Source organism: Xiphophorus couchianus, chromosome 21 (assembly GCF_001444195.1).
Source record: "Xiphophorus couchianus chromosome 21, X_couchianus-1.0, whole genome shotgun sequence".
Taxonomy (NCBI): Eukaryota; Metazoa; Chordata; class Actinopteri; order Cyprinodontiformes; family Poeciliidae; genus Xiphophorus; species Xiphophorus couchianus.
This window is the reverse complement of record NC_040248.1, coordinates 11,312,615-11,384,703: the sequence shown is the minus strand read 5'-3', so window position 1 is coordinate 11,384,703 and position 72,089 is coordinate 11,312,615. Positions and strand designations below refer to the sequence as shown.

The 72,089-nt window shown below is 39.5% G+C and overlaps 1 protein-coding gene and 1 long non-coding RNA gene across 2 annotated transcripts; one reads left to right on the top strand and one right to left on the bottom strand.

Annotated features, from left to right (window-relative positions):
• Positions 1-29,426: 29,426 nt before the first annotated feature.
• Positions 29,427-62,360, bottom strand: LOC114137029 (uncharacterized). Its single transcript, XR_003593923.1, has 5 exons — positions 62,229-62,360; positions 61,777-61,953; positions 34,787-34,883; positions 34,350-34,413; positions 29,427-31,404 (listed from the first exon to the last, which is right to left on the bottom strand). It is a non-coding gene; the product is annotated as an uncharacterized LOC114137029 (long non-coding RNA).
• bhlhe22 (basic helix-loop-helix family, member e22) lies at positions 36,424-40,465 on the top strand. The gene has a single exon (XM_028005506.1). It carries the CDS (start codon positions 37,010-37,012, stop codon positions 37,826-37,828), a length of 819 nt encoding a protein of 272 aa, XP_027861307.1. The 5' UTR covers positions 36,424-37,009; the 3' UTR covers positions 37,829-40,465.
• Positions 62,361-72,089: the final 9,729 nt, after the last annotated feature.

The following is a 72,089-nucleotide window of genomic DNA, read 5'->3' as shown; positions in this document are numbered from 1 at the left end:
CTAGTTTCCAGAAAGCTCAAAAAACAAGAGTCTCCTAATGAACTAGCTGTTCCCCTCTGTAAGCCTGACCCACTGAGTGTCCTCTCAATGACAATATGGCCGCCCCCAATAGCCGCAGCTATGATGAAACAATGCACCCATCTGCCCTTCAAACCAACCCGGCGGCGCGAGGCCGACCTGTGTGTGTGTCCATCCACACTTGTGTGTGTCCCATCTGCCCTTTTAACCAGCCACGCAGCATGCAGCTGACCTCTGACCCTTTGGATTATGGTTCCACCATGTGCCAGTGAGCAGGGGAATGAGACTAACCCATGAGCGGCTGTATATTAATGACAAGATCTAGCAATCAAAACACACATGCACATATGAAATACCACTTCTGTACCAATGAGTTTATAGTATTTTGCGACTAGGTTTGCAAATTTGACCAGTAAAGAGCTTCTTGGTTTACATGCGTGCTCAACACCGTTTCCACATACAGTAGGTTTGTTTATACAAGTGAGAGATCTAATGCTCCTCTGAGGACATGCACACATCTTGAGCTCTGACACAACCAATCATGGCAAAGCCAGCATGATCGCCTTGGCAACTCTTGTCACTGCATAGTTTATCCACCATCTCCACCAATCAGGGCCGCCCTTGGCTCCTCCCACAGGTGTTGGGGAGGCTGTGCCAGCCATTGCTGCAGAGGCTGCTGCATGAGCAGATGCTCTAATCAGGATCCAGAGAGGAGAGGATCACTAATCCCAGATTATGGCTCTCTGGGATTAAGACATGCTGATGCACAGGTTTGCACTCACCTCCAATCCCCGCAGCCCTCAATCTGGCACCCTGCTCCCATTTTCAAACCTTGGCCAGAGGAATTCATCAGTCATATCTCTGCTAGGGGCCCAAATGGCTAGAATGAGGCCTCACTAAGTGTTGGTTTGTTGATCTGAACGATCTAGGGCGCACCTGCCGTCTGGCTTTCCGTGTCTCTTTAGTATCTGGTGTTTTAGTGCAGATAAACTGAATGCTTCCTCGTGTCCTGGTGGTGTGTAGATATGATGTGAGCGGAAATGAGAGATTCTGCCAATCTCAGAGAGCACAAGTGGCAGCGGTAAAAAGGAAGAAGGTAAATAAAGCAAAGCAGACCTTCCCCCACCGAGAAGCGTGGTGAAATGTGGAAACTGCAGGAAAAAGGCAAACATTTCAAACCAAAATAACGTTAACTTCATAAAACCCCCTGATCAACTCCTCAGTGAAGATGAAACGCTTTAATTAAATCTCCTCTGACGACATTTCTCAGACACTTAAAAACATTTAAGCAAATGAATGAAACTTAACAGCCTGAAAAGTGAAAATATTCATACCACCCGAGCTTCTTCGCTTTTTGTTACATTACAGCCACAAACTGCAGTGCATTTCATTATGAAAGGCCCCCCCGAGTCAATATGCTCTAAACATTCATGGAATAGTCTTTCAGCTGGAAGATTTTGAGGTGTGCACATGCACATTGAATTTTCTGGTACTGAATACTCTCTAAATTCTTAATTTATATTAGATTGGATGGAGAGCTTCAAAGTACAGCCATCTTCAAGTTTTACCAGAGAGGCTCTCCTACCAAAGCTGTGGACCTCTATAGCTTCTTCAGAGATAACTTGGGTTTCTTTGCTGGTTTTAATATTCATATTGTCACCTCAGGAAGTCGGCCATGTCTAGGCAGATGTGCGGTTCTGCCATTCTCTTTCCATTTTCAGATGATGGATTGATCAGTGCTCTGGGAGATGTTCAAAATGGGAGACGTGACAAAATGTTGAAAAGTTGATAGGCCATGATAATTTTTGCGAAGCACGAACCTTTAAGGATTGCCATCAATCTTAGTTGTTAGATTATCAACATTCTAGGTGCTAAATGTCCTGTGATTTGCTGGGTACCTTTTGACAAGTGCAACCATTGCTTGCACATGCCAGAAGAATTAAGCGGGGAGCAAATAAAATTATGATTTGTGATGACAAATCTGCAATGTGTGTCTGCTATTCCAAAAAACAGCAACAACCTATGAATAATGCATGCCTGCCTGCCGTGGGCTATAGATTAAGTGTGAATATTCATTAATTTGCTTGCCCTTTGGGGGGTGGTGGGATGCAAATTCACACAAAGACATGCTGGCAGCTGAGTTATATGGGTAACTGTGAATGGCACTGGGCGTTTCTTCATAAATACATGAGCTGTGTGTAAACTGAAGGACATTATTGACTCTCTTAAGAAGTTTTAACAGGGTTTTTCTAAAGTAGCGACACCCTCCCTCCTCCCTTCCTGCTCCCACCTCTTAAGTGCTAAGTCACTGAAGCAGGGAAAGCCCATTAGTGTAAAGAAGGTGGGGGGCAGGCAGGAGTTTGAGTGATTAAACTGATTGGATGTAGCAGCACTAGGTTGCTTAGGTCAGGCCTAATCAGCTTCAGAATAAAGGCGAAGGTCCTTAATGAATAAAAGAGAAAAAGGCGCATCCGGTGTAAACAGGTGTCATGCCCTGCACAAAAATAACACCCAAGCAACAACAGTGTAGATAATGAGTGAACATGATCCACCACTGCAAAAAATAAAATAACTAATATTAAGGTCTCCTCTAAGGTCATTTCTGTGTGGGCTTTTAGCTAAAACCACAAATAAGAGCCCAAATGAGCTCCTCAAGCCCGATCCCTGGTTGAGAATAACAAAAAGTCTGAGCAGGGTGAATTAACTTTTTTTTTTCAGGAAGGGGGGATTGTCTGCACATTTATCTACCCTATATGGAGGATCCTGTCAGGTTAAACTTTCCTTGCAGCAGGAACTGGCAAGAAGAAGAAGAAGAGGAGGGATTGGGCTGAGATAAATGACTCATTAACCCCAAATTGATCACAAGCTGCACACTTGTGTGGACGTTCCAGTCATTAATATTTCAACTTAATTATTTGTGTGCGCGTTGAGTCCACGGTCCTAATTTGCACATCTCCCCATGTGATGTACGAGTTATTGTACTGGACAAAATCTGAGCAGTTATTTTTCCCTCCTCTGCAATTTTTCTTCCCCCCCCCCCTTAATGCCTTGTATGTCAGTCTGTATAATAAAACTATTTGTTGTTGGCATCATTTCATATAACAGGACGTACAGAGGACACGCGGTGTTTCATGAGTTCACATTCACTTTTTTTAAAAACTTTTTTACATTTTGTAAATTCAAAACTTCAGTGTATTTAATTTATAATATATGTGACAGACCATCACAACCTTTGAATTTTTTTTGTTGTATTACAAATTTAAATCTCAAAATTGTGGCATGTATGTCTATACAGAACCATTTTATACATAATTGCCTGAATCAAATTCAGTGCATTAATTACACTAATAATTAATGTAATTATTAGTGTAACCCACCTGAGTGTAAATGAATTCTAATATAATTTCAGTAATTCTGTGAAGGAATCAGATGTTTCTTGGAGAACATTAGAGAAGAAATGGCATAATGAAGACCAAGGAACCCAGAAAACAGACCAGAAAAAAAGTTATATAGAAGTGTGTGCGAATGTGTGAGTGCATTGACTGTAAAGTGCAGACAATTGTAAAATGAGGTTTTTGACACCTTCACAAATGCTCTTTATCTAATCTTACTTTAGATATTTTGCATAGAAAAGAGAGCAAAATTTCCAGGCTCTAGACATGCAAAGCTGTAGCTGCAGTCAAAGATGATTCTGCAAAGTCTCAAATGCGCTGAATACAAATGCAGTCATGCATGTCTGGGTTTTTATTTGAAAATTAAATAAAATAAACTTTTCTTTCAGTTCACTGTTATGCACTGCTTTGCCTTTGTCTGTCACATTCACTTCCAGCTAAATATATTAATTTGTGACGATAACATGAACATTTGTGGAAAAGTTCAAAGACTATGAATAGTCCTTGGAAGATGGTGTAGATCATAATATTCTGCCTCAAAGTGTTGCTCAATGCTCAAAGCAGAAAGAACAACGACATCAGCAAGGCAAGTGCTATCTGAATCAGTAGTCTGTCAACAAGCCAAACAAGGTTTAGATTGCTGCTACGAGATGACTACATACTCCCAACCCTGCACAATTACATCAACTGTGACCACTCATGTACATAAGATCCTCAAAAGCATACAGGCTGTCTGAAAGGCTATCAGTCACCAATCTGCCAAACGTCTCAGCAGCAACACCTTGGACTGGAAAACTGCGAGGATGCGTCATCGTCCGAGCCGGCGAAGAGGACCTCTAAAAGGTTTGTGTATGAGCGAAGAGAAAAAAGGCGGGGTGACATTTTAAAAGCCTTGTCTGACACTCAGGGAAATTGGCCTACCTTCTTCCACGCAATTGGACCAGTGCATCAAATTGCATTAGTGATGCACATGTTTTTTGCCAGAAAACAAAGTCAGAATGTTGCTGCCATGTGCAGCAGAGTCAGAGCTCAGAGGGTGTTCCTCCAGCAAAAACTGGTTACATGCTGAAAAAAAGCCCATTAATTAATAAAAGTCTGATTATTTTTTGGACTTTTTAAAATGTTACCTCCAGAAACGGAAACTTTTAACCTCAAGAGGTTCGTGCCGATTCTCGAGAGCTTCAAGAGTTTGCTCAAAACATTTTATTCCAAAGAAAAACGCTTCTTTTTGACTAAAATGACAATAATAATAATGATACACGCTCCAACATCACAGCAAAGGGAAAATAATTGCACTAGTTTTTGGTCATACATGAATATTCAAAACTCCTCCCATTAAAAATCTGCTGTGAGAAAATAATTAGGAGTTTATTAGCATTTGTTTATTTGTTCATGCATGAAAACGCCTAATGAGAATATAACTACAAGCTCTTGACTCTGGGGAGGTAAATCCTGAGTGTTGAGATTGCCTCTTGTCTTTAGAAAGCTCCTTCAGAAAATGCTGCGTTACTGGAGGAAATGGAAATGAAAAACAAACAAACAAAAAAAATCATGTGAACAGCTAAATTACCAGAACCCGTCTCATGTGGCATCCTGTCTCCTGAACCAACCTCGACTGGCAGAATTTGGCCTCCATGCATTGAAACGTAAAGAAGAGGAAAATACCAAATCGGAGTAATTATAACACACACAGTGACTTGACATTTGGGGCACAGAGTAGAGAGGCGAGATAGTTGGCCTTATCAGGAGCCATAATGAAAGGTCAATGGCCTCCTCAGTGTTTACTTCCAATCATGTGTTTGGAAGAAGCTTCTTTAGTCTCTATTGAGATAGAGACGGTCTGGGTCAGAGATAACAGCATCGCTAGCTGCTGCTGAACTAGCATGAATACATCGTTAGCCAAAGACCCGAGACGGTGGAGCTGTAGGTTGAAATTTTTGATTTAATGTAGCTGTTTAGCAAAAACAAAAATTAAACAGGAAGCTTGGAAGCAAAGAAATGATCAAGAACACTATTCCTCGACTTCATCTCTAAATTTAATCTGCTTTTGTGGAACTATCACTTCTTCTTCTTCTGCTTGTGTCTTTTGGGTTCCGTCTCAGTCAGAGGAAAGGAGAAAGGCTGCGCTCATAAATAGGTCAGAGAGCTTTTCCACCCCCCAATGGTTTCAGGCCCAGCTTGGCAAATTGAACATAATTAAGGCCCAAGGCAAAGGTTGCACTTTCCTTGAATCAGCATGAGGAGCAGTGCAGAAGGTATCCTGCTGCAGGAGGAACACGCTGCAATGCATGTTGAGTACAGCATGCTGCTTGTACGCAGACGATCTGCGGAGGAGGAGGATGAAGGCTGGAGGACGGCTGCCATTACCAGAGCTGAGAATACATAAAAACCTGTCATATATTTAATACAACAGTGTAGCTTAGCATTTTTATGACATTTGGCTTTATAGTGCGTCAGAAAGGTAAACCCTGAGCTGACTGATAAATGCACTGTCTTCCAAACAAATTATTAAACCTTGATGATTTTAATAGCCACATACTCCAATGTATTTTGTTAAAAAAAATAATTAAAGGAACACTTTGAAAACAGATCAGATCTGGAAGGCTAAAAAAAATAACACTACATATTAGCACCAAGGACTGGGAAGTTTAAGGAACAAAAGGCTTTCACAAAAATATATAAACCTGCAGAGGCTGAGCTTAAAAACACCAAAAAATAAAACCGCCAGGTATTGTAAGCTATCCTTTTTCATTTAACATAAAATCCTTTAGTCACAACTCAAAACGTGCTTGTGCTCATCTGTGAAGACGTCAAAAGGAAGTTCTGGGGGAGGGACTTCCTCGTCCCACATCTGGACTAGAACAACACTAAGGTTCTGGACGGCCAGAGGTAGAGCATGGTGGTATAAGTTGGACCAAAGTATTACATCCTAGAAGATATATGCAAAGGTAAATTCAAATACTCCACTTTTTCTATGTATCTCTATTTTCTTTTCTTTCTTATATTGTTGCACCTTTGGGGTGTCTATATACGGGCGTGGCTCATTAGTGTTCAGCTGTCTGATCTGATGAACATCCAAGTGGATTAAAATGTTAACATATCCTGTGTAGATAAGTGTGTGGGCTTCTTTCTCTTTAATATTCAAAAATGTTGAAAAGTGTGTATCATTTAATTTCCTCTTGACAATTATGCAATACTTATGTGTTGGCCTGACAATTCCATTAAGATGCAGGTTTGTGCAAGACAAAATATGGAAAATGTCAAGAGGTATTAATACTCTCTTTTAGAAAGCCAGTCCAACTCACTCCATGTCTCTCTAGGAAATAAAAACATTAATTGTATCTTTCCTTTAGATAAACTTAGTAGATGTTCTTAAAATTACTAAAATCTAGATAATAAGGAGAACAGGTAGAGCTAGAACTGAAGCTTTACATGGCATTGAACTCTAAACTGCTCTAAACAAAGTCTCACCTTTAAATCAGCCTGGATTGTCATCCACCTAAAGACACACACATAATGGCTGCTTCTTCATACATGAGTTTTATGTCATCTTTTACTGTGGCTGTGGTCTACTTATGGGCTCCTAAAGTTTGATAAAAATAGCCTATAAAACCAAACCTGGCACAACAGATGGCTTGTAACTCAATGCCATGCGACAAATAATGTGTGGAAACTCCTCGGGAAAAGGCCACACATCACTGACACAGGCAAACTTTGATGAACCAACTTTTATAAAAATCCAGTGAGCAGAAAATAAAAATGACCAGAAGCGCCTTTTTTTTTTGTTTTCTTCCCATTGTTTCAATGAAAAGACAATCATTCAATGTGTAAGCTCTTACAGTTTTGATAAGAATGTTAAATCTGCAAAATTATACCATGGTCATTTCAGATGCTACATTGTCACAGTAATGACAATCTGGAAGCTTAGACGGTCTTTCTTTAACTACTCTGATTATTTAGCCATTTTCCTTTTAGTTTTTGTTTTTAAGATATGCCCAATAATGTCAGCATACATTTAAACATTGTTTATGCTCTTCCTGGCTAATTCCACAATTTTTCATGTTTTTTTTCATTTTATACACAATAATATGAGGTGCCTCTTCATTTCTTATTGCTGTAAACAACTTTTATTGCACATACTGCCTACATCTTGCACAGACAGCAGCCCTAACCACTATACTACTACTACTTTCAGAACTGTTATTCTGTCATTGTGAATCCATTTAGTTTCTCCTTACTCTTCACAGTGGCATTCTGAATAATGACCCGAGAGCTGAGCTTGGAAACCAACCATCATTAGTGTCTCAGCATCCACTGCGAATCTGTGACAACAGCTTCACCTCCGTCATTGGTGGTGGGGAGCGTCAATGCCTAGCCAAGCAGAACTACACGCGGACAGGACAAGGAGGTGCAGGCCTAGATGGCGGAAAGATATTCAGCCACATTGTCAGGCTGCACAGGTGAAAGCGAGAGTGTATTAACGGTCAGCATTGTTTCACACTACAGAGCATAACGAGGTTTTACTAATGAGGCCTCATGGAGAGTGAGGACTCCTTCCAGGAGCTCCACATGGACTTTTCTCTTTTGCCACTTCTTTCAAACATTACTCTCCTAGCAGGCGTTACCACTAGTTTTTGCTGGATGTCCGCACATCCTCCATAACAATTTGTTTTTTCTGTTATCCTGCATGACGGCGCACTTCCTGAATAAAGTGTAACATGCTAGTGTTGTAGGTCATGTTTTACCCTTCATGAAAACATACCTGCCCAGGTCTTAAATGGATGAGCAGCAGCATCACGTCAGGCTCTCCCAACACATCCATCCTCCATCACAGACCCACGGCTTGGCCAAACGCCATATGGCCGCAGATTTACCATGGCGACACGGCCAGGAGGCTCTAACTCAAACCCTCATCATAATGTCAAGGAATGCCAGGCGACGTGAGGAGGAGCACGGAGGAGCGAGGCGATGCAGAGGCATTGTTCTGTCAGCCCAGCAGGCTCAGCGGGCCTAAACAGCCCCTCGTAAAACCAATGCCAGAAAATCACAACCTTGGGGGTTTGATTCTCTAATGGGCTTTTATTAATATGCTGCTTTTTTTTTTATGTGTCACGTGTGCTCAGATTAACACACAAACACATCAGGGAAAACATTCAGTGCACATTCTGGTAAGTATTACATGCCTCTCTGAGCACTAAGACATGCCCTCAGAGAAGAAAAAAAAGACATGTCCTCATACACATACAGTAAATCCTCAGCAACAAGATAGACAAAAAAAAAAAAAAAAGCTACAGAAATATTCAGCGGCTCACTTTAAAACCGGGCCGATCCCATCTCCCATGCTCTGGTTGGTATATCTCAATGTGCTGTGCAGGCATTTTCGCCATCTCAGGTCTCAACATATGGCGTCTCCTCCCCCCAACCCTCTCCATCATACTGTATCCCCCAAGCCCCACCCAGCCTCGCCATCGCCGTGCCCCTTGGGGGAAGATGGAGAAACCACAGAGAAATTAATTGAAATCTAAACCGCAGCGCAGGATTAACTAAGTAGGCGAATTCCAGTTGTCACATAATCAGGGCTAGTGTACTATTTGACTTTCATCAAACGGGGGGCTTTCTGAAACACCGACTGGGGATAATGACAGGGAAAAACGAGCCAGCTGCTGCGTCCCTCCACCTCTCTCTCCCATCCCCCTCCTCTTCCTTCTCAGCATCTCTCTATCCATCCTTCCAGCCTCACATATAAATCTGGGATGCTTCCAATGAGCTTTGGTGTACACAGATGTAGCAGCAGGGTTAAAAAAAAATAGCAAATTGCTGCTGAAGAGAGCGATAACTGATGTCAACCAACAGATTTGTCTTTAACATCACCTCTAAAGGAAGCGTTTTATCTCTCTAAAGTGGCTTTACCTGTGGGGAATTTGCAGTTTCTTCCATGTACATTCAAACGCTGTGATTTTGCAATCTATAATGTAACTGTTGCATTTGCTGCACAAGCATTTGAGCGATTCGCTTTAATTTTTCCAACGACCATAAAGGCGTTGAGTTACAGCGTTTCCTTCGAAGACAGAGGAGGATGAAATATTGAAGCAAAGTGGGTCAAACAGCGCGCCGCTCTGATGAAGCATGACTTGCTGCGAAAAAATAGAAAAAAAAAAAATGAAAGCATGCCAGAAGATTTTTTTCCTCCGCTTTGAGATGATGTAGATATGGCCACTCAAAGCATCATTCAGCAAAGGCACTTGATCTATTTCGAATGTCAAAAATGTCCTCAGTTGAATTTCTCTGGATTATATGTGACGTGTGTTCAGATGCCTCAAAAACATAAATGCTGCTTCTCTGAATGAAGGTGAAGATGATTTAAATTTGGCCGGTAAAATGAACACTCTGTGATGCCTGAATTTAGAGACCTAAAAAGTGAGTCCATGCCATTTTTATTCTGCACAATTCAATAGGGCAATAAAAAAATCTTTTCTTGCACGAAAATTTTATTAAAGCATCTTTTAGAAAAATTTCAGCTTTCTTTGGATGAAGTCCATCAGGATCCCAAATTTTGATCTCAAGCTTTATTTTTGAATTGTGTTCAATTGTGTATTTTTTTAATATATTAGGAACTTGTGTTTGTGTGTATCTAAGATAGCAGTACGTTTGGAGATAAACATTATTGTAGCTGCACGTGCTGACAGATATCGTGTTGATAGTACTGTTTGGGCTCCTGCCTAGCGAGGTCGACCTCAGCCTGCTCGCTCCCAGTGTCAGTCACCACCTGCCACACTGGAACACCACCACTGCATCTTTGCCTCAACTCCACTTCTGCACGTCTCGTTCTGTTTCACATTTACAAATGTGAGTCTAAATCACGTGCATACTAAAGCTGGATGTGTTTGAAGGAGACAAAATATTAAAAATAGGAGAAATACATTTTTTTAGGGATTTTGAAGTTTGCTAAAGCTCCACTGGTTTGTGTTTCTGAGAGAAGAGAGCAATGAAAGCTAAAAATAAACGTTAACAGACGCCCACACACACACTGACACAGACAGAGTTAGCACAAATTCAGACACCTAAAAAGAGCTGTGTGGCGAAAGCGTGCGGAGAGGAATACCTGGACAGATGGCAGGCAGTCATCCCATTGGACCTGCCATCAGATCTCCGCCTGAGAGGAAGAGCAGAACAGAAACAGCCTCATCTGCTCTCCACACACAAACACACATGGTATGTCTTTCTATCTTCATTGGGACATTACATCGACTTCCACTCATTTACATTCATTTCTATAGCCTAACCGTTGCCCTAAATCTAACCACTATCAGTACATTCCTAACCATAACCTAACCCTTAACCCCAAAACAGGTCTTCTTCGTATGTAGCTTTGGTTACCATAAAGACAAGTTGGTTCACAACATAGTATTTTGTTGGAAATCTGGGTCTTACAACTTGAGAAATGCAGAAGCATACACACACACTCACAAATATACAATGGTTAAACATTAGAGTGGATTATACTTCAAATGCTGGTAAAGCTGTGCAAAAAAACCTTAAAATAAATATATCTGCTACTGCAGTAGCATAATTCCTCAGCACAACCTTTAATATACGTATGTTTATTTATAAGGGTAAAAATCTCATTCAAAAAAATATTGTTGTAAAAAAAAAAACCCATAACTCAGTTTTTAGTAGGATTTAGGTCTGGAGATTTGACATTTCCAGACTTTTGTCTTTTGTCATAAGACAAAAGAACTTCTTTTGTCTTATGACATATTTCTGTGCTTATTTGGTCACATTTTGTTATTATTCTCCAGGAAATTTGGTGATTTGAAAGGAGCCATCAGAGTTTTATACAAAATCTGGTAAATTACATTCATAGTGATTTAGTTTGATGACTAGGTCTTATAGCTGGTGGAAATCTAATATTTCAGTATCTTAGTAAAAACACTGCATAGTAAAAAGTAAAATTATTTTTAACACAGAAATTATGTTTCATGGCCCAGATATGGCATTTATAGAAAGATTGTTGACTCAAAATCAAAGCAGATTAAATGAAGGTTGAGCCGGAGGAAAATGTGTGCAGAAAGAATTAATTTTTCATTATTGTGTATCATATGTTTACTGTGCAAGCAATAAAATTGAGTTTTTAATTCTCTTTAAAACATAATCATTAACAAAAACCAGGAAACAGACACTTGAAATATATCACTGTTTTCAGTAAAGCTGCATGAGTTTCATTTGTTTAGTTGAAGTACCAAAGTGGCAAAGTTTGCTTATACCTCAGGCTAGTCTGGATATCGATAATGAAAATCAGTGGTTTTGTAAAAAAGCAGAAATCTTCGGAGCCAGTATGGGGAATATTTATTTTTGTATCTCCTGTGTGTTAAAATTAAATGTTTAATTTTTCTCATTTCTAAATCATGCTACCACGTATACAAGATAAGTTTTTACACATCTTTACTGGTACAAATAAAATGTGGTCTGTGTATATATTGTTAAAACAAACAAAAGACTCAGAGATTTTTTAATTAGATGCTTTTTTTTTCAGTCGAGTGTTGCTGTTTTTTTTTTTTTTCAGACAGCAAGCTGTGTGTGTGTGTGTGTGGGGGTGGGGTGTTTGTGCCTGGTAAAAACCTGCCGGTGACTTCGCTTCTGTCCATTACGGAGAAGAGCGATAGACAGAGAGGCTAACAGACCACTGAAACCCACCTCTCCAGCCTAAATCACATTTCAAAGGATAGAGGAGTCTATTATAGGAAATTAGAACGGCCTTGGATCTCAACAAGCCTATCCTTCAATTTTATTGAGTCTTCTCAGTAGCCCCTCGGTGGATTGTGCGCACTTGTCAATAGCAATTCGTCTACATTTGTTGTGTTGACAAACAGTGCCAAGCGTGTATGAGCAGCTCGTAAAAAGAAGCGTGCATGTGCATAAACGCGTGCAGACACGATCAGGTTAGGTTTGTCTCCTTGATGGGAATTTTCTGGATTCCGGCAAGAAATTCCCTGCAGTCACTGGAGTAAATACATTTCAGACCTTTAGTGAACTGTTGCAGAAGATATGCGTCTCTGCCACTGAACTGAATGCAGCAGACTGCATGTGCATTTTAAGCCTGTGGTTGTCGCGAAGGCAATAACGTTGTACATTTAGATCCAATGGTGGTTTATGATCTAAGGAATGTGGCTCACTGCCCAGGGAGCCATTCTTTCTGTGGGCGGTGCAAGAACTTCAAAAAAGATGTGAACTGGAATTATAACTCTTGCTTCTGTGCTACCAGTTCTCCATGTTATGCCAAACAGAAGCACCTTGACTGAATGATGACCATGTTGGTATTCCAAATGACCCACTCAACTGAAAACTAAAGGTCTATTTCACTGTTTTTAAAGCTATTTGACTTGATTTCATCATGTCTAGTTAAATGTCAAAAGCTACCTGGGCTGTTAAAACTTAAATTGGATTGTTCTGCACTGAACAGAGAGTTTAAAAACACAGTTTGAAAACTACAGCTCCACCAGAAAGTATTCACACCCCGTCACTTTTTGTTAGAGTCATTTTCTGTCAATTTTTGTTTGCATTGTTTAATATAATAATCATAACAATTAAGTAGACATGAATTAGAGGGAAAGGGATTTGTAATTGATTGAATATCAAAAACAAAAGGATTTTTCATTTGTTTTATTTAAAGGGAAGTCTCTGATAAGAAAATAATTTGGGTGTTACTGTTTTCTTTTTAATTCTAGACCAGGTCTTCTCGTTTGATTCCTAGAATCAGAACCAGATATGGAGATGCATCATTCGGTGTTTATGTTCCACTAATCTGGAACAAACTTCCAGAAGACCACAAAGATGCTGAAACACTGAGCTCCTGCTTTAGATGTTTCTGAAGTCTGGAATCTTCAAGTATATTCCAATTGATTAAATAATTGTATTTATGGTGAACATTTTTTTTTTTTTACAATTGACAGTAGATATCTGTGTAGAAACCAAGAAATGAAGTCAAAAGAATTGTCTGCAAACCTCAAAGACCAGATTTTGTCGAAGATCAAATCTGGGAAGGGAGACAAAATTTCTGCACCACTGAATGTCACGCACAGCACAGTGATCTCCATTATTTGGAAAGGGATAAAGTCTTCCAACTGGCTGCCTGACCCTGAATAATTGACCCTTCGACAAAGATGTAACCAAGAACCCAACAGTCACTAAGTGGAGGTCCAGTCTTTCTTTCTGGAAGAAGAAGCAGTTCATCAATCAGCCCTTTGGTGCACGGAGTGGACAAATTTCGACAAAATTTACTTTAAAGATTGTGAAACCAGGAGAAATTAATTTAAACTAAACTGGCCTGAATTTCACGTCTGGACAAAAATAGGAACTGATCATCAGCTGTCTTCTGTGAAGCATGGTGGTGGCAGCATCATGCTGTGGAGTGATTTTCTGTCGAAGAAAGTTGCACACCACACTGCAGAGGGTAAGATTAATCTTTTAGCACAACAATGACTCAAAGCAGATCATTAGTGGACCTCCATAAATTAAAACAGGTGGTAAAACTGCAATTTATTGACTGGTGTACATGATTCTTAAGTGAAAGCAGATTCTTAAAAGAACAGTATTTAGGCAGGGGCTCACCCAGGACATCTTTCATGCTACTCAGAACATCTATATAGCAAAATTTGACTTTCTAGCACTAAGAACGTCCCCCATGATTCTCCCTCCTTCATATTTCTGTCCCTGCCCCCACATCCACAGCCTCACAGAGCGTCGCACTGCTCAGATTCTCTGTGTGCCTTGTGTCAGATCAATAATGCAACCATAAATTTCATTTAAATAAACATTAGTGGCCTACTTAATTAATGAAACCTCATCTGCAATTTGTCAGTGTCAGAAGTGGTAACCCCTTTGATGTTGGTATGAATATTCCTTTTCAGAAAATGAAGCACTCGCACGATTAGCTCCTATTGTGCCGTCAGCCTCTTCCTGCCTTTTCGCAGCTCTGCCTGGATCTGCGCGCGGCTTATCAAGGGTACACAGCATCGGCAGATTAAAATCATTTACTGAGCTGAGAGGACAATGGGAGGATGTAAAATGAGTGTGGGGAAACATGATGAAAAATAGTGGGACTGAATATCTAATGAATCTAATCTACATACAAGCAATCTGACCAAATGCCGGAGCAATTTCAGGGCCCATACATCAAATAGTACACGACATTAACGTTGAATCAGTTTCAGAGGGGTTCACACCCATGAGCCATAATACTTGATAACCAGCAGGGTTATGAGAGATAAATAAAAATGAGAAATATAAAACAAACCATCATAATGTGAGATGAGTCTCTGACCCGTCCTTGTCAGTGTGCAAGAAGCAGCTGCTCATGACCCACTTTCACTCGGATACATAATTCAGCGGTGAGCTACACGACTTTCACGCCACCATAAAAATATTCATCAAAACGAGCGAGCAAATCTTCTTTAGCAGACTCGCTAACAATCCAGCATCAGCTGGGGGAACAAGTCATAAAAAGCCTCCCTGACCTAAATAAGTCAAGTTTATCAACTCGCTGCATGATTTACTGAGTTTAAAACATTCAAACAAGACTCATTAATGATTCAATAAAAAAACAGACTGACAGCAGTTCAGCACACTAAGAAAAGAGGTGCAATAATGCCCGAGAAAGATCACCTGACAGTCAAAATATGTGGGCATGAAAGAACAAAGATCAAAACAGCAACAGAAAACAGCTTGGACAGGAAAGATCTGCTGAAATTGTGTAGCTTTACCCAATATTTACAAAGGTTGAAAACACAACAGTAAAAGGAATAAGAAATGTACACTCTGCAAAGCACTGCAGAAGTGCAGGCAATCGTCTTCCAAACTCACAGAAATGGTAGGTGGGGTTATAAAAACATTTACAAAGACCAAAGAAAGAGATTAACTATATGTTTAAAAGGTTACCAGTCTTCCAAGCAGTGGACACGCCAAAAAATCCCCACAAGATCAGACTGTGAAATTCAGAAAGAAAATAATAAAACAAGAGTTACACCTCAGACACTAAAGTTTTTTACATTTAAGCTACAGAACAAGACAAAAATACTCTCTTTGAAAGGGAGCAAAGTAAGTCTCTGTTTTCTAAACTAAAGTAAAACATCCCAAAGGCAATGAACCACAAGACTTGGACAGATCACAATGTTGGGTAAAATTTATACAAATACCCCAAAACAACTCCCAAGGTTGGTGGAAGAGGGGTGATGATGTGTGCTTAATGCTTTATAAGACGTTGCTGATGATTCACTAATATTTGTCAAAACGTTGTCTTTTCTTTTTAAAGACATATTTTTTTGGAAAGCGTAAAGGTAAACTATTGCAGTAGCTTTGCATTTCCCCCTATCAACCATGCAATGATTGTACAGCCTCTGGTTGGACTTGTAGATGTAGGTCTTAAAAATCTATTTTTAAAAAAATATGTGGATTTGTAGAAAAATACAACTACCAAAAGCAAATCATTCAACAGCCTTAGACACTACTGACTGACAATATTCATTCTGTTTATGACTTAAATCCATCAAACTTGAGCCTTTAAATGTGCTGGTCAGACATGCAGAAAAGTTACAGAGATGAGGAGCTGAACCCCAGACACTACACGTGCAACTCTGCTTCATTCATATATTATAGTAAAAAAAAAAAATAGGTTATAGTATTAAGAGTCAAGCTGATTAAAGTTCAAGGTGTGAAGGAGACTGGATAAAAAAGGAGGAAATCACTCCCCATCCCTCTTTGGGACACCTGAAATAGGCCAGAGACTGGCTTCCTCCTATCAGAGGAGTCCTGGGATGCCTGAGAGACTGCAGGGAAAAGAGGACAGGGAGGAGGTGTTGGGGTGGGGGATTCAGCTGGGCCTTAAGTGTGCTATCATAGGCACCTCTTGTGCCTGCCTGCTTTATTTGCAGTAGTCAGGTTAATGAGTCCACCAGCCCACTTGATGTTGAGAGGCCCACCACAAAGAGCTGCCTCATTAGAGCTAGCCTGGCATGCTGCTCTGAGACAAAGCGACATTCACGCCACTGAATGCCTTTATGCTGCTCAATGCTGCCAGCCTGCGAGGGCCAAAGCCATGGCATGCCCCCCTTTCACCCCTCTATCCTGCACGCGTTCTGGCACCTGGCCAGCCACACCACGACCCTGAGGCTGAGCAGTCTGCACGGGTGCAGTTTGCTCCACGGGAAAACGTTCGACTGAATTGTATCCAAACTCTTCTCTGCTTTGCCTCCGTTTTTACCCTTTCTTTTAAATCCAAGTCTTACCTAAACCCATTTTAGTTCCTGAGCCATCAGTCAAATTACAAAAAGAAAAAAAAAGCTCCTGAAATTGTTATTCTAAATATATTCTCAACTCATCTTGAAATCACAATCGCTGCCCTCACTGTATCTAATTAGTGTGACATAATGACTGAAGTGCAGTTAGAGCGTCGTGACAGAAGCGCAGTTTCTGTCTGTGATACAAGGCGCTTTATCAGCCCAGGTGCAGGTATGACCTACTTAATGAGAGCTGTAACAAGGTAATTCAAATGTCACAGCTACGTGTAATTTCATGGTTTGCAGCTGGGGGTGGCAAACTCCGTTTCAGTAAGACATTGAGCGTAACAACCACCATAAAGTAATGAAACATGTGTACGTTCAGCTGAAAGATAAGAGCAAGCTTTTAAATAAAAATCACTCTGAAATGGCAGAGAAACAGAAAACGTCATAACGATCCTATATGTGTTTCAGGTGTATAATATAACTTTCCAAACAACATAGTGCCTTGCAAGAGAATTTACATCCTTCAAATTATTTCCCATTTTGTCCTGTCACAACCCCATACTTCAATGTATTTTGTTTAAATGATAGACCAACATAAAATAGTGCAAAATTGTGATGTGGATGGCAATTGACAGCCTCAAATATTATTCACAGTCTTGCAATTTCATTCAAACCTAAGTACTTTAATACCCATAAATAAAATCCATTGTGCTGCCTTCAAAGTAAATATATTCAAGTCTTTGGCTCTATCAGAGGTCAGTTAGATAATATAAGAGAACAAAGAGCATTATGAAGACCAAGATACACAGCAGACAGATTAGGGTTGAAAGATAAAGCAGAATTAAGTTATGACACAATATTACAAGCTATGAAAATCTCACCGAACTATGTTCAATCCATGACCTGAAAAAGAAAAACATATGGCAAAGTTAAAAAAATTGACCAAGAAATGGCAATCCACTAAAGCTAATGGGCTGGACAAGGAGAGCATTAAGCAGAAAAGCAGCAAAGACCAAGTAACTCTGAAGAAGCTGCAGAAATCTACAGCTCAGGAGGGAGAATTGACGTAACATCCGCCCCCATGCGGAAGTAGATCAAACCTTCGGCAAACAGTAGTGGAGGTAGTGGAGCTCAATGCATTACCCCAGACATTTTTTACCTCATCAGCCAAACCTAAGGCAAATACAAACGAGTCCTACGTTAGGTCTGTAAGGTTATTTGCAGCAAACAGAGAAGTCAACACTACAGCTAAAGTCTTTCGCAGCCAAAGGAAAAATGAGGGGCACAAAGTCTAACTGAATGTGAGCGTGAACGCTGCGCCGGACTGACAAAATGGGTGAGAAATGACTGAAATGATACAGGCTTGTGAAAATCTGCCTTCAGGAAAATACTTAAAAAATAAACATTAACACAAAAAGATGCTAAAATGCAAGTACCGCAGTTACAATAGGACATGTTTTCAAGCTCAAATATTTACACATATAAAATCAGGCATAAATACTTAAACTTATTGACAGATTTGACTATAAATGTTATGAAAAAAATGGAATGTTTGCTACCAGTTACCTTCATACAGACGAACATGTGACAGTTGCCGTCGATCACAGTTTCATTCAACTGGACATGAGATCAGCTGCAGGCCTTGATCCATTTCTTGCATTATTCCTGACTCCATTAGTTTTAAAAAATCTAATAAATTGTATTCTGTCCTCAGTAACAGCTGTAGGGATTGCATATTCCTTACTGGCAACATTTGAAGATAATTTCTTGTTATTTTCCTCAAATCTCTATGACTGCAGCGTGTTAGCATTGACAAACCCCGACAATGTTGATGGAAGTGAAGCTCCTCCAGATAAGGGGCATGCACTTGACAAATAGTGACTGGCCAGTTCCTGACAAACCTGCCAGAATTATTGACAGGGGGTGTCATCAATTATGTTGAGAGGATAACTATCATAGGTGCCTCTATAAATCGGATCTTTATTAAAATATGGCAAGAAGAAAGTAAAAAGAAACAAGTCACTTGTTGTGCAACAATAGGTTTGGTTTAGCAAAAATTTTTTTAATCCATGGCAAAGGAAGATAAAAGGATTTCTGATTCTGATATTAACAAAATTGGTGATTTAAATCAAAATCACCACGTTGGGGTTACACCTTATTATCATGAAACAGAAGCCAAATAGATTTCAGTGTCAGTTATTGCGCATGATGCCTGCAAAGCAGGTACACAGCATGTACTGTGTTAAACATGGTCTATCGCATACAATTACAATAAAATCCAGTTGTGGATTTGTGACAAAATGTAAAACACGTTCAGTAGTAGTGGCTTATCTTGTTTCATTTATTCTACATGGCAGTTTAGTAGCTTCGAGTAGTTGTCCCTTCAAAGAACATTACTCGGCATGGACAATCTTGTACATCAAACATCTTGCTCTACAAAATGTATTCAAATCTCACATAGAAAAACAAAATGATTCTTTTTTTGTTTTTTAAGGTTTCCACAATCCCTGCTTTCAACTAGAGATGACGGATAGTTTTATAAAGCAATGCGCAAATTCCACCTATGCATCACGGCTGTTGAAATGGAGCATATTAGGCAATATTTTAAAAAAGAAAAATCAACTCTCTCTCCCGGCTTCAGGTCAGGAGTCAAATATTTTCTGCATAAGCAATATGCTGTCTCCACCACACTATTTATAGCAGCAGGCAGAAACAGCTGAGCGGACTGCAGTGATGTCACTGGCGCTGATGGAATGCTTTGTTCCTCGGCGCGTGCGCATAACACCAGCGCGTGCATGAGCTGCAGCGAAGGACCAGGATGCAGGAGCCAAAATGGCTGAATGTACATACACCCCCCCCCCCACAGACACACACACACACAGACACGCACACACACATATATATATATATAGCAGTGTGTGTGTTTGTGTTTATAAAAGCATCCCTATCACTGAAAGCCAGGTTTCTAATAAGCGCCGTAACCTTATGAAAGCACCCAGGCCTCAGTCGAGGATGTCCGTGTTAATGCCACGGAGGGAATCAGTGTTTGTGGATGCCATTTGAAACTCGGAGCAAAATAACATCACGCTGCAGCTGAAAGCAGGAACACATCTCCTGTACGGTCTGAAGCGCTTAATGGTTCCGAGCTCCCCCCCTCTCAGCATTCAGCCGTGGCATTCAAGAAGCACCATACCCACGTATATATTTTTAGTAAGCCTTTGGGCTTCTTTCAGTGTCCCTAAAAGAGCATGGTTGCCCGGCAACCGTTATTGTTGCCATGGAGATTCATGTGTTGGCAGCTGCTGCAATCAGCATCAACTCGAGGCTGCACGTTCCCATTCCGATAGTCAGGCAGGCGACGAGGAAGGCAGCGAGGACACACAGCCGGAGAGAGAGAGAGAGGTTAGTAATCAGTGTGAAACATACATTCATCTGTTATCCCGCTGCATTAATACAATTACGTCAAGAAGAAATTTATGGCAGTGCTTTGGTGAGATGATCACACTGCAGACGGAGGAATAAAACTCCACCTCGGAGCCTAACTGATCTCCTAGTTTCACTGAACGCAGTGGGACGATGCTGGTTTGCTTCTGACACAAGCAAAAAATAAAAAAAATAAAATAAAATTCTACATTTCAGACTGCTGCTAAAATTTGATGTGGATTCAACTTGTTAGCAAGGATAAGTGATATTTTACCCCCTTCCGACCTTTATATGAGTATGCATCTGTGTCCAATGGAAGAATTGTAAACCCTGTTCAGAGTAAAAATGCATTGAATTCATAATAGCTGTTATTTCCTCTTCGGGCATTCCCGCCTTTCTTCTTCCTTTTCAGCTCTACCGTCGTTTCACTGTTGACATCACAGACCAATGTGGGGATAAAGAGGCAGAGAAAAACAATAACAGACCCATTGACCCCCATTTCACAAACCTTGAGGGTATGAGAGAGGGGGGGAAAAAGTCCACTTACAATGCTGGAACAGACCTGCTGATTGGGCGTCAATGGGTTCTCTATTAGGGAACAGGGAAAGTGCAGCTCCAGGTCCTGACTCCGGTCCAGTCCTGAGCGCACACACTCCTACAGCGGTACATGGATCTACATCTGTTCTCTGAGACCTCTAAAAGTGTATCAGAGAGACGCTGGAGATGTAATGAATTAGAATTTTGTTTAGTCAACATTTTATTTAGAGTTACTGCATGCAGTGATATATTTTAATTCATTTATTTCTCTTAATTGTGCTTATAGCCAATAGAAATTCCAAATTTGATTTCTCCGACTATGTTAATATTGCATAAAAAGAAGTTTACATAGAAATGTCAACCTATTAAAAAGTAAGTCTTGCACATTATATGCTGGGTTGGGGCTCCTTTTGCATAAACGACTTCAGCAAAGCGCCTGAGACGTTGGTATCTCTCATCTTCTTCTTACCAGTACTCCATAGGGTTCTGTGAGGTTTAGGTGAGGCCAGTTTGCTAGATTATTAGGAACAGTGATGACATGCCTATGGGTATGACAGGTATTACATCCTACTGATGAATAAAATCAGCACCTTTATAACGACGTTTAGCTTGAGGACAAGACAGAGTCACACAGGACAAACAATCATGCACTCAGTTGCACCTAAGGGCAATTTAGAGAGACCTGAGAGTCATTGTTTTGGACTGCGAGGGGAAGCCGGAGTACGGACATGGAGAACATGGAAACTGCAAACTCCATGCAGAAAAACCTCAGGCCGGGATTCAAACTCAGGACCTTCAAGGCAGAGCTGCTTCAATGTGCAGCCCTACTTTGAAAATCAAACTGAAATTTTGATTTCAGTTTGAAATCAAAATTTCATCTGAAAGAGGGCATTGAAGCAATATTTCTTCTTCTTGGGATGTCGATTCAGGTTCAGGAATTAAACAGTTGTAGATCATGTCTTAACTTTGTTTTACAATCCTCTCATGGTTAACCTTGTTACTTGTGCATCGGGCTAGGTGGTAAAACAATAATGATATCTTTGTCACGGTAGTCACATGATCAGTATCAATTGATTTGATTTGATCAATTTCAATAAATTCTGATAAAGAACTGCACAGCATTCTGGAGGTTTGTAGGCAGAGGAAAATACTTAGCTACTCAACCTTGGCCCAGATAGGAAAGCTTTGTGGGATCAACTAACTCATTCACTCTTTGGTTACCTAGCAACAGCTTTAGTAACATGGGCAGGGTCAGTTTCCTGTTGCCGCCAACATCCTCAGGAGTACTTCACTCCTCAGAGGTCAAAGGAGACTCAAAGCGGACAAAGGAAAATTTCTACAACCACAAACGCATATGTGTTGTGCACTGGCACAGGAAGATGTTCACATCGAACTGTTTTGTGTGTGACACCGTGCTGATAATGTTGAGAGTCAGTGCAACCAGTCGCAACGATGCATACTGTGATTGAAGCTCCCTGTGCAGCACTGATAGGTGTGCAGTGGCCGCCCTGGTATAAAAGAAACAGGGCTAGGTTTCTATTCAAATTCTGTCAATCACAGCTGCCGTTATTTTATCGTAAATTAGATACTTTTTTTCAAATATGGTGGTTCACAAGAGGACATTATGGATGAACAACCAGCTTTTTTAGCAGACTCTTTGTGGTGTCAGTGACAGACTGTTAGACATCTGTTAAGGTAGCAGTCTTCTCCATGACTGTGTGGGCAATAATCCACCTATAAAACTAAATTTCTGAGCCAATCATACTTTCTTTATTGGTCTCATGCAATATGCACATTTTCTGAGAAAGCTGTATTTTGGGTTTTAAAAATACTTACTAAAATGAACAGAAATAAATAACTTGTATGCGTATTAAATATATAAAAATTATATATTAAATATGAGTTTCTCTTTTTGAAGTAAATAGCTGAAATGAATTACCTCTTCCATGTTATCGTAATTTATTGAGAGGCCACTATATATAGATCAGATGCTGCTCTGAGCACTCTCTAAAGTAACTGTGACCAAGAAAGATGAAGCAGGAACACTCCAATAAAAGCCATTAGAAGTGAATGATTTCCAGGGAGACGAGCATCTGTATCCAAAACAAATTCACTTGTTTAATTGGATTTCATTTTATGGGCACACAGGTCAGATAAAAAAAACAACCTTTTTTGCTTATATTGCTGTAAACGCCGCTCTTTCTGAAACAAATCAAGACAAGGCAGCTCAGTTTGGATTAACATTAAAGTCTGCGTTCGCAATGACCCTTCCACCGGTGACTACACTAAAACAAGATCATAGTTAATGGTTCAATAAATTTTCCTTCCTTTACAGCTTTAATTGCCTCACACGCAGCAGAAACGTATCTTTAGGAGTTGGACATGAGGATCTCCTGGCATAAGCATGAAAATAGAGGCTCACCTCGCTTTTTGCGGATGCTGCTGGTTGACATTTAACATCACAGAGAGAGGGGAGGTGGAGAGCCCGGTGCCCTACATGCACATTTGACCCCCTGCTAATGTCAGAGGGGGAAGGTCCCAAACACACTCATCCGTACTTCACTCACACAAAGCACTACCAGAGTACAAAGTATCTATCTCTGAAATTGCAGAGGCTCTTCTAACTTCATAATGTGTATTTAGAGAAAGGTATAATTTAATCCAAGCCAGATACAGTGCAGGTAACTGATGGCAAAGGTTTACTCTGTGCTTCATCAGCTGAGTCTTTTGCCTCTGTTTCCCAACCAAAATGTGTTGCTTTTCAAAAAAATAAAAAATATCTATAGTTATCCTTAAGTTTGTGATGCTTTGAAAGGCCAGTTATTTCTTATCTGGGGAATTGTACAAACGTCTTCATCATATACTGTTTCTTTTTTGGAGGACGTTACAAACACTGCCAGCAGGCCTGCAACCCAGTGCAGCTGACCTGATTCTGCTTGCACGCAACCATGAAATAACAACTGCTCTTTGGAGTCTGGTGCTAGCTCGGGGAACGTACCGTCCCTGCTCGGGTGGAGCATGTGGGCAAACCTCACCATCAGGGTAGAAGTAAGAAGTAGAGAGAAAAAAGAGAAGAAATCACACAATGAGGTCACATTCTGAAATACAAAAGCAGGCATTGCTGGGCAGCCCTTTAAATGTGGTGTCTGTTTCTTGCACGTTTACATGCATTTATCTTCCTATCCAAAAATCTCTATCCTTCATATATATATATATATATATATATATATATATATATATATATATATATATATGCACTCTATTTTAAAGTCAGAGCGATATAATGCTATAGGAGCTAGCATGTAGGATGTCTGTTGCTGGGTGGACGAGGCCTTTGCTGTACGACCCAAAACATAAGGAGGGGGTGAAAAAAGCTCGTCTGTTCCCGGCAGCTTATAGAGCTGCAGAGCGCACATCAACCATTGTCTGCCTGCACACAGTTTATTTTATGTGCATCTTTCTGCTACAAGCTGCACTATTATTTATTTCGTCGCCAAGAGTCCCAAGAAGATCAACATCGACGCTTAATTATGTATTTTTGCGCACGAGCAAAAATTAATTATTTCTTGTCGTCAAATTTAATCTTAAATTAAAAAAATATATGTAGAAAAATAGTAGGGTTTTTTTGGGTAACGTGGTCAAGCTGAATAACAAGGCCTTTCGAAAAGAAAAAAAAAATATATAGGTCCTGGTCGGAGATACTTCTGCGCATTTTCACAGCGGCGCATATTCAGAGCTGCCTCGGTGACGCTTATTTCCTATGCTGTCATTGTCTTTAAAAATATATATATATATACACATAAATAAAGTGTCTTCTTTTCTGTCCTATGCTGTGGAGGGTAAACTGTCCCTTTGCGACAGAAATCTTGCTCCGGGGAAACGTGCAGCGAGTATCCAGCAGAAGCGCAAATCAAATCCAAACCCGGTATGTTTCCAGTAGTGGCTCCAACTTTTCCAAACTTCTCTGCCCAAATGATGGAATGTGCTACTGCAGCCGGTGGTCATTTCTTCCTCCTTCCCTCCCTTTTACGCCCCTCTTCTCTCCCATAGTTTTTTTTTTCTCCAGCAAAGAGGGCTCAGTCTCTGGCTCTTGATTAATAAATGTTTATGTGTTTTGAAGTGCAGCACAAAAGCGGGGTTGGCCTGTGACCCCTGGTAGCCCCGACCTTACGCGGGGTTCATTGTAAGGCGCTGGGAACCGAGACCCTGGGGCCACTATCCCCCCCCCCCCACATTCTCCCACCACGCACGCACACACACACGCACTCTTGTAGCCATTCATGTGCGCACCGCTGCTTGTCGCCCCGCAGCTTCCATTGTTTCAGTGGGAACAATGGCATCACCTCCCCTCCTCCTATTCCTCCATCTCTCTCTCTCTGCAAGAGAAAACGCAGCTTTCAAACTTCCCTCTATGTGCAGCCTGACGCAAGCCCGGGCAGAGTTTCCTTCGTACCCTTCAAAATAAAGAAGAAAAAAGATGTTGACAAAACGTTAACACTCTTAGCGGTGTGATCGCTCATGTTGCGTCACACACAAAGGTTGCATCACTGCATAGTGGGTTCTTTCAAAGTCCATCAGTGAAGCAGAGTGAAACTGGGGGACAGAGGGCTGGATGCTGACGCAAAACCTGCACGTGCATTTTAAATTGCAAAATCCATTTTGAACAGGTTTTGCATGTTTAAAATGAACATGCAAAACCTGCATGTTTATTTTAAATGCACAAATTGGACAAGTTAGAAGAAACTGCACATTGGTGGGGATCCCTGGTGCTTCACCTTGGCTGCAGGGCTGGTGAGGTTACTTAGATGGCATCATGGTCAATCACTGCAGGAAGTAAAGAGGGGATATGTAAATACTGCAATCAATTAGAAACAGAAAGAATTTGTCTAGAAAGAGTTGCAATGTGTCGTTGATTTTACAGCAATCCCTTATACCAAGTATGCATGTAGCGACAGTGGAGAGGAAAAACTCCCATTTAACAGGGAGAAATCTCCAGCAGAACCTGGCAGAGTGGCCATCTGCCACAACGGACTGGGGTTTTTGAGAAGACCTGATGTAGGAGTAATTTCTATGTTAATGAAAGTAGAAGTCCAAGTAAAAAAGTTAATAGCAGGAGAGGGACGCATTTAATTGCTGGCAGCATTATCTCAGCTTATGCCTTCCTCCAGGAAGGCACCACAGCCAAAACGCAACACCAGACCAGCTGTAGCTTCTATGGAGAGGAAAATACTGAGAGAAAGCATAAAATTAACAGCTGCAAAAATAACAGCAAATAATGCAAATTGGAAAGTAGTGGCAGAAGAAATGGGGGTGGAGGGCAGTGGTCAGTTTGTCCTCCAGCAGCCTAAGCAGCATAACTACATAGTCAGCTCAGGATAACTTAACCCCATAGAATGGGGCATGAGAGAGGACATGAGAGTGCACCTTACCTCCCTCTACTCACCCCCTTGACTGGGAAAACATCTTTTATAACAATATGTTTCATAAAAAAAAGACATTTTAATTTTCAGCTGAACATCTCAGAGAGCACAGGTCAGTCTGTCGTCTAAAAGTGCAGAGTATGGCACAGAAACATATAACTTGACATGGTCATTCACCTAAACTGACACTATACTTAAGGTGAGCGTTGATTAGAGAAACCGCCAAGAGGCCTGTGGTATCTCTGGAGAAGCTGCAGAGATAGAGCACTCATGTGAAAGAATCTGTACCACAAAAGTCCAATTTTCTGTTTGCCACAATGCATGTAGGAGACAAAGCAACTTGTGGCCAACATGCAAAATGGTATGAACACATATGCCAACCACAAAAATGAATCTTATTGTTGTTGGTGAAAAGAAAGAGAGAGCAAAATTCATACAAAGTATTGAGGCGGGAGGGTTGAAAACAAATGTATTCCACACTTTTGAAATTATTTGTTTCTTTGTTTCTTCCACTTCAGAATTAGTCATCTTACAATCTCAGTAACTGAAGTTAACAGTTTTGCAAGATAAAGATTTTGCTCTGCTCAGATGGTTATTGAATCCAGTAGGCCTGGTACCAGGCCCAATGCAAGACCCAATACCAGGTAGGGACTCAATGAAGATCTAATACAGTTTTTCTCCATCCGGGTTCTCAGGCCTCCCTGCCCTGCATGTTTTAGGTGTTTCCCTTCTGCCACACACCTGGTTTGAATCTGTGGGTGATTAACGGTTTCTGCAGTACTTGATGGTCATGCAATCATTTGAATCAGCTGTTCTGGAATAGATGCACATCTAAAACATGCAGAGCATGGGGGGTGCGGGGACTGGAATTGAGAAGCACTGGTCTAATATCTTTATTAAATTCATGTGCTGAATTTAGAAAATCAGCACATGGGTTGTCAAGAGTTGTCCTGCACCAGTTCTACCAAGGCATTTCAGATTAGATGATTGTCAATGTGTAAATTTATGTAGACGTGAATTGTTTGATACAAAAACAAATTAAAAATCTGGATTGAAATTATGATTCAAAACATGCAAATATCCAACCCAATATCCCATGAAAATCACTAAATACGGGACTTCTAGAGAATTGCGAAAATACATTACATTCCTCAAGACTAAAACGCAAAAACTGAAAATCAGTGCAGCATGCATAAGGATTCTTATCTAAAACAAGCTTCTTCTTTTTTTAGAGCAATTAAGTCCTACAACACGTCAAATATTTCAGGGGAAGCTGAAAATCTGTGCTGCATGCATTGATATTTTAAAGCAAAAAGGGGAAAATATTCCCAAAAAAGGACTAAATACAGGACTTACAGAGCACGCATTTCAGTGTACAAACGCGTGAGCGCTACGCGCTTGCGTGTGGGAAGCAAGAGAGAGAGATTTAACTCATTGTAATGCACACAACGACCTGCCCTCTTTTGGAAAAAAAAAGAAGCGAGGAGCGAGAAAGCGCAGCCATGCTTTGCAGGGGCTACAGCGTCGCTCTCATTGGTAGTATGAGCCTCCTCGCCAAACGGAGTGTGTGCTTTGCTCGCCCGCTCGCCGCTGCACCGACACAAACCGGGAATTTAAGGCTCCGCGATGAATCGGTGAAGTAATCACAATAACGCCGAAAACCAACCGGACGCGGATACATATGAGCTCATTGTGCTGGGATCCACCATATGGCGCGGACCGCTTCATGGTGAGTATCTCACTGGGTTGCGTTAGTCAATTATTTATGAGTCAAATCTGCGTTTTTTTTTTGGGGGGGGGGCCTTTAAATGTCCCTTCATTTATCTGCGAACTGAAAGAAAAAGCTGTTATCTGGAGATGTTTCGAGACGTAACGCTGTGTCCTCTCCACTGCACGTTGCACTTGCCATTGTTATTGCGGGCTCTCGGGAATGAAGCAGCTCATGTGCAATAAATAAATTTAAAAAAAAATCGCTAAAACATGTGCAACCCGGCGCAGGCTGCAACCTGCTCATCATTTCATGTCGACAATTGCATAATCTATAAGAAGGACTAAAAGAGGACGGTGTGTTTCTGAGCTGCAGCGCGGCGCTTCAGGACAATAGGGTCGTTTCCCCCCCACCCCCCTTTACCTCCTTCTCTTACTTCTCCTTTGGTGGTCAGAGACCCAAAAATCCAGAGTAGGAATAACCGATATGATTTGCCCTGGATGGGGTCGTCTCTCAGAGTGACAACCGGTGATTTCCTTTGTTTCCGTATCCATCTCCTCTCCGTAACAGCGAGTGTATTCAACGCAATTAACATATGTGCTCTGCCTGCGCCTCTTTATTCCCAGTTCTGTCAATTTTCGCCCTTCAGTTGGAATAGAAGGAGCCTTTTCCCGGCTTAGAAGCGTTCAGGGTCTTAAGCACGTACAGTCAGTACTGACTTCAATGGAATTTGATTGGTGTTTAATGCGAATTGTGCGAATTTCAGCGTATGATATTAGATACGAACAGGTCTTTATAACGTTCACTAAATGTGACAGGTAATAGAACCTTTGCATTGCGTTTTTCTCGTTCTATGTCCTCCTGATGACAGATGGGAAAACGGTGTTAAGGTTTGACTAAATGTCACTGATTGCACAGCTCGTCACATCAAAGCCAAAATGCAGCATTCGCTCCCCTCCAGCATCCCTCCCTCCATCACTGTATGCGAGGGAGTGCACGGACGTGTGCGTGTGCGCATGCTCAAAACGATCCCGTATTAGTGTGAGCTTTGCTTCACAAGTGTTCCCATTTTTTTTTTTTCTTTCCTCCAATAGTGCAATGTTGCATAACTGTTCGCAGCCCAGCGCCAGATTTGGGACTTCGCAGCACACACTGAGACTGAGTTGTCCGAGCCGCCGTAGAGCCGGTAACACGCATCCCCTCCCACATATTCTCACACAAACTGGGATAGTCGGAGAAAAATGTCCCTTTTCGTTTCAAGGACGCAGGTTAGGCGATGAAGAGGGGACTCTGGGTAATATAGAGAAACATCTGTTTGCCTAGTGACGTCACCAACTGCCACCCCCCCCACCCCCCTTCTCTCCGCCCGTCATCCCAATCCTCTTCTGCTGAAGGCAGATTCCTCATTTGTTTGGCTGGAGCATCGTTAATCCCAAAGTCAGATTGGGGGGTGGGGGGGAGGAGACCGGACGGGGAGACGATCAGTCCCATTTAGCAGGTGTCAGTGCGCACGGTTCGGTCTCTGCGTCTCCGTTCATTTGCACGTAAGGAAAAAAAAAGAAAAGCGAAGATGAGGATTCCGCAATTACTGCCCCATTTTGAGATTTGCGGCATTTTCTAGGAATATGCAGAAAAGCGAATTCTTTGAAAGTTTTTCTTTTTCATTTTTTGTGGACTTGTTTCTAAGTTGTGAATGTGGAATACTTGCACTTAATTTTTGAGGCTCATGGCGCATTTTGTTTGTTTTTTTTGTCTTCATCCCCGTAGGTTACATTATGGAATAATGGAGGACATCTATGCTGTCTGCTGCTTTGGACACTGCATACGGAGTCCTTTGCTCATCTGCAAAAGCTGCCTGGGACGGTTAATAATTTGTCCTCAAAGCTGTCTTATTTGCCTTGTAACCTCACCTACTTAGGTAAATGCATGAATACAGGCAGATCTTTGCTAAAAGAAGAAGAAAAAAAGAGCTTTCCCCCCTCGTTTTCGGTCTGCAGGCCAGGGCGGCTGCAGAATATTAAGGTTACAGGCGCAAAAAGAGGTTTCTTCCAGTTGTCTTTGTTTTTCCTGAAACAGAGAGACAGCACTCGTATGTTTCTGTGCAAACGTCTCTCCGAGCAGCGGGTTGCGTCTCTCCGTGTTCACAGCGGACCTTGATTTAATGTCTTACAATTAAGGCACGCGGTGAATGCCAAGAGATGATCCTCCTCTCTTCGAAACGACATCACGGACACCATGAACTCATTGAACTGTATTTTTTTTTTTTAAAGTTTATAATTTATGTACTGCCTGTGTTTTTTTTAAAACAATAAAGTAATTGCATATGCGGAAGTTCTGGTTCCATCTGAGCATACATGTTCCTAGCGTGTGGTGGTGGGGTGTGTGTGTGTGTGTGTGTGTGTGTGTCCAATAGAGCAATAGGAGCCTTCCATCCCAACACAGGCTGCCAGCAGCGCTGTCCACCTTCTGTGGTGCTGAAATCTGCAGCCTTTTGTTTCGCTCGCCTGCAGCCGGCGTGGAAGCGGAAATCGTGCAGTGCGGGATTCAGACTGCGCAAAGTCTACACATCGGCGTTCGCTCGCATGTAACCTTCAATGGCTTGTTTTGTTCGAGCAAATCAGATTAACAAGATGCGCCAACACTAAGACACCAGGGGTGAACACATTCCAGCTGAAATTTGTGAAATAATTCACCAGAATTTATAAAGTAAACATAAATGCTGGTCGAATCCTTTTCTTAGAAATGTAATTATTTTACGTCATTTTCTCATCATTTTCGCCCTGTAATATGTCCCTAAAATTCAAGTGCATCAAAGCAGTAATAACCCCGCTGTGTACATGCAGGGAGCATACTTGAGCAGAGCTGCTTAAGACCAATGTCACATTAAATTAATATCAAAAGGTCGGAAAATGTGGCCCCGACAAAATCTTCTACCACAGCAGGCGGCTAGCAGAGAGCTAAATATCAACCCGAGGAAATATAATTCTGCATAAATGCGCGGAGCAGATTTGAAAAGTAGCGAAGACATTCCAAATTCATCTAATTTGTTACAGTTTCAGTTCGGAGTGCTTTGACAGAATAAAATAATTTCACGAGTCTGAGTGTCATCTAATAAATGACTGGAGGATGGATGGATGGATGGGTGGATGGATGGAGGAGCCATCCATTCATCCATTTTTAAGAAGCGGTTTTCTTAAAATGTGTTCAAAATAAGCACTCAGCACTCGTTTTATGTTCAGAGACACTTTAAATTTAAGATCATTTCCCACCGAATAGGCTGGAGGAAATGTTGTGACAAAGAAACAGTTTGTTGCTGCGTCTCTGTATGAAGCCATAACCATCATCTGCATCTGCATCATTTCTTTAAACTCCAGTTGTTAATGTAGCCAAAAACAGCGCCTCCTATGTTTGCCATATCATGATTATTACACCTCGCCCCTTGTCGCAAACACCATGAAAATCCAAACTCAACCGCAAGAGAGTCTGGCCTCTGCTGATAGCAAGAAAAAAAATCTTTAAGTTGAATGAAATCCATAAAGCTGCCATCGAGCATGTTCGTGGATGTGCTGCTCCCCCTGGAGAGCCGTCTGGGTCCATCTCCTGTCTTCTTATGGAGGCTCTCCTGCCCTCTTGTGGTAGAAATCAGAAATATTGTCAAACATTCAGATACAAACTCGGTTATTATTGATACATATCACAACAAATGTCACCTTGAGACACTTTACAAGTCAAAAATAACTAATTAATATCATATTTTATAGAAATATATAACTAAATTAAAAGTCCTACATTTAATATGTTATATGGCATTTATCATAACAATAATAGTAATTGTTTTATTTATTTAGTTTAGCATTTTAGCTGATTGTTGAGAGCTCTATGCAGCTTCTTTCATGTTTTAATTTGTGCAGGGACACCTTAAGATTGCATGAAAAATTAAAAATCTTAAATCTGACAGACTGAAAAACAACAGTGCAACCTGGTTTGATAGCGTGTCTGTTTTTTCTCATGAACAGAATTGTTTGTCCATTTGTTTGTTTTTTACTTTGAGTAGTTCAATCCAATTCTCATGTCACTGTATAATAAACAGCAACTTTATAAAATACAAAATAATTACAGTAATATAAACTGCCTAATTAGAAGTTTTGGATTTTTCTGTCTGTACACAGAAAGCTCTGACTGTTCTGGTTTAGATGTGAAACCGTTCACAGGATGGCAGCATGTTCAAAACCTTCATAAGGAAAATGTAAAGAGTCTCTGAGCATGTTCACTGTTCCTGCACCGGATCTGAGGCAGACTCCCTCTCTATTTCCTGCAGAGGACCTCTTATCTGTTATTTTGCAGCCAGAGCAACACGCAGAGATTATGTCAGTGCAATCTCAACCACACCTCTGTAGAATGTGGTGAAGAGCTACAAGCGTTATTTGTTTCCTCAGATAGTGATACAAATAAAGTGGCTGGTTCTCTGTCCAGGTAAGGTCGCCAGAGATCTTTGCTCTGAGGTTTAATGCCACCCACTCTCTGTCTCCGCTGCAATGTAATCCACACAAAAGATGAAGAAAATCCGATAAATGAATTATTGGAAATCACATCATTTGACCTACCACAATAACATCAAACTAGGTTCAGGTTCTTGTCTTTGCTGACGTATCGCCACAGGATGATGCTGCCACCACCATGTTTCACAGTGACCCCTACAATGCTCGTTTCAAACTCCAGGACATCTATAGCCTCCTTTTTCAGAATTATTTGTGCAGGACTAAAACCTTTCCAATCAAAAGATTCTCCATGCTGAGTTTTGAATCTTTGAAGCTCTGCCCGAGTTACCATGGGTTTCTTGGCTTTTTTTTTCTTCTGATCAATACTCTCCTTATCCTGAGGTGTTGTGTTTGCAGAGTTCTCCTCAGCTTTATCACTGACCTTTCATTCCAGTTGTTGTTCCTTGGTCTCCGCCATTGTTCGCAATGTTCTTTAAAAACCTCATAGGCCTTCAGAGAACAGCCATATTTATACTGAGAATAAACTAAATAGCTCCTAATCTACTGTGTTTGTATTCTGACCTTTGTTTTTTTTATTGTTTATTTTTGCTTTTTAGGTCTTGCAATTTTCCGTTCTCCAAGACACAGACTCGATCTGTACTCAGCTAGAATATCAGATCAGGGGTGGCCAAAAAAAAAAAAAAAGAAAAGCAAAGGTCAAAAATCCAAAAATCACAAAATTGAAGAGAAAGGCTGGAATGCAGACAAAAGCCAAGACAAACTAGCAAACCTGAAGGCTTAAATACGAGACAGGTGATTATTCTGATGTAGAAGAGTTTTGAGAATGTTTGGAAACAAAATGGACACAGAACTTTCCAAAATCATTTGAATTCCTACTGATCGTGACATCCATCAGTTTTGAACTTTGGCTCATCTCTCAAATATCTCATATTGTTCACATGTTATATTTGCCTCCATGTTTTTAAAGAAGGATCATAATTTGTGCACAAAATTCTTTGACAAACGCAGTTGTGTCTCTGGTGGGTGACTCACAGGAGGCAAAAAGCAGCCCCCTTTTTGTTCTTGCCCACATCATTCCTGTTTTACAATATGTAGCTGCCAAGGCGTCAAACAAGGATGAGGAAAAAATCTCTGGCATATTCACAATGGTTTCAATTGGCAGGGGTCAGTCGTAATCACTGCTAAAGGTACCTTGCATGTGTGTGCAGAAACATGCCATGGTAACAAGCCGCGGCACCTTGTTAGGACGTGGAGACAGATTTTGTCCATTAATGCATTTCACCGAGCATCTACAAATGGCTTCTTGGGGAGAGTAATTGCAAAATTGGCTCTTAGCGTGCCGGTGGAATATGTGAGGCAAGGAAGAATGTTTAAAGAGTTGGTCGCATTGAATGAGTGCACTGTGGGGATCGCAGGGCTACGGAGAACGTCAACGACACCTGTGGAGTTCAGGTGAGACTGATGTGAAATTAAAATTATGGAGCTGTCCAAAGTCCTGAACATTCAGAAAAATCATGCCATTCCTATGAAACACAAACTAATTATTCTGTCAGAGAGTGAGGCTTGAGTGATAAAGGGACAGCTTGGAAGTTTTTCAGTGTACAGCCAGTTAAAAACTTTGAGAATTTCTTTCTTGTTTTGTCATATTACAAAATAATATGACAAAAAATGTACATTAAAATCCTGAATAATGTGTTTTATTTGGTGATTTTTAGTGATATTTTTAAATAAAGTTCAGTTCAGCCAATTGGCTGCAGAATTCACTTAATGAGAATAAAGGTCCGTCTTTTGTAGTAAAAACAACTATTCTGTCAGGCATAGGAAGGTTTTTATAAAACGTTTGGGGAACATACGTAATGCCAAAGACCAAGTAACACAACAGACAGATCAGGGACAGAGCATGGGAGAGGTTTAAAGCATGACTGAATCATCAAGCAGCATGTCAAACTCTGAACATCTCATAAAGCGCCATTAGATTCATCTGAAAATGGAGAATTATCAGTAGTTTGCACTACTGTAAACCTTCCAAGATTTCCTTCAATCCAGTCTAGTAAAGAAGAGAAATAATCATCCACCTGGACACGCCGATCTCCTCAGTGGAGCATGTCGGTGGCAGCATCATGGTGTTGGGATGCTTTTCTTCAGCAGGGACGAGGATGTCAGTCAGAGTTGATGAGAAAATGGATGAAAATATGTTAAAAACAAATGGAATTTAGAGTTTCCAACCACTTCGGAGTAGAGTTCTCAACTTTTTAACATAGCAATGCTTAAGATTTTACAGCTTTACTCTCTGCAATAAAACTGAATAATTTGTTTAACTCTGAGACCTTAGTGCAAAATAAGAACTGGTTTTGACATGACACATGCAAGGCCACCTTTCTGTGAGTAGATGTTAGCAGAACATCTACTCACAGATGTTCTGAATTTTAAAAAAAGTCATTGTTTTTGTTCACATTGACTTTTATTTAATTGCAAACAGTATAGATCCAAGACATTTTATTTGCCTGGTTACCTGGGCTGCTGTTGTGGCTCTGGGATGCCAAGGTGAAGGTAGTCAGTCTAGCTTCTCCATCACATACCAAGTTGTCCTTTGGCAACACTACCCCTTTCTGCAATTTAAACAAGGAAAAAGTGTGACTGGAATAATAAATGTGCTCCAAATGGTGAGTGTGGCTAGAAAAAGGCTACAGTGCGTGCACCATAGTTTGACATGTTACAACCACAGATTTTAATGCACTTGAGTGGGATTTTATGTTGCAGACCAAAACATAGTAGTGTAAAAATACACATCCATCCATCCATTTTCTGTTCACCCTTGTCCCTAATGGGGTCGGGAGGGTTGCTGGTGCCTATCTCCAGCTACGTTCCGGGCGAGAGGCGGGGTACACCCTGGACAGGTTGCCAGTCGGTCGCAGGGCAACACAGAGACATACAGGACAAACAACCATGCACACACACACTCACACCTAGGGAGAATTTAGAGAAACCAATTGACCTGACAGTCATGGTTTTGGACTATGGGAGGAAGCCGGAGTACCCGGAGAGAACCCACGCATGCACAGGGAGAACATGCAAACTCCATGCAGAAAGACCCCGGCCGGGAATCGAACCCAGGACCTTCTTGCTGCAAGGCAACAGTGCTACCAACTGCGCCACTGTGCAGCCCTAAAAATACACAGTGAAAGGAAATCAAATGGTTTCCAAAATGTTTCACAAATATGAAAAGTGCATTTGTGTTCAGCATACCGACTTCATGCTGCTTTGCCCAGGAAGAACCTGAAATAATCACCCAGTCTTCTTTGTCAAACAGCTCAAGCTCAGTCAGATTGTTTGGTGGATGTCAATTTTCCAAACACATCCAGAATCATGTGAAGGCAGCACTGTACAGTATGTAAAACATTACAACATTTTCAGTAACATACATATGTAAAGTATAAATGTATATATTCAGTTTGCTTTGAATAATAAAAGTTTAGTCTTTTTTGTTAATTTGAACTTAATCCAGTCTCCTTCTTTTTTTTTCTTTAACATATCAGTGTTTGGCAAAAAGCAGTTTACCAAATTGTCACAAGTTTGTCATTTTTTGCTGCTTTAAGCAACAACTCTGCTGCAAACATGCTTATACATATATATATACATATATATATATATATATATATATAAGTTATTTTGTCATTTGTGGCTCAAAAAAAGCCACAATGTTTCTCGTTATTTTTTATCTCCAAAGCACAAGTTATCTATTTATTTTAAATAAATAAATATTTCTTTCCTTTTATTTGTCCTTCTGTGATTTTTTTAGCTGCTTTTTGCACTGATGGAAGCACCAGGAGGAGAGCGCAATAAAAGCTCATCGTTTTTCTTTAACAGATGTGATTTACGGTTTTATCCAGAAGATGGCAGAATAAGCACAATTAATTTCCACTGAGCGGCATTAAAAACAGACTGGTGGATGCTCAAGACAATTGATTTTAAATAAATAAATACAATTATAAACCGATTATGAATAAAGAAAAATGTATCATTGACACTTTTTCTGAAAAGTGAAATTTTTCAGAAGAAAAACTGAGTTGTTTTTAGAAAACAACTGAACAGAAAAAAAGAAGAAATTCGCCGATAAATCAGCCTTAATAATTTAAAGCGCCATTAAATTTTCTTTCTTTTCTGAACAAATAAATCATGGAAGAAAAACAGCTGTGTGTTTGGCTTCGATCCGTTGAAGTAACTAAGTTCTCATGATATGGATTAAAATTTTTATTCAGGCCCTTTCATGAAGAGGATGGTGCCTGAAAACTGTCTTAAAGTCTTGAATAGATGCACACTCGCAGGATGCGCTGGTGCGCGCGTTGTAGTGTTTGTTCCAGTTTAAACCGCGTTAATTAAAACGTTAACCTGATTGGGTGGAGAGTGAGGGGGAGGGAGGCTGTCTCAGCCCCAATAGGCGAATCCTTTTTAATAACCCGCCTCGGGATAATGATGTGAAAAGACTGAAGCGTCTTGTGCGTAACGAGGATGATGGTGGTGATCCGCCGAAGGTGAATCCAACACATACACATATAGAGAGAGAGAAAGAGAGAGAGAGGGAGAGAGAGAGAGAGAGAGTGACACTTTTTACACAAGTCTTTTCTTCATCACCGCACCTCAGCTGACAAGAGAAGCCCCAAACTTCGCCGCTGACGCGCAAACAGAGGGAGAAACTCACTGAGAGGCGTCAGGAGTTCCCGGAACCCACCAGGCCATGGACCGGAGGATGAACCTGAACGGCGGCGCGGCAGGGGACATTTTTCACAAAACTCTCAGTGCCGTGTCCGGCAAAAAGATGGACCCGTTCAGAGCGTCTGCCGGCATGGAGCTGCCGCCCAGAGACCGCCAGTCTCCAATTAGCTGCTTTGACCAAGTCGATCCTGACCCGATCCAGCCCGGTGGACTGGCTGGAAGCAGAGGGGGCACTCTGGGTCTGCCGACTGGATCTTTGTGCGTCAAGTACGGGGAGAGCGCCAACAGGACCTCGGCGGCGGAGAGCAGCGGCGGAGAGCAGAGCCCCGACGACGACAGCGACGGGCGGTGCGACATGGTCCTCCTGACCGACGTGCGGACAGCAGCCGGGGGTAAAGCTGAAGGAGGAGGTAAGAAAACCAAAGAGCAGAAAATGCTGCGGCTCAACATCAACGCCAGGGAGAGACGGCGGATGCACGACCTGAACGACGCGCTGGATGAGCTCCGGGCGGTGATCCCCTACGCGCACAGCCCGTCGGTGCGCAAACTCTCCAAAATCGCCACCCTGCTGCTCGCAAAGAATTACATCCTCATGCAGGCGCAGGCGCTGGAGGAGATGAGGAGGCTGGTGGCGTACCTTAACCAGGGCCAGGCCATCTCCGCGGCTTCCATACCAGCCACCACCGCGCTGGCAGCTCCTCCACCCGGCCTGGGCGCGTACGAGCAACCGCCCGGATACCCGTTCCCCGCCGGGGTCACTGCGCCCTCCTGCCCGGACAAATGCGCCCTATTCAACAACGCCGCGTCCAGCCTCTGCAAACAGTGCACTGACAAGCCTTAAAACTGACCACAGAGACTACAAAGAAGCACACAAGGAGAAAAATCTGACAGAGGATCGAGTAGAGACAAAAATTAACATTTTTATAATATTTACTAAACGCATTAAACCTCGCTTTTGTTTTTTTTGGGGGGGGGGGTTCTGTTCGAACAACACTTGATTGTGTACATAAATCATCTTTAAAGTGCTGGTGTGAATGAAGGCCGAACAGAAGCTGAATTAAAGGCCTGTTGCTCTGTGATGGACCCTCTGTGGAGATTTCTGGGTGACCTGACAACCTGCGTGACTTTTTTTTTATCCGGAGCGCAACAGCACCGACCTCACTGCTGCTTTCTCATGCGTTTACTTTGACTACTAAATCAAAGGCCCAGTTTTCAAAAGAACATTCCAAGTGAATGTTTCGGACGAGGAGAGTTAAATAATAATAATAAAAAAAGAAAACAAGTGAACCACTCGGTTAGATACTTATTTAGTTGCGAAAGATTTACTTTCAACTCAGCGAATAAAAAAAAAAAAATCTGAAAAACTAGAAAGGCATACATTTAGGTCTTCAAGATGGTTTTATGTGTCTTTTGTAATTTATTAATTTGGGATATTTATGGTATTTATGCTTGCATTGCACATTGTCGTCTAAGTTGATGTGTTTTCTGCATTTTTTCATGATTTTTCGTTCTGATGAATCGCGCTGTCAGGTCAAGGCTTTGGTTTATTGTTGTAGATACTTTGGTTGTTATAAGATCAAAGGGGGCCGTTTGTATGTATTTGAGTGTGGAAAAGCTTTATTAAAATATTTTGAACAACAGCAGAAAAAATATATATCTGGTTATTTATCCAAGGCAGTCAGTGCAACTTGAAGCAGAGAAAGGTGCTTTTAAATGTTTGAATGTTGCTCGCATTGATGTGTCATATTTCACGGTTTAATCGTTTTATTTTACTTCAGTTCAGTTCACAACAAATTCCACCTTAATGCTCTTTAGAAGACAAAACGTTTCGATTCATACTGAGCTCTATGGACATATTCCATCAAGCACAAACCATTCCGATCAGGCAAATTCAGATTTTAGCGCGTTTGTTACACATTCAGGGTGATTCTGTGCGTAAAGAATCTCTAACTTCTCAAGTTTCTTGGCTCACATCAGGTGTCAATAATTCTTCCCTCCATCAAAACTGCTTCCCTTTTTTTTTACAGCTGATTTGCGCCAAATCCTTGGAGAGAAGTGATGGTTGAAAGCACATCAATCATTCTTAAAAAGGGAGATCCGATTGCAGTTAAATTAATAATATTAGATCGACTTGCATTACGATGCGTAAGAGAATGTTAATGGAAAAAAAAACAGGTGATGAGAGTTGTCGCTGTAATACCTGCCTGCAGATAATCAAACTCCTCGTTTAAGGGCGATTACACCCTCACGATGTGATTAAGACATGTAATTACACCGCTGTTCAATCATTGTCGCAGTTTTGCGTCTCTAATGAGAACGCAGCTGCAGTCGCAGCGACTTTGGCCCTTTGGCCCTCCTTTTATTTTAAAGGCCAAACGACACAATATTTCCCCAACGTGCTGATTATAAACATTATGGGAATAATTTTAATAGGAATCATTAAACAGTTTAAAAAAGAATATCAGACAGTTAATCGTTTCTTGTAAAAATAACTAAATGGAAATTATCCAGCAGATCCACAGCTCTGTTTTCAGGAAATGATCATTCAACCTACTCAGGACAGCAGTATTGTACAGCTATGACTGATTTACTGTAAATACAAAAAGCTTATTTTGGTTTTAAAATCTTACTGTAACTCCTGATGGACTTGTATTACTGAGGATGAAATGTAAAGCTACAGAAACACGATGTAAACTGATTCTACAGTCACTGAACTCGCTCAGAGTTTAGTCTCACTGTGAAAGCACTAACTGTGAAAGTTGACGTACCGTAGTTTGTTTAAACACAGAAGAACTGTTGGGGAACACAATAGTTTTTCTGTGAGCAAAACAACATTTGTTTACAACACTGTGATATCTAAATTATATCTATGTTTGAAATATAATTCTGAAAAATTGTCTTATCTGCTGTGGGAACAAAAGTCAGTTTGCAACCTATAAGGAAAGGAGCAGCAAAAAACACAAAAATAACCCCCCCTACATATTTTACAATCCCTTTCTTCAGATTTCATAATTTGTTCTTAAGTATAATGTTTGTTTACTTTTTGTAAAATCATATTAGTATTTTTAGTTCAAACATATACTGGCTAATTTACAGCTTCATAGTCTGCAGGATTTTTTAAAATCGTTTTTGCTCATAACAATCTCTCTTCTACAAACAGAAAACATTGAAGTTTGACAGCTCCAATAGTTTCCCATGAAGCTATGAAACTTTATGTAATCTTTAAAAGCAGATACTTTTGTTGTTTAACGGTGATAACTTGGTAAAAATTCCCAATTTTTACACAGAAGATGCATCCTGGGTCACATTTTAAGCTTATGCTTAAAACTTCAGTACCTTCCACTATATGTTCTTAGTTTCTTTGACTTTACTATCATGTGTATGTATTCAAGCAAAAGAAAAATTTCATTATTATCATTTCTTCTTACACCACAGGCAGCAATTCTCCAAATTTCCAATTAAAAATCTAATAACTTTTGAGCATTTCTTTTCAGGAAATTATAAATAGTCCAGAAAGTGTTTTTAGAAGTCAAATGATGTTACATTTTTTTAAAAAGATATGTACATTTTCATTTTTTTCACTTTTGAAACAACCTGGTGCAAAAGTTCTCAGAAATCAATACTTGGTGAAATAATCCTGATTTCCAGTTATAGCTTTTGATGGGTGTTGCTACATCCATCCATCCATCTATCCATCCATCCATCCATCCATCCATCCATCCATTTCTTCAAATACTTTTCGTCAACAATTGTCTTTATCCATCTCTGTAATTATAAGGGGGAAAAAAACTTTATTGGCATTACAGCAATCAAATCATTCTGATAATTCCTGACCAGCTTTGGATTTCAGTGGATGCTTCCACTGAAATTTTGAGTATTTGTCACTGATGATGAGCTCCAAAATCTTAGAGTTGAGAAGATCTCTTTGCCATTCCCGTGGAGGGAGGAACAGATTAGGATAATATTTTGCTCCCTCCACAGATTCTCCATCAGATTCATGTTGGGACTCCAAAACATTGATATTGCGTTTAGTGAGAGGAAACATCTTCGTAAAAGTATTTAATTCTTACATCTGCCAATCGTATAAACAATTTTGGGGATTGTGGACAGGAAACACTATAAGATTTCTTCCTATGATTTTAAAAGTCATGAAACTTTTGAAGTCATTTTTTCTGTTTTGAAAATTTATGGAGCTTTGGTGTAAAATGAGTTCTCATTTTTTTTATATCTTAAGCAGAGGTGAAAAATAAAACAAAATTCATTAAGGCATTTTGTCGAAGCAGAAAATGCATGTATTTCCAGCCTCAGTTTCGGATCTAGATGAGCGTTTGATGCCTCCGATCCCCACCGGATGGTTCTTTGATCAAGAGTGGAAGCAACTCCTGTTGCAGGACTTCATCAAGATGTTTATTATGTTTCATTTTTTTCCTCTCCTGCTGTGTAGAAACTGAGACTTCACAAAAACCATTAATTATGCAATATGCATTAATGCACAAATGAGTAAAGCATTTAACCCATACTAATACTCGCATTAGGCCACAGGGAGGAAATTCCCCAGGGGTGAGAAAGAGCCATATGTGTGGAGAAACAAACCCCAGCCTTTACCAGCACAACAAAATATGTGCAAAGGTAGAGTCCAGAAGTCTGAGACTCAGTATCAAACTACGAGTCACATAGCTGGTGCTTTGAATGTCCACATGATGACCCCTGACATGCTGTTAAGAGCCGGTCTTGAGAAATTAAAATTAAAGATACTTTAGTTTTATTTCAAAGCAACCAGAAGAAAAACATTGCTTTAAATCACAAGCCTATTAAAAATGAATCTGTAATAAAGGCTTTTAAAAACAGAAGCCAAGACTCATGAATAGAAATAGAAGATAATTAAAAAAAACAAAAAAAAACACCCCCTTAATAAACAAGAAAACGTCCAATTTACCATATCACACTCCAGCAGGGCGTCCCCTTCATAACAGGGCTGCCATATATGCTAAGGACGGCGGACATTAAAGTCAAAATATACATAAATAGGCTGAATTGAATATCATATCAGTAAGCACGCCAGCAGACTCATCCACACTGTGTCATACAGTAGATATATGTGCTGCACCGGCTGAGGTACCAAATCAACCTCTGGGGGGTAATTCATTGTTGTCAGGCCACTCGTAGCATGGCATAATGTTGCCTTCTTGTTTTGCACACACAATGCTCGCTAATAAATCTGAGGTGGTCAAACTAAAACAGCCGCCTTTTTTATGTAGTTAGACCTCCATTTTTTGCAATTTTTGGAAGGCTGGAGCACAAACCTCTTCTGTTATTATGAAGAGATTTGCTTCTAAGCTGGATCTTTGGAGTATTTTCATGTTTTTAGCTTTTAGCAGGTCTATAATTGAGACTCCACTGGGAAATATTTCTCACATCACAATTACTGGGCAAAGAAAAACCTAACAGCAGCCGCCAAATGTAAACTTCAGTAGTTTTACATGACTAAAAATCATTCAAATGATTTAAACCCAACAAAACTTTTTACAAAAAAATAAAGCAAATCATAAAGTAGTACTATACTAATTGTTAGCAGTTCTTACTGTAAGCTGGCCTGTTTTTCAATCCAGAGGGAGTGGAATATTTTACTCGGTTTTGTATATTAACAAAAACCATATCTGCGATTTGTACCGATTGTATTTATTGGTTAATCATTTCAATTTATTTTGCAGAAAATATACTGATCTACAAAATACACATTCCAGCCAACTTTCCTAAAAAAAGCAATGACATATTCTGCCGCAGATGGACCAGTCAGGCTCGTTCGGGCCAAGTTGACCACTTTTGATTTTGACCAATTGAAATTAAAAAAAAAAGGACTATAACACACATCTAAAAGTATTCCAGGGTTATCCCCACTTCTGTCTGTAATTTTCATTCGATTTTTAAATGAAACTCATAAAAACGGCATTTTGCTGCTGCCTTTAGAGTCCGGAAAAGGCAGCAGTTGTAAACTACGATACTTTTTGCAAATAGTGGGGTCAATTTTCAGAATTTCACATCCCGTTTGTCAATCAGAACTGATAGAATGAAAACTGGGCGTTTCTCATCCCTAGGCAATTGAGGTGAATCCCTATTTATAGTGTTTTCCTTACTGACACATGTGCTCCTAATTCTTCACACCAGATATATTTTTTAATCTCACTAAAGATCCAGTAAACATATGGTGGTTTGCTTGGCACAGAAACTTCTAACAGAGGACAATAGATGACATAATAAAGCGTGATTATCTTCTCAACTAGAGTCCTACCATTGAGTAACATCTCTAATATTCCAGATGCTGACATATTAATCAGATTAGAAAACCCAATCCCCTAATCCCTGTTTACCGATGGCTCTGTTTTTGTGCCGTAATCTGATGTTCTTTTATTCCCCCCTGATTAAACTTTGTGGACAAAGCGGAAAATGAAGCATCACAGGTTGTTTACTCCCCCAAAAAAAGTAAAGATAAACAATTTGCCAGGAAGCTGTGCAAACAACAACAGGTGCAATGACATTAAATGTTGTTATTTTGCCAAAGAATAAATCTTTTACAAATGAGGAAGGAAAATTTCACTGATCTGCTTTGTTTGTAGGACTGATGCCGATTAGAGCGTTTACTATTGTTTTGATCCATGGAGCTCTTCACATTTATTGGCATACCCACCTGGTGAAGGTTTGTGAGAAGACTTAAAATAAATTAGATTTTATTATAGCGGCATAATCTAATGCTGAAAAATAAGACACAGTCCTCTAACAGTGAGTTTTGGAGATTTGCAGAGATTTGCATGGATTTGAGATAAACCAGTGTTTTCCTCCAGCCTTGTTTGTCACAGTTCCAGTTGTGTTAAACTTTTTAATTATGACTCTGACTGTAGACATGGCCAAGTTTAGGTGTGCAGATACAGGTGCATTTAAAATAATTAGCATAATGTTTCATTTGTAGTTTATGTAACTCATTCATTACAAAGTGAGTGATATACTCGACATATTATTTTTTGATTATTTTGATTATTTGGTTAGAATAAAACAAATTATTACTACAGACGGTTGACTTGACAGTTGGCAATGAGACATTTGCTGACACTTTCCACAAAGAGGGGAAGTCAAATAAGAGATTTGCTAAAGAAGCTGACCATTTGTAGAATAAATAGTAATATATATACATGTATATATATATATATATAGCGATAACAAAATCGTTGTTAAGAGTATTGTAAAACAAAACCTATTCTTTTTTTCACTTTATTGTTAACAAAACCTATTTTTTTATTTTTAACAAAACCTATTCTGTTACAAAGTTGTTTGCTGACTAAATGTCAGCGCCTTAATTAACTGCAATGTTCTTTGGTCTTTCCCATTTTGAATAATATCGAAGAGATACAAGCCTTTGTGTTAGATGGTATTGGAAACCCAAAATGAAAGTCTTGGATTGCTATTAAAACCCCGTCAAATCTCACATTTACTCTGTAAGAATTGTTTGGGGTGCCAATAGTTTTGACACCAGTGCTTTTGTTAAAAACCATTGCTGCCCGAAAGTGACATTTTCTTCCTACTGAATGAAGGCGCTGAAATTAAAGTTTTGATTTTTCAAGCGCTTTCTGAGGAAGATTAACAAATAAATGAATAATAAATGTATTTATAGCCTTTTTACCAAAGAGGCCAACAAACATGGAGGCATCTGTGTCCTCAAAACCTCAAGACTAGAAAGTAGCAGTATGTACAAAGGCTGTAAAGTAGCTAAGACAGCTGTGATCTTTCCATTTGTGTGACCTTAACAATCAGATAATGTACTATAATGTTTTATTAGAGTAGATATGACCAAGCAGCTACACTGCATCATAAGAACAGGCGGAAGCAGCAAGAAGCTCAATGCCATAACTATAAAAGGGAAGTAAAACCACACCGTGATTGGATATCTGTGAATGTTTTTGTGTGTTTTGAGTCTGTGCTCCAACATGGATCACTCGTCCCGATCAAAATGCAGATCCTGACCCTCTCAAGGTTCATTAGAGTCAAGGCGATGTGGATTTCATCTGCTCTCTGTGATATTCATTAACTCTGGCTTCCGCATTAAAATAAAGACTTGAGGATGACACAGTAACAGCAAGAATTACTCACCGCTCAGTTCACCACACTCACACACGTTGTCTCCTTTGTTTCTTTCAAACACACACTGCAGCTTTCAAGAAGACATCATCTAATACGGTCTCAGATTTTATGTTTTGATAAAGACAACATTAAAAATATCTTGTTCAGACAACAGTTCATCGCCTGATTGCTACAGGAGTGCATTCTCGATATTAAAATGCATTGTTAAATGTAAACAAAAGCCTCAACGACTATCAGAATCATGGGAGTAATTGAAAAATTTCTAGGGAATTCATAAAAATCTACATGTTGGATTTGAGTTCATGATGTAAAAAAAAGTACAGATTTTCACTGTATTGAAAATCTGTCACGTTACTGGAGCGTGAAACCTTGGCGTTAGTGCAACACTTGCTTGGCTGATCTTCCTGATGTGCGGAGCGCCTACTCGAGGCTTTGGTGTGTCTGTCTGAGCGGAGGTCTTTAACAGCCATGAATGCCAAAGCATGGGGGGGTGGGAGGGAGGCAGGGCAGGCCAAGCGTAACTGCGACGGCCCGATGTCCTTGGCTCCTCGGCGGCCTTCACCTCGCACTCCCTGCACAGTGAATTTTATGGCTAATTTCCGGCAATTTATCCTGGCACTTTCAGAAGAGACATTCCTGCGGGAATAATGTGCATAATTTGCATAAATCATCCTGATAGAATGCATATCAGCATGTTACCCCCCCAACCCCCATCTTTTTTTTTCTTTTGGTTGATGCTCCAGCGTTTACTTTGTAATCAAAACTGACTTCTTTCTACCCACAAATACATGAGAGTCAGGAGGAAAGGGTTCTGAGTTTAAGTGAGTAATTAAGAAAGAATGAAATCCATGAAAAGTCTGATTTCTGCTTCTCAAGTGTTACATCTAAATCGTAAAAAAGACAAACACAAATCAGTGCAGTTATTTAATCTCAAATGAACTCCTTTTGGTTTGTTAACCATTTTAAATGCCTCCCTGTTGTGGGTTAAACAGCAGCTAGAAGTTAAAAACAGACTCAGATCTGTTTCTTTACAACAGGACTCAATGCCAGTATAACCCCCATCTGCTCTTCATATGATGTAAAAAGATGCCCAGTAAAAAATTACATTTCATCTTAGATTGCCTTCTTTAAACTGATAAGCTGTGATAACATTGTTTTAATTGATCAAGTAGGTCTGAAAGAAAAGAACAAGCCACTATGATGTTTAGTATCTATTATTAAACCAATTGAAATTTTAGTCAAGTTTGTAAAATTATCCCTCAATCAAGGTTAAATTTTACAAAATAAGCTAATTAAATTTAGAAAATAAAAGTACTTCCCAAACATGCTGGTCAGAAATGAACTGAAGCAGTTTGTTCCTGTTGGACTCTCCGTCCTAAACCTTTTCCCCACGTGACATGAGACTCAATCTGGAATAAGTGGAAGATAATTTGAAAGGATGAATGGATATTTTTTCAGTCTGATATTCTGACTAATGTTATATTTTGAATTCATTTCTCATCTTTCTAGAGGTTAAAATTGTCACAAGTTTCCATATTTCAGCAAGAACATAGTTTGCATCCAGTTTTTGTTGTCTAGCGCTCAGGCTAAGCTAAGCTAGCTAGCAGGCTGAGCAAATAAGTGACACAATTTAGCTGTTGGCTAAGAAACATTTACACATCATCTTGTTAGACTGGATTTACTAAGTTCATATATAGCTTGAGCTAGTTTAGCAACATCGCTAATGCTACGGCCATTAGCAATATTAATATTAGTCCTACAAAGCTACGTTTGTCTACCTTGCAGCTGCTCTTTTGCAAAATGATTTACTTTCTCGTTATACTTTGCAAGTTTTCGGACATTTGTTGCAATTGTTTTTTCAAAAAGCTACTGACAACAAATCTACTTACTGGATTGATGAAAACAAGCAACAGGTGCTGTTGTGGGAGGTAAAGACAAAATTGTCATTAGCCACAAATAAATCATTGCACTAAAATAAAAACATGTTTTATCTTTTGCTTTTGGTAATGATTGTAAACAAATCTTTTCTTCCTGCTTTTCTTTAGTTGTAGGTAGCACTGTTGTCTTGCCGCATGAAGGCCCTGGATTTGAGTCTCATGGATAGAATACATAGGAAATCTACACAGTAAAATGTAATTCTGATTAATATTACTTTTTTTGTAGAAATTCAATATAAACAACTTCAATGTAGTCACTAGGGTCTGATAAATTATTAAATATAATGACTAATTCCCTAAAGTTTACATGGCAGTTTGTCAAATAAGTTTTTAAAAAGTTTACAATTATTTCAGTAACATTCATTCACTGCAGAAAAAAGCCCTAGCCAAAGTGTTCATCATGAAGATGTTTTCTAACAAATTTAACTGACAAATGTTATGAACTGTGTCTGAAGTACAACTTAACATAAAGCAGACTAGTTAGAATATGATTAATTACAATAATTACATTGATATGATCTTAGAAAATTTGTAGTAACACATTTTGTTCACTGAGTAAAATTTAATAACTGATTGGAATTTAACAATTGTATTTTAAGCACCTCTTAGCAGATAAAAAAAAAAAACAACCCAAAGAAACATGAAATATACCAACAACACTTTAGTTAAACCAAAAGTAAAATGTGTGCAGCTTGTTATGACACTTTTATTGGGTGAATTTTAACAACAGTGCATAGGACAATAAAAAGGAGAGGTTTGGATTTCAATGCATGTAGAGACAAAAGACATGTAGGCCAATGGGCATGCGATGCAACACAGCCTGCAAGCTGCAAAAAAGAGGAGGTGGGTCAGCTAATCGGAGCGGACACACAGACAAAACAGAGCTGCACGGGAAAAGCGCTGCACACTTTGCATGCACACAGTTTTGTGACTGATGAAATGAGAAGAAACGTGTGTGTGTGCGTGCGGGGGTGTGTGTGCTCTGAACATCCAAAGTACCAGCTTCAACCCAGAGAGTCTCAAAATCAAAGACTGTATCGCTGGTGACAACAGGACAGTCGTCTGCTGGCTGGACGTTAATCACAATAATACAGGGCAGGCCAATCATGACTCCCTGATCAACTGCTTAATGACACGCCCGCCGTGGCCACTGTAACCAGCCTGCTGCTGAGGGATTCACACACCAGGACTGGCTTGGATGTGTGTGGGGGGGGTGGATGGTGGTTATGAGGCTGGTGCACAGCCATCCAGACAATAATTACTCGATGACTGTGGTCACATTAGGGATCAGTCAAAGAAGATTAATTTCGACTGATAGCATTGGTCCCTCCTAAATGCAGATTTTCTTAATAAGAGTGAAATTGTGTCCATGAGATGGTTGCAGACTGTGAGGTCAGCTATATAGGGATAAATTGTCCAATTACTTATCTGGAGTGACAATGTCTTCCTCTTCTTCTTCTTTACGTGAATCACACTGTACCACAAATTTCACACACAAATGTGTTTCTGCAAGTCCTCTGGTCTGGTGTGTGTCTGTGTGTTTTGTGTGCAGAGGTTGTGCGCACTGGCACAAATGACGCTGTGTGTTTGTGTGTGGTACGGGTGGGCCTTTCGGTAAATACCCAGAGACCACAAGAATTACCCAGAGCAGAGAGGACAGCATCTGTTTGTGTGCTTGTGCCGAGCAAACAAGGCAATTTAGAGAACACCAAGGGAGCTGCTAATAAACACAACCTTATTCCCCGTTCTTCCTGCACCTGGCTCTGACTACTGCAGCACCACAGTGGGGAAGCCTGCCTGTCTTGTACGTTTCTGCAACTGTCCGTCTATGTGATAGAGGTTGATAGTGGGCAAACAAAAAAAAAAAAAAGAAAGCATGCATTGGAATAATGCAGCTCCGCTTTTTGTGTGCATTATGGAATAAAACATGGCCACTGGAACAGCTGCAGTATTTTAATTAAAAGACAAAAAAAATTCTGAGAGGAAAATATATTTTTTTTCTCATCACTGGACACGCCATAAATGCAAAAAGGCTAAAATAACAGCAACGATCTTCTGTACTGATGTTGTTACTGAGAATAAAAGGACTTGAATGTAATTATTTTCAGTATTAATGAGTCATTTAGAAATAAAATCAGGGGAAACTCAAAAGGATTTATCATACTATCATTTTGAACATCTGTTTATGGTACAAAAAGACACTTATGTGCAATGATAAACATGCTAATTTAACATTTAGTAACAGGTAAATCCTGATTAATTGCAGAGAAACTATTACCTTCTCTCCCTCTTTCACACCCACAAACACAAAGGGTGTGGGATTGCCACTGGTCCTAACATAAATAATTGATGATTGTCAAGATAGTTCAGTTTTTAACTAATTGAGTAAGTAGCAAATAAAGAAGTTATTTTTAACTGTATATTAGAGACAAATCAGAATCAGCTATTGTCTACACCAGCAGTTCAGAACTTTAAAATATCTGTGATCTGAAATTGGCCACAAAATGCATCTCCGTTTTTAATATTGATGAGTAAAATTATTAATTTAATTAAAATGCGTCATTCATGTAGGTGAAACATTATTTCAAAATCACGCCGTATGTTCTCCAAGCTTATCTATAAATTCATGCAGTCTTATTTTTTGGGGGGTTTGTTTTCTGTGAACTTGCTCTAATGAGACCTGCAGCTTTGCCCGCCTCCACCGCTCACTGTGATATGTAGCCAATGTGACACCCAGTGAAACCACGCATCAGACCAGACACAAAATGGCCGTCCAGTGCCAAACCCTGCCTTGGCTTTCACTTCACATCACACCACAGCGCCTGGCTGGAGAGCAAAAGCTTTACATGGCATTTAACGGAAAAACTAAGAGGCCTTCTGTCTCCGTTGTCCCCGACAGGTAACACCACTCAAATTACCGTTACTTATATCTGTATTGAAACTATTATATTTTGTAAACGTGTTTAAAGCCCGCATTTTAAGGTTAAAATTCACTCATTTATCCACTTTGTCCTTCCAATAGGAGCACTTCAAGGTCTCCTCACCTCTCATGTCACAAACCTGGCAGGCTGGCAGCCTCAGACGAGCCGTCGTCATAACAGCCTTTGAGCCTTCGAGCCAAGCACATCATGAAATGAAAGGGGAGAAAATAAGTGCAAGAGGGGGGGAGGGATTAATCTGAGTTATAACATTGATTAGATTTCCAGAAATATAATTAAAAGATGTTAAGACATGGGCCGAGCCAAGGATCAGTGGCCACTAATGAGGACCAATAGGCGTCTGTAATCTGTGCTGTAATGAGAGCAGCTTCAGTGTAAAGTTTGCTGGGAGACAAGTGAGGAGGAGGACAAAGAGATGTGGGAGTGGAGCAACCTTCCAGTGAAACCAATCGTTTACTGTCACCGTGACCACTTACAGGGCAAATTTAGGGTCTTAGAGTTAAAAAAAGGATGAGCTGAAGCAAATAAAAAAATACAATTACATTAAGAGGTGGCCTTGGCAGTACAAATACTTCATTAAGGTATTTAAAAGGGTGAAGGTGACGTATCATCAAATTGTTTTATGAGGGAACTGTCGGGAAGGACACAAGCGCTTTCCATGACGAGGTTCTAGTTATGGAAGCGGTCTGATGTAGTATCGGCACCAGACCCGATATTGGCGTCAGTCTGGGATTACAGATCCATCCAACGACTCAGATTCCTTGAGTCTGCATTTCTGTAGGTCTGATTTTGGTTTATTTTACCCTAAATGTTTAAACTGACATCTAAATAATAACAATATACAAACAGTAATCTTATAAACTGCATCTAAATAGAAATTTCAAGATAATTCTGTTGTTATTATAGCCAGATTTAACAAATTAAAACGTTACACTAAGACGTCAGTGAATAGCGTTACTTATTTTTGCATTTATTTTAAAGTTAAGGCAGAAAATACAAAAAAACTTGATTTGGGATTTATCTTTGATTGTTTCAAGCAATAAAAAAGGAGAAAACTGCAAACTAAAGCCATCAAAAATAGAAGGACATTGTTCAGAAGTGGCAATCACAAAATCCAGATTTCAGTCTCACAAAAAAAATTCAGTCGTTTAAAAAATGTCAGCAAATAGAAATAATGTAATCCTAAGTGATCTAAAATCATACATGTTTAGTTTGAACTGATGTCAGACAGTGAGAAAAAAAGATCACGCGTCTTTCTACAGTGAGTGTAAAAATCTGGTTTCAACTTTGTCTTAAGTTCTACAATACTACTACCAGAAAAACAGAAGTAAAATGAAATCAAATGCTGAAGTAAAGTCATTCTGAAGCGATCGTTGTTGTGAGATACTCGTTAGATTTTACGCTGAGCAGAACCTGAGGAGGGGGAAGAAAATGGCAGAGTAATACAAAGCAGACGGCCAAGGAGTGAGCTGAAATTAGAGAGGATGTTACTTATTCGGTGGATCCTTGTTATTAGCAAATGAGTCTCACTGACAGGTGCACCACGCTCATTTACAAATGACAACATATCACCATAATCAGCCCGCTAATTCATCCCAAATAATGAGTTGTGGTATAAACAGGCTGGTAAATACTTGAGGGGAAGATCACCCTAATGGGCCTCACCTGTCTCACTGTTTACGGCTGCTGGTTCGCAGCATGTTGGCGGGAGTTCGAACAAACATAGTTTTATTAAATGTGTCTTCACGCGACTGAAGACTCATCCCTGAAGTTTAACCCTCAGTGCATTTTAAAGTTATATAAGAAAAAGGAGATCATGTTGAAATGAATGCAAATATGCTCATAATAACCGTGTCTGATTAGCATTAATGTGAGCTCATCTGCTTTGCTTAGTGCTGAAGAACAGGGCTTGTAGGCTTAATGACATCTGTAGGTTTCTAGACACTACAGATTCAGACAGACTGAATATAACAGCACCCTGCACTTCTCAGGTTTTTATTTGGAAAATATCTTGTGAACCATGTATCCTTTTTCTTCAACTTTACTATAAAAACTGTTGGTCTGTCACAGTAAATCTTAACCAAATACATTGAAGTTCAAGGTTGAAAAGTGACTAAATTTGCTGAAAGTTAAGAGTCTTAATACTTTTTAATAGGTGTTGTATTTGCAGGATCATGTATAACAACCACAAAAGTCCAGTTCCAGACCAGATTATTACTGTATGACCAAGCCAGTGTCTGCCTGTGGGATCCTAGAGCTAGCTTGACGCAGCATACCTTCAGGATTCAACAATTATTAAGTGTAATCGGACACTAGAAGTTACACCTACGTGGGAACCAGCTTGGATCTTTACAAAAACATTTCACATTTCATTTAGAAGTGCTTGTAAGCATTGTAAGCTTATAAAATGTAACACAAAAAGTCTCCTTTTAGTCTTAGATAAACATAGTCATAAAGTCTCCAGGCAGCCTTCCTTACTGGTGGTGACACACGGCAGCAAGAGGCAGCATTTGTAAATGTGTTTAACCAAGCTTAGTGCCTAATATCCAGCCCGCCTTATGGTGCAGAAAAAAAAATTACAGCAGCAGTATGACAATGCTGATAGGCTATAAAACCATGTCGTTTATTACCCCCACTCTCTCCTCCCTCTGTGTGCTCCACCCACCATTAAGCCAATTCATCACCTCTTAAGAGAAGGCCATAAGACAGATCCAGTCTATCAGTCACTCTGCTCAGGATGTGGTTACTGCCCTGATGACCACAGATGTGAACAGTGAAGCCATGTAAACAGCGATTTTGGAGAGGATCGCAAAAAGTATTTTTTTTTTTTAAAGATTTTTGAATTTGATCAGATGGAGAATGAATTAATTTTCTCTGTCGTTATGACTCAGTTGTTTGAGATATCACTTCTCTAATGACCTCATGAGGGAGGACCGCAGATTTGCATTTTTTGTCCCAGCTCCTATAATGAAAAAAGGGTCGAGCGTGGCATATTTCACCGAGCCTGTCAAATTCACTCACACCCCTTTGCAAAGCCTTCAGAAACTTCATCCCAAAGCCTCCCACTCTCAGGGTCTGGCTTTAAAATCGACTGTGACAAAATTAGCAAACCTAGACTGTTTCGACACTTTCCCAATACAGTAGCTTTTCTTTCTTTTTTTTACCCCCCCGAAATGCAATCAAGCTCCCGAACATCAAACATGAAGTCTCCTTGAAAGTCGTTCAGTCTTGAGGGTGCCAGAGTGGCTATAGATTTATGTAATCGCAAGCTTGTTAGGGAGATTTCTCCAGTTTATTGACAGTGATGTGCGCTGGGATTTGGCAGATCTGACACGTGGGAAGCACAGTTCTGCGGCACCACCTCACAAAAGCAATTAGAGATCTATATTCCCAGACAGGTCTGGACTTGTTCTGCGGTGGAAGGGTCCGTACTCTTTAGAGCTTTTATTAACATGACATGCATGTCTCAAAGATTGTCTTTGGATGACAGTGAATGGGGTCATCAGCGAATGGGTGCAACAATTGCTTAAATTGTGGTTTTTGAACAACATCAGAATGTATTTTCCAACTGAGTTCTTATAGGGGGCTGATTGTCAAAGAAAGTATTTCCCCCCCCCATTCAGGTGATAACTAAGACTGCAGCATTTATAACACACAAGGCTGCAGGAAACACAGTAGAGTGGTTAATTAGAAAAGATTTGATACGGGCTGGACAAGCTCAGGATTAAGCACTGAACGTCAACTGGCTAAAGTAATTAGTTCAGTCTATTAATTACTGTAATCACCCATGATCATGTTAGCCTTTGGTTGAACATGTTTCATGGATGTAAAGAGGTTGTGCAGACAGTGTTACCAGGGGATATCGTCAATGCTGGGAGCTAATTATGCTGCACATAAAGGATAAGGATTGTTTTATATTCAGTAATTTGAGCTTAAGGCCTGCTTGTTTGAACTGATAGTGCTGCTGTATATTCAGTGCCTTGATAAATTATCAATAGCCTCTGAGTTTTTTCAAATTTGACTATGTTATAACAATAAAACTTCTGCGTCATTTCATATTTTCATTGTTTTTTACAAATAAAAAATGTTGTGTGTATGTTTTCAGCTCTTCTGAGTCAATGCTTGACTCATTCCTCTTTTAAAAATAGATGAAACTCCGATTGGATGTCAAACAGGAAGGTGTAAATCTGCCTCGATCTCACTACTTTTGCAGCCTCTATCAGATTTGCTTCCATGATTATTCTGTGATGTCTCTCCTGAAGAACGCATCCTCACAGTATGATGCTGCCACTGCCATTTTTCACTGTGGCAATGGTGTTTTTAAGCAATGCAAATTTTCTTCTGCATAGTATTTTGCATGTAGCCCAAAAATTATTTTGAGCCCATTGAGACCAGAGCAGGCTAATCCAAGTTTTGCTCCATTCTCTATATAGGCTGTCTTTAATAAATGATTGTTCTCAAATGTGGGAAATCAGAGCCATCATGTAAATTCAAGTGTTTTTTTTGGCTTGATATCATGGTATGTTATTTCCTGATCAAAAAACATACCTGGAGTGTTGCTTTGATTCTTGTATGCCCCTCCAGACTAGTGGCAGCAGCAACGTTAACAGTTGTAGTCCACCTCATTTTAGGAGGACTCACATTTTTCAAACATTAATCTCACATTTCAAGAGATATAAATATTTCTGCCACTGTATCTGTGTGTAGCTACAGTTTATTTTATTTTAGGTTTGAGCTGATGTGGGCTGGTCCAATTTTTATTTCCCAAGGTTGCTTATTTTTGAAAACTTTATTATAATTTAACAAGAAAATGGAATCAACATTAATCATAAGAAATGTGCCGTAGTGTCTCTGTTCAAGGTAGAAGTTTTCAACCAAAAGACAATAAAGAGATTATTAGAAAATCTCCAAAGATGTATCCAACAAACATTCTGTTTTATGTTGCATTTGGAGACTATAAAAAGTGAGAATTTTCTGTTTTTGTGCATTTTACTAAGAAATAAATGTTATTTTCTGCACCTTGAGATCACCATTCAGAGCTGTTAAAGTAAATCTGTTCAGCCTGATTGATTGATAACTAAATATCTAAAGGATTGAATACACAACAAATATATTAATTACAGATTCAATGCATTGCTTTCTTTGTGACCAAAGTCACTCACATATTCCAACTTTTTTCATGGATTTTTTGTTTTGTAGGAGTCTTTACATCCCCCTCTGTGAGCTGTGATGAAATAAGGCTGGGGCCTGAAGAGATAGAACTGGGATAAACAAGGCGGCCCTGCTCCCTGACTGTGAAGGTGACACGGAGACGCTACACGCAGAACAAGCCCTTTTGATTAATCACAGGATATTTACTAGCTCAGATCTAATCAAGGACCACAGGATCACAGAGCTACATCATACACGGCCCAGAAATTTACGCAGCAGAGTTAACCTGTCACCTGCCACTGTCCTTTCCTTACATCTATAAACACCGTGTGCACAAGTCGGCCTGGTGCTACACACACCACAGGCAGGCGCTTTGTAAACGGCGCTGAAAGTGATTGTTTTATTTCAGTAGCAACAATATAACCTGCAGTCAGATAGTCAACACATGTCGCTTGATATAAAACCTTATGGCAGCAGGGAGAAAGAGCCATTTATCTCAAGGTGGTCATGGTAATGGGACACAGGGACGTGAGCTGTTTTACCTCTAAGTAAACCACAGCACTATGTGGAGCAAAGTGTCATCCGCCTGTGGATGTGGAACTGTAATGCTGCGAGGAAGACATGGAAATCACGGCCTAATCCGTGATTACAAGCACACAGGGATTGTGAGACTGTGATCTCTGACAGCTTAAGACTTCTTGACAATAAGAGGGTTTTTTTTCAAACTTTCAGTGAATGAACCATGCCACTTTTGGAGACTATTATGTTAGTTAAAAGAGCTGCCTATATTTTCAGGATGGGAAAAAGTTTGAGCTGTTACTACAACGAAACATGACTTGGTATTAAAAAGTTATTCAACAGAACTTTTCACCCTCCATAAGTCCAGCCATTTTATGACTGCTCTTGTTTAATTTTCATAGAAAAGATCAAATGGCAATGTGCAGTAATAAAAAAAGAAACAAGATTTGTTTAAATGTCCCGTCATTTAACATTATCGTGGTAAGTGCAGATAATAAGAGTGGCTTATAGACTGAATTGTAAAAGTATTACCGCCAGAAATTTTTCACATTTTGTAAGATTGCATGCAGAAACTTCAATGTACATCAGATGACACAACAATGGTGTGTTTGTGTTGAATCTCCTTCAGGCTGATAACCCTTGGCGTTTCATGTCCCCTAATTAGGAAATAGATTCTCTTCTCTGAAGGCCTCGAATGACATTAGAGAACAAGCAGAACCATGAAGGTCAAGCAGATACACACAGCAGACCCATCAAGGAGAAAGCTGTGGAGAAGGTAAAAGCAGGGTAAGGTTGTTAAACAATATCCCAAGCTTTGAACATTTCTTGGAGCTCTGCTAAATTTGACAATTTGAAAATTGGAGAATTTTACTGAACAACAAAACTACCACCTTAACTAACAAACTGGGTAAGGAGAAGCTGCAGCTCAGACAGGAGAATCTGTTGACGAGACTCTGGTCTTTAATTTGGCCTTTGCTGTAAGGAAGCCATGTTTTTTGTTTAGAACAAGGCACATAAGGGATGCAGGAACTATAAGGACAAAAATGCTGTGATCACATGAGACCATTATTTTACATGCAAAAAAACAAAACTGTTGGAAAACTAACACATTAGCACATTATCCTGAACATGTGATCTCCTGGTGGTGGCAGCACAGTGCAAAGTTTAACGTGTTAGCATTACTTTCGCTTTACGCTATTACTTTCAGATATTTTTGCCAATCAAATTAGTTATATTTAATTTATAAAGAGCAGTAACCCTCGACTGTATGAAATGGGAAAAGACATAACCTTTAGTGTGACCTGGGTCCTGTCCTTTGCTGTTAGCATTTTGTTCAAAGAGACAACTGCAGAGTAAAGGAAGTGCTGCAGCCCCGCCGCGTTCAGGAAAGTGTTGGAGTGTGGCTTGTGCCATTGTGTTGCCTGGAAAATGTCACTCTGTAGGGGGGAAGAGTCTCAGTTCGACCAGGTTTACGGAAAAACACCAGCAGAGAAAAAAAATTCAGATAATTCATGTTTTTTTCCCTGGGAAGATGAGACTATATTGCATCTCTCCCGCATCTACAGATCCAATAAATTACAAGCAATCTGAGATTTATGAGTAATAGATCGCTTGGTGGTCTTCAGCCACAATCTCACCACTTGAGCTCCTTACAAAAAGTCTATTAGATGAGAGTGTTTTTGTCAGCCTCTCCGTCTTGCTGATATTTCCTCAGAGTGACGAGACACATTTGAAGCCTGGGAGGCAGAGTAATTTCTGTGTCACATCCCTTTAGCCCGACCTCCCTGACAATTGCCAACACAAGAGCTTTCCCACTAAAAATTAATCACATTTGCCTTTTTAATAGTGTCCCTCATCCCTCTGCCAAGAATTCACAATGATCTCGCTGCAATTGTGTCCCTAGTTGCTCCGTTTCTCACAAAGAGATATGAAGGAGTGAATAAATACTTACATGACCCCTTCGGTTTTTTCTCTCTTTATAGCCGCCGCTGCAATTTTCAGAGCCGGGCTCCAGTGGAAACGCTCAGAGCTAACAGGTGTAAGTTCTTTTTTTTTTTTATTGTCATGGACTCAACTTAAATATGAAAGGTTGTATTTTTCTTAAAATAAAGAATAGAGAGATTAGTCAAATAGTAAATTTTAAGTTGAAAAAAATCAATAAAAGCTAAATATGATAAAAGTAGGACAGCAGATTTGTACAAATTTCAAAGGCTTTTCATAAATTTTAAACTTATGATGTGTGATTTTATCAACTTTTGCAGCAGAGTGAAGTAGGGGATAGTGGTTATTTGATGGATAATAATGAGTTCCTAGATAAAAGCAGGAGGTGAATTTCTGCTTGAAACACACCCCATGAATTGATCCAGAATGGTGGGCTATGGTTTCTGCTAAACAAGCAGAGCAGACTGAGATATTTCAGACTGGTTTGGCCTCCCTGATATATATTTATATATATATATATATCCATTTTCTGTTCACCCTTTGTCCCTAATGGGGTCGGGAGGGTTGCTGGTGCCTATCTCCAGCTACGTTCCGGGCGGGAGGCGGGGTACACCCTGGACAGGTCGCCAGTCTGTCGCAGGGCAACACAGAGACATACAGGACAAACAACCATTCACACACAACACTCACACCTAGGGAGAATTTAGAGAAACCAATTGACCTGACAGTCATGTTTTTGGACTGTGGGAGGAAGCCGGAGTACCCGGAGAGAACCCACGCATGCACAGGGAGAACATGCAAACTCCATGCAGAAAGACCCCGGCCGGGAATCGAACCCAGGACCTTCTTGCTGCAAGGCAACAGTGCTACCAACTGCGCCACTGTGCAGCCCTATATATATATATATATATATATATATATATATATATATATATATATATAAACAATGTTTCTTTTCCTGTCAAAAAACAATAAATATTTGATTTTTCCTAAAATCCAATTTGGTTTTATAAGAAGTCTTGGGATTATGTTCATCTATACTGAAGAATATTATCTAAGGGTCCAACAGTGGATAGATGGACGGTTGTACTGTGCAAATATTTCAGAATAAAAAAAGTTTAAATCATGTTGGAGTCATTTTAGTATTTAGATAACCCTGTGTATAGGATGTACTTGAATGCACCACGAAAATGCACTTGTTGGGAAAACCCCTCTAGTGAAACGGACACAGATTCAGTCTACTGCGTCTCCTATGCAGTGTTTTGGACTGACTGACTGCTCCAGGCAGCTGGATTTAGACTTGAGCTGTTTTGATGTGAGTAATCCAGATAAGTGAAGAGCAAACTGATTACCCCACTGTTGAAAGACGAGTGCACTGACAAAGTTTTGGTTTTGTCCATCTTTCTTTCTTTCTCTCTTTCTTTCTTAATTCCTGTTAGTGATCACTCCCTAGTGATTTTAGGGAGAGCTCTCTGTTTTGTTTCAATGTCACCATTTCTAAAGATGTCCAACAAAATGTTACCTTGATATTTAGCTTTGAAATATAAATACCCTGCAGGTATTCAGAAACAAAACAAACTGTACTTGTTGATATGGGTACCAAACAGACATGGTTGAACCAGACATATTTGGTTCAAATACATGTGTCACTACACTCCTAATATCCCCCTATGGGGATGAACTGTTAAAGGTGATGCATTTGTTTATTCTATACATACGGAGGCTAAACAGTTCAATTTTTGTTGTATCTAACAAGAGTTTGCTTTGTTCTTTTCATTTTTTGTGGCAAACTACAAATAGTTGCTTGTTTAAAGGACTAATATTTGTCCTGTTGACAGATTCTCCCACCTGAGTTGTGGATTTCTGCAGCTGCTCCAGAGTTATGAGGGGCATCTTTGCTGCTTTTCCAAAAGGTACCACTGTTTTATATTAAAATCTGCAATTATCTGGAAGCCATATACAATTTCCAATTTATCTGAAGGAAAAAAAAAAGATTCGTCTCAGTAAAAACAAGCCTTGGCTGGCATCAAATATTCAGACAGACCCATGATTCCTTTTGAGTGAGACTGTCTGTAAAAATGATGGAAAAACAAAATACCCACAGTAAAACAATGTTCAGAGGACATTCTGTCAGATTCCTCTCTTTTTTACAGATTTCATTGCTGAGCCGTTGTGGCATAAATGCCTTAAAACACTTTGACATAACCGTGCCGCGTCCAGAGACCCCTGTTCCTGAATAATGAATCTGCAGTATGTCCCGAACAGCTGTCTACATGCAAAATGCTTTTAAAGGCTTTCTTAAAATTTCATTTTCAGGCAGCTGCATAATTTAAGTATAATTCACCTGGCCACCATTAATCCAATAGCTCATTTTCAAAATTCAGAAAAGCTGCTGCCGTTTATAAAACAGAAGAGACAAAGTCCAGACCATCCTCGATTCATGCTCTGCTCTCTTCATATTTAATTCAGAGGTTGTGTATTTCTTTATGATTGCAACATCTGTTTGGTCCCAGTGCCAGCTCCCTCTGTCAGCCACCCTCTGTTCAATAATTCCTGTCCTGACCCCTAAGAGCCCCGGACATCACAGCACCGGCTGCTGCTCAAACTTCCCTGGGACCAGACACAAAGGGACAGGTGCTCACATGCGACTAAATCATCCTGCTCACATACTTGGTTCACCTACACTGTTTACATCCATGACTTTGTTGTGTTAGAGAAAGAAACCAAAAACTGTTTTCAGCATTTTCTGCAAACTACAGCACTCCGCAAAAGTACTTACGCTGCTATGGGACTTTACAAAGTTGCGCAGAACTATAAAGTGAAAGGAAAAGGACACCATTTTGAAACTCCGATCCCAATTCCTTCATGGATGTTTGAGAAATTTTTTAATTTCTGGGTTTGCCTAAACGCTTGAAAGAGAAGGAGCTTCTTAAAGAGACAGAGGCCAATTCCAAGGCATCAAACTGGGGGAGTCAAATTTGTTTGATATATGCAGGATTTTCATAGCAGTTGAAGGTAACCCAAGTTATTTGATTATGCTATATGTGCCTGGCAAACATATTATAGTCCCCCTTGAAGTAAAGTCATTCCAGACGAACAGAAAAGTGGAACTGTAACAAACTAAATAAATTTAGTCAAAGCAGACCTGACTTTGTCTGGACTAGTCATCTTTGAAAAACGAGCACAGCAGACAGATCTTGGGAGTTCAGCAGTCATAAGTTGTGTTCTTTGCACACTCACTGGGAAACTGTATTATAATCGCTTCGAAGGAAGTCTGTAACATTCAAAGATATTTCATAAATAAGGCACGAGCGAACAGCTGTGGCAGCGCCTCGGCTGCTTCAGTTTGTAAAGGAGCGACAAGGATTGTGCTTGTTTTTATTTATGTATCAGAACATAAACCATTTAAAACCCTAAACCATAACTTTGGTTGAAGGAGTTACTCATGTTTTGGCTTTTTAAGCAGATGTTTATAATATAAAACCTATTTTGTTAAAGTGAACAAAAAAAAAAAAACATACTTTATTTTAATCTGGTATGATTAAAATCAAAATGCTTAGCACTCTTGCTACATAAAGCTCCATCAAATAAGTACTCTTTTCTGACCATAGACATTTTCTAAGGTACAGCTCTTCTCCGAGCAAAATGTTTTTACCTTTAGAAATGCAGTGGAAGTCCAGGGGAAATAATAATGGCCCCAGAATGATACTATAGTACCTGAAAAAGGTTCCTGTACCAAAAACACACCCCAGTTTACTAATTAATCAGAAATATAAATGGCAGAGAAGTTTAAAAGTTTAAACTGGAAGATGACTGAAACAAAATACAGCAAATGATCCGCTAGTCAGAAATACTAGATAGATAGATTTATACCCTGTTTTTATGTTTGAGTCCTGGTTGCTGCCATGGAAACAGTTGGGATTTAGCAATGTCCCCAGAAAAGTATGCAGTTTTTGCACTGAAATGCATCTTTAAAAATCAGCTTGAAACAAATCAAGTTTCATTACCAAAAAGAGTTATATTTTGTGCATTATAAGACTAATTAACTTCCAGCAGATTTATTGTATGCCAGCGGTTATGAACTGATCTAAACTGATCGTAGTGTTTTGTCTGGTTTTCATAGTCCGAGACACCGAAGGTGGCGGTGTCTGTGACAGATGCTACCCACCGACCTCATAAACATGGCGGAGGGGCCAGATGTTTGGACGACCTCACAACCTTGGTACCAGCTGATGTGGCAGTGATGGAGATGGGTTCTGGCAGACAAAACAGATCCAGTGACATCTAAGGTTCCCGTTTTTCCCACTTTTTCTGCGTTAGTCTTTACCCCCCCTCCACACAGGGCAATCCTGGAAGGCAGGGAAAGATGGAGGATGGCGAAGGAGAAACATGTAAACACAAAAGAGAGAAAGAGGCAGAGCGAGAGCACTGGTCAGTGGTGCTGACGGTTGTCACAGATGTTGAGTTCAGCACAAAACTCTGCCAGAAGCCATCATGTCAGAGCTAAGTTCGCCGAACGAACAAGAACAACTCCAGGCCCTGCCACTTTATATCTTGCTCAAAGTTCAACAGCTGTTTCTTGAAAGAATGCAGATGCAAAATAATGATAATAATGATTACTTACAGCTCCTGCTTAGACGTAAATACTCCTTCTAGACCACACCCAGCGCACATGGGTTCTCATTAGATCTTTACTGTTGCAGCTCTTTTGGTAGACCTAATTTTAGAGGTAGAAGGTGGTTTTTGGCAGTCAGTGTCATGGAGAGAAAACAAAGAGTTGTTCAATTCTATTTGCATAATTAATTACATAATCATCCAGCTGTTTTTAAATCATACACATTTAATATTCTTTTAGTTTTCAATGGGTATCTAAAGCAAACAGCGAGTTAGACAGTTGTCAAAAACATGCAGAGCCTCTTTGTAACACGCATCTATAGTGTTGGAGTTGCTTCAACATCATTTCTTCTCAAATCAACGCTTGTGCTTGTCGATTCTGGCATGTGAAATTTGTAACATTTTGACTGGGCGCATCTTGGCTCCGAGCATCTTCACTCAGCTCAGAGAACGTCTTTGTGCCAAGGCCGCAGCCTGTGGCGGTTTTCCGAGTGACAGATGAGTATGTCAACATAGTTGGGTGTGTGTGTGTGTGTGTGTGATGAAACAATAGGTTTGATAAAGTGTGAACTGCACTATTTTGGACTAAAATGCCTGGTCTTTCTGTAACTAATCAGAAAGCTTATCAGATAAAATGAACGCACAAGCTTTACTTTAACATACAAACCCACATGAATTTGGTGAATATACTGATTGTCATGAACCAACAACTATAGTTGGAAGATCAAACACATCCGAGAATTAGAAATAAACTTGCCAAACAACCACAAAAAATATTGAATAGGGAATGGAACTGCGACATGAAGATCTAAATCTATCCGTCCTGTCTTCAGGCCTGTTGGCAAAGGGCAGCTCAGCTGTAGCAGACAGATTGTGTGAACAGCAGACTATGAACATCTCTCCACAGGCCATACCAAGGTGTCTAATCCAGGAAACATTGTGAACACACGCCCTTTGGGCTCCCGCAGTGCATCACATAGCCTAGATCAGTGGACCGCTGCAAGTAGCTTCCGTCTCAAGTTTGTTTATTCCTTCGGCCACAGAAACTAAACCTTTAGAGGAGGAGACAGTGTGATAGCGCGATAATACTTGTTCCCTTTGTTTCCTATGAGTTTCAGTTTTTGATGACAGGATAAAATAAGATTTTTAATTGGGTGATTTTGCAGTAGATTATCTATCTTTAATTAACTTAACATATATCATAATACTACAAAAAATATTACAAATTTCTCCTTCTGTTCCTGTAGTTTTTGGAAATCGCTACACTTTGAGATATGTCATAAAGTTTGATATTAAAATAAAATTAGTGAGATGTAACAAGAAAAGATTACTTTTCGTAGCTCTGATGTTTTCTTCTACTCTCCATGTGCACATTGACCTTCATTTCCTTTTTCTGTTTTTCTTTTCATTGAATGTATATCTTAGCGCTTCTGTGTTTATATATGTTTTCTTGATGGAGATATTGAAAGAGGAATTGGTGCCATTAACTTTATGCACTCTTTGGATTACATAGATTAGATCTTTTTTAAAACAATGCTTTGTTTTATTTCCCATAAAAGGTACTCCAGGTTACGTTATTCTGTGTTTCTTTGATATAAAAAGTCATTTATGAAGCTTTGTGGACTCTATGCTATTTTTTGCTATAGACAGTACTCCTAGCTCAGTATTTCCATGAACTGGGTTAATTTGTCTTTTAAAGCATCTTGAGATCATGTGCTGGGAAATGAAATTAATTTCCCTTTTTGACCATTTAGATAAATGTTTTTATAATATATCAGACTATCAGAATGGGATGAACTCATTGATAATGCCCTGACACATTTCAATACTTTACCTGGAGAAATGTTGCCATCTCACTAAACCAGTGGGTCTGCTCTCCAGCACCTGTCATAACAGCTGAGCGTCACCAACATCAGAAAGCGCTGCGAGATGACAGCACCCAATGTTGGCAAAGATAAAGCCTCGGGAAGAGGGGAAAGCAGGATAGATCTAAATTTCATTCTCCAGAGTATATCAAAGTGACTCCTGTCAGCATTGCATCAAAGCAGAGAAATAGGAACTGTTCACTTTTACAGCTGAGAGTTGTTCAGCGGAGGGGGTGGATGTGTAGGGGGGCTATCAGGTGAGCACCATAAATGAAATTGGGTGAAAAAGAGAAAAAGGGATTAGAATAAAAAGGACCTTGTGAACTATCACTAGTTCAGATTTATGATGGGAGAGTAAAATAAGGTTGTGTCAGAGGGTAAAGCTGAATTGGGACTTTTAAGAAAACAACATTTATGTAAAGCTACTGGTGCAAATCAAGTTAGTTGAATTTATTTTTATAGCACATTTCAGCAACAAAGAAAAAGAAACATTACATTACAGTGGCAGAGAAATAATGAAAAGTTGTAAAAGTACAGAATGAATTTATTCTCCAACTCTAAGCAAATTACTTTTTAGTCTTGATTTAAAGGAAGTCAGGATTTCTGGAAGTTTGTTCCTAGTTTGAGTTTAATAAAATGTATTATTTTTAAATTACATTTTAAGACAAAAATATAGTCTTAAAAATATTTTGGTAGTGTTATCAAATGCCAGTTTTCTTAGCACTGGTAGTGGTACTGCAGTACTACCAGAGGTAAACTAATTTGAATATTTGCATAAAAAATCATTTTAATCTTTTTAACTTTAGGCCCAGAATATTTATAAATGCTATTTCTGTGGTGGAGAAATGAAGTGCAGAAGGAAAACCCCAGATCAGCACTCAACATAAAACAACATTGACAGTTACCATGGGGCAGGCCTTTTTACCTAAGCAGCCTGAATAACAACCGAGTGTTTTTGTTACAGTACAGTGCTACAGCATACAGGAATACTGGTGCACAGATGACAAATATTAGATGCTTAAGGCTTAGAAAAAAACCAAGGCAAGACAAATCTTTTTTTTTTTTTGTCCCTGGGCCAAACCCTGCACTGCTCTGTGGGCCATTTCTGATTTCTGCACTAGCTGGTGTAACGCAACCAGCCATGCATTAGCATTGGCCCTGCAGTTAGAGCAGACTCTTAGGATCCTGTCACCCAAACTTATCATACACTCCTACGCTAACACACACACAGCCAGACGTGCAAGCAAACACTGAAATATGGCTTGCTGGCTGCAGCATATTCTATTTTCAGAAGACCTATCTTAGTTTCCTCTAATATCTGAAGCAAACAAATCTACTTATGTTTCTCACTGTAGAAAGCTGACCTCTGCTCTTTTGGTTGGAATTTGCACCGCTTCACAGTTGTTCATGTTGGGGTTTTATACATAACATAATTTTTTTTAAAAAAGGATATAACTATGAATTTTTGAAGTGAGGTCATTTAAAAGGTATAAATAGCTAATATCTTTCTCGCGGTTACAATTTTTTTCACAGTCTTCATTTAGGCTCAAGTTAAAGGCTAGTCAAAGAAGGTCCAAAACATTTCTACCATTTTATATCAACTTTATTTTATGAACACTTGTACCTGCATTATGTTTGCATCGGGCAGATTTTTGTTTTTTTATTTAAAAAAAATTGAGGTAGGAAGTTTTGCAATGCTCTATTTGAAAGACATTTCATGAACAAAGTATATGAGCTATTTCCACTAAGACTAAGTGATGAAAAATTAAAGCAGTGGGAAAAAAGAATGTAACATCATTAATAAAATATTGTTTGTCTAAGATGCTGTTATGTTTAAAGATGTTTGCACTTTTAAGGAGACAAATATCTGTCTGTGGTCTTGACATCTCTCCAATTACCTTTTAGCTTCAGCCACCAGGTCCAACTAATCTAAACTTTCTACTAAATAAAGATGCCAAAACAGTTATCAGCTGTAGTTGGTCGAGGAAGATGAAGCTAAAATGTCCTCAAAGCGGACATTTTCTTAGACTAGATTATCTTAAGGTGATTTGTCTTCCCCTCTGTCTCAGACTACCAGATAGCTTTGGTCTATGTAATCTATATATGTATAGTAAATGAGGGAATCAACTGAGTTATCTACTGGAGGTAAGATAATAAATACATATAACCTTTTTCTAGAACTCCACTTCAAACATCCCTGCCAATGCTGGCTTATGAACAGCGGCTCAAGCCAGCACACAAAGTTCAACAACTGTGAAGAAGGAACTATTAAAAAGGACACACAAAGCAGTGACCTTGACTGACAAGTGCTCTTCATTCTGGCCATAAACAGCAGCGGGCCCTGATAAGTGTTCAGCGATGCAGGGAGTAATGACCTATCCGTCAGCAGTGGTCGGGCCGTGTGAGCTAGTATAAATGGAACATACATAATGTACAGCAATAATACCAGCACACTCCCAGCCTAATGTATTATCATTATTCTTGAAGACCAGGATCCCTTTTTTTTCCCCCACCTCTTGTAATGCCGTACAATGTGACTCAACAAGGAGGGTAAATGTCTTCAGGCCACGATAATTTCATTTTAATCTTTGTTCCATATTATAATTTTCATGGTCAGAAATACGCCGGGCAGCGATGGCACGTTTCTCTCAAAGGCTAAACAGAACACAGACCATAACCAGAGATTTTATGTGAGGGTATTATGTGGCGCTCACAGGCACCAGGTCAATTTATGATAAGACAGAGAGAGTTGTAAATTTACATGTGATGGCCCATCTCCTCATCTCAAACAACATCATTATGTTCCCAACTAGCCTCTGATTATGAAGCTGGTTCTGCTTAAACAGAACCAGTGTAATTCCTCTGTCACAATACCACTTAAATATACAAAATGAAATCTAATGTGGGAAAAGAAAATCCAAAATCAACACATTTTTAACCTACAGTACAAAACCTTGCAACAGTATTCATACCCAGTTAACTTTTTCATCATTTCTCATATTACAAATACAAACATTGATGTATTTCTATGTAGATTTCCTGCAACACAACGTAGTAAATAACTGTGAAGTGGAAGCAAAAATTAGAAAAATTTTCAAAATGTTTTGTTTCAGAGCCAACATTAATGACAACTACACCTGCAGGTGTTTTGACATATTTCTGTAAGAGCTTTGCACAGCTAGAGATTAAAATTTTGCCAGTTCTTTCTCAGGTCTTTTGTAATTTGTAACATGTTTTCCTACAGGGTCTGGTGTGTTAACATGATGTGCAGTTTGAAAACTCACGATAAAATGTCACTTTCAGCATCACAGTTAGTCCAAGCATGAATCAAAATCAACAAAATAGAGACTAGACCGGAAGACAAAGTTTAGGAATCAAGAAGTAAATCTGATAGAAATAGGATGAGATGTTAACATTAACAGAGAACGTTTCCAAGGAAGACTGGACAAAATGGGGCGAGCTATGAGAATCCTTTATGAAAGAATGCTGAAATTAATGCAAACAATATTACCTGCAAATTGTAGTGTTAGTTCAAGAGTGTACTTGTGCAATCAGTTACAGCTTTTTATTTCTTAGATTTCCTTCTACAGCAGATTTGTCGGTAGGTGAGAAACCTCAACATGTCAAGTGTCAAAAACAGAAATTCAGAAATAGTGTGTACATTTCTGAGACGCACGTTAGATATTATTCATCAAACTAACTTTAATCAAGTGTTGGTTTATTGCTAAATGTTACATGTTGGAAAAAATCCTGATTCAGTAATCCGTAGTTTTAACAATTTGAGCAGTTAAGACTTAACAAACAGAAGCTTTAGCATTAAACCTGAGCTGATGCACCACGAGTTAAATGAGGTTTTGATACATTGAAGCACATTTACAGAATCAGATTTTTTTTACTTAATTTTCTGGTCCTTTGCAGAACTTTGACTCATGTGATTCTGTTGTTGAATACTTCCCTTATATCTCATGGCTTAAAACGCTCATGCAATAAATATCATCTCCCAAAATACAACCAGTGATGGTTTATTTAGTCTTGTCTCTGTACTAGTTGTGCTGAGAGTTATCGTGTTAAGGCATTAATTAACAGGCGTCTCCGAAGCCTCCCACTCACATATTGCGTCAAAGTCACAGCCAGTGTCCTTGTCCAAAAACTCAACTCTGTCAAATCAAGAATATGCAGCGCTACTATGCAACACAACCTTCTCACAATGCCGCATACAATAGAGAGATATTTAAAATAACATAATGAGTGCAAAAATAAAAGTGAAGCTTTCAAATTACAACTTTATCACAAGCAGTTTTAATGAAAAACAGCAGCACTGAGGCTGGCTTCAGGCTGAATTAGGGTAAAAATTGCATACATTTCTGTCTCATCCCACAAAGCTATCCCTCCATAGTAGAGTAAAAATGAGGAAAGCCTCCAAAGCTTGGACAGTAATCTCTCCTCTGGAGGTCAAATCTAACATGGCAGGTTAGTGTCTGTGGAGATTGACAGCCTGGAGAAATACGGCTGCCAGGCGCTCACAATGCACAGTGACAGTGAACACCTCCCAGGAAAAAGGCTGGTTACCAAGCCTTATAGAGCGACTGTCAGAGGGCGCCCGCCGTCAGAGCTGCTGCCGACTCCGCACTGACAGACTCTGTCAACCCATCTCTATCATATCGAAGTCATCTCAGTCATGTAAACACCAGCTTGTCTGAGAAGTGGACAGATCTGAGTGGTACGCATCTCAATCTGAGGCATTTCCAGGCAACAAATTTCATTAAAACTCTTTTTCTTTGGCGTTTACATTTTTTTGAGGCTATGAAATGAACAACTGAAACAGAATGGTGGTTAATTTTTTTATTTAGTGTAAAGAAAATAATTAATTCCGCAGCAATAAATATTTCATAAACACGTAATTTCATGCATTTGCCATTTTATTTTGATTTAACTAAAAAATCTAGACATGTTCAGTGTTATACTTCCACATTGCTTCTTTTGTTGGCAAAAGATTATAGTTATTATGTTTTTAAAATATGTATTCACCTGAATACATCTAAGGAAATATTATTTGCTGTAGAATAAAGAAAACTCACTTAAGGAGAACCTTCCTAACTACATGAAGTAGATAAAAAGAAATTTAAAATGGACATCTATTACTTTAGAAAGGGTATAATTTCTGTTTTCAAAGCAAGCCTTCACATGCACATTCCTAAAGAAATGTTACAATACAATGTTATTTACTGTGATGCTGTGTGTAAAAATAAAGTACAGCACACCACTAATTGCATGAAATATGTTATCTTACAGGCTTGTGCTGCCTGCGTTTCATAAACAAAGGCTGACAGATCATGCCCTCAACCAGTGACCCTGCTGTGAGCATATGCACTAATGCAAGGTCACACTGGAGACTGGCCACATGAGGGGAAAACAGCCATCCAATTTGCCTCATGAACCCAGTAGACACAAACTCCTAATGCAGTCATCGTGCCCTACAATAAAATGTCAGTTTGTTTAACAGGAGCCTTTTCCCCCATTAGCAGCTCCAATAAAGAGCTCTTGTGCTGAACAGAGGATTCCCTTTTATGTGTGGGAGAGGATAAAAAAATGATAAGAGGATATCATTGCCAAAAATCTGTTGCATACTCAGTTTTGAGGAGGCTTTGTTGGCTCCCACAGGGCTCAGCTGTGCGCAAAAGCGTGGCAGCCTTTGATTTTCATGATGACAGGTGGCCATATTTAAATCAGAGATCCAGTTAATACCAGCTATAAACCACAGAGGCTGGTGTTCAGTCGGATCTGCAAGTATTTTGACAGCGATACAATTTCTTTAAATGTGAGTCTGTACATCACTGTGAATATAGAATTAAGATGCAAAGGATCGTTCCAAGAAATTTCCAACGCTTTGATTTTTTTAAAAAGTTGTTTACATGCAACCAAACATAAAAATAATAATTGAAATAAAAATTCATTTAGTTGAAAGTCTTGTCTCTCTAAAAGGCAAAGTGAAAAAGTAAATGAAAAACAATAACTTCAATTCAAGTTTTAACACTCAGTAATTTTTCAACCTTGTTTGCGTAGCTGCATTAACCTTTATCAGCTTCAAAATGTTGGAGGCTTTGTCAGGTTATTTGTTTCATTTAGCTTATTTTTCATTAAACTCGAAGGAAAATATGTTTTATTCCAGGTTTTAGCCTCACAAGCTAATTACCATCTGCAGTCCCAGACATAGAAAATTATGTTACACTTTGACTTTAGTAGTGTTTTGCAATCTATATTTCAAAAAGCTTCAGTTTTTATAGTAGCATTTATAAATGTGTTACTCTGTTTGATTAGATCTGTTGTTTCTATGTTGTATGCATATAAGTGTCAAGTTTAACCTCAGAAAAGAGAGTTTTTAGCTTGTACCTACTTTAGTCAAATATTTTTTACTTTATTATTTTAGTTTGTCAACCAGCGAGTGAGTGATCGTGAGGCTCAGGTCAAATCCACATCCACTGTTTTCCAGTGTCACTGACCTGCAACTTATAGTTTCATCTCTGTTCCAAGGTGCCTCAATCAAGTGATGTCCATCAAGTTAATGTTTGCAAACTTGCAGACATGCTAAGGGGGTAATTCAGCATTTTAATTTAGGTATTTATGGATCCGAAAGCAGCAAAATAATGGCACTCAAGGGCTAGAATTACAGACTCCTAGATAAATAATAAAAAAAAAGTCTAATTTTTCACATTTTTGCTCCAAAACAATGTATTCCTCATACAGATTTCTTCTTTTTAATTAAAAATACTAGGTCCTTGTATGTTTTTTATTTAGGACAAAATTACCTTGATTCAATACAAAAGACAGTTTTGAAATTATAATGTCATTTATAAAAGGGAATATGAACGTCCAAAACCAACCAGTTCAAATTAAATGTGTTTACCACATTTCTGTTTTTGTTCACTACCACAAGCCTGATTAAAGCCTTCAGCTCACACCACCCTTATATTAAAAATAAATAAATAAATAAACTTTGAAAATGTTATTCAATTCACAAAACAAAATTTATGTTTGCATGTAATGCGAATGATAAGGTAACTTTATGTAAAATGTCTCTTTAAAAAACATCTTCTTGTAGGACGAGTAACATTTAAACTTGTCAATTACATGTGAAATGTGATTGATATTTCAAATCAATAGATTATCAAGAAAGACCAGCGACACACCCCTGAATGATTGTTTGTGTCTTATTGAGTGCTGAAAATCTTGTTTTATATTTGCATTTTGCAGTTTTTATATAATCAAAAGTCCCAACTCAGGACGTACCACTCAAATTGGTTATACTTTTACGTCAAATGTAAATGCTTTTGGTAATTACCTGCTTGTCTCTATAAACATAACATGCCATTATTAATGAAGCGATTAAACTAAATTATAAAAGTTTGTGAAAACTTTGTACTTATTACCAAAGAAGAAAGTCACAACTGCCTCTTAACATGACCATTAGTCAAAGTGCCAAGTCACAGGTGAACATGTTCAAAACAGAAGCACTTTGTAAAAAAAAAGTAAAGTACCCTGTAATGAGAAGATTGGAGATCAATAAAAATGGAATATCAAGTAATAAAATTGAGAGTTGCCTCATCATGAACATGATTTGATGAGCGTTTGTAGGTGGCAACAAGCCAAAAAAGGAGGCCAGCGGAGGTTACTGTGAGTTTTGTGGGTAAAAGACGTCGTCGTGTTCTCCCCTCATCCTCTGCTTGCCCTTTGTCATGCATCCTCACCTCCAGAGCTGTCACTGACTTGTCAGAACCAATCAAAGGATGCCATGCTGTCTGCCAGCCATGTACCAGTTTGGACAGGATGACATCAAATTTCTGGTGCTACGTGTCAAGGACCATATGAAAACAGATGTCCTCATTACTGCCTCATGCCACCGCAGAAGAAATGATCTGTGCTCAACTTTTCAGTATTAGAAAAAAAAAATTAATTATCTCAATGTTTTTCTTTATGGTTTCTTCTTTAACCCTGAAGCATGTCTTAAA

Coding starts and splice junctions, on each gene's coding strand:
- bhlhe22 (XM_028005506.1), top strand. CDS start 37,010: ATGGACCGGAGGATGAACCTGAACGGCGGCGCGGCAGGGGACATTTTT.